Source organism: Toxorhynchites rutilus, chromosome 3 (genome assembly GCF_029784135.1).
Source record: "Toxorhynchites rutilus septentrionalis strain SRP chromosome 3, ASM2978413v1, whole genome shotgun sequence".
Classification (NCBI taxonomy): domain Eukaryota; kingdom Metazoa; phylum Arthropoda; class Insecta; order Diptera; family Culicidae; genus Toxorhynchites; species Toxorhynchites rutilus.
This window is the reverse complement of record NC_073746.1, coordinates 180,978,772-181,050,860: the sequence shown is the minus strand read 5'-3', so window position 1 is coordinate 181,050,860 and position 72,089 is coordinate 180,978,772. Positions and strand designations below refer to the sequence as shown.

Below are 72,089 nucleotides of genomic sequence, written 5' to 3'. Positions count from 1 at the left end.
CAAACTTTGCACAAAATCTGTGTTGTTAGTGTAAGTTGGTCTTTTGTTGTAAAATACATCACTACTACCTCCCGTATTACACGTAGCGAATTCTGTAGCAGAGCTTATGAATTAGCTGACGTCGTATAAAATGTTTTAAGCTTCTTTCAGTCACAAACTTTTCAAAAGTCGAGGAAATCGCATCGCCGTTTCAGTCAGTGTATATCTCCCGCACAGGTGGGTTACACAGAGTAAGGTCGTAATAACGATCAAAAGGATATTTTATAAGCATTCATGCGAGGATATAGGAACGGGCTGTCTTTGGCAGAGATTTTCTTTCAAAAGATAATTTCCTTGTGTTGTGCAATGGAACAGAAACAGTTTTCTGATGTGTGTATTATGAAAAATGAATCAAGATCAAAGTTAACTCGGAGGATAGTTAATGAAGATACGTCAGATACGTGAGCACAATTCACATGATTCACATGAAACAAAACTATGAGCGATCCCAGAGATAGAGTATTGGATGTCTTGAACGAGGAGTGTTGTACAGAGGAGTTGATTTTTTAGGTCCAACGGTGATGAAGGAATCCTTCTCCGAATCCAATCAAAACCACTGAAAAAGTTTCCCATTTTCGTTCATCTTAGTCAGCATTCCTCAATGGAATAGTCAAGTTCAAATTCATTGTCATCGCAACAGTCTAAACCGCACTCTGAAATACAATCATGCCTCGCTATACGGCCGCTCTTTATACGGCCTTTCGCTCAACGAATTTGGAACCGATCTGATATAAGTTGTATGAATTTGTATTAGAATACAGGAAAACCTGTTTTTGTGCGGTAGTTTTTTGTGCGATTTTTCATTTGTGTGACTGTTTAGGTGCAATATTATTATTTGTGCGATTAGTTTGTGTGATTAAAGACCCGATGTCATACTAAAATCACACTAGAAGAACCGCACAATGAGGAATCACGCGAAAAGGGACCGCACAAAAACAGGTTTGCCTGTAATTGATTCGTTCTACGGCTTTTTTTCGGTTCTGAAGCAACGAGGTGCCGCAGAACGAATTCCAATGAATATTTTGAAACTTTAGGACTCTACCTAAAGCGTCACATAGAATTTGTAAAAATCCGCAAAAATGACAAAATGGAGGCAATTTTTTGTAAAAAATGATTTATTTTTCATGAAAAATCGGTGAGTTTTCACATAATAAATCTAAAAAAAAAGATATCAAGAAACGACTGTAACGCTTCAGGTAATTCATTTTTACATGCTGATAAAAAAAAATCAGCCAAATCGGTCGAGTAAATCCTGAGAGGTGACCACTTTTGGATGTAACTTTCCAACGAAATCAATTATCGAAAAACCCTTTTAGTACAACATTTCTGAGGGCATAAGCTTCCCAAAAATGCAAAAAATCGATTTTCTCGACCTTCCAGACCATGTTCCCCCCTCAAGCTGGATTAGAAGAACGCATACTGTGCATACAGTTGGAACAACGTAGAGAAGCTATAGCGCTGGAGTGGCCAAAGCGAAGACCTCGGGCGACTGGTCGTCCTTGTAGCTTTTCCTAGTCGCCCGCCTGTCTGATATTTACACGTTAGAGAAATCCGTCATGTACAACAGGAGTCGTTCCCAAAAAAAATATGAAAATAAAAAGAAACCATCGTTGGCTCCAAGTGAACGTTTTGCAGTGTTTGTTTTCTCGAGTTTTCTCGAAATCGAATTGAAAGTCGAAAAAAGCCACAATTGCATCATTTGAAGTAAATGAAATATTATAAAAGCATAAGAAGCATTTTGAAGACGGTGAAAGGAGTTTTACTGTATTAGGAGAATTTTTGTTTGAAAATTTTAACAACGAATCTGAAAGTATTGCTTTGAGTATTGATGGTTTTCGCTTGCTTTTCTTACAACTCGATGGATCAACTGTTTCCGCATAGTTATATGTTTCCGTGAGGATGAGTTTGCAGGATATGTCTAATACAGAAGTATGTTTAACAATTTTTTATCAATGAAATGACAAACCACATGTCGAAATATATATACAACTCGTTCAAGACCTTCATCACTAAAACATGATTTCCAATATAAAAATTAGTAAAGATTACGACTGATGGAGCACGGTTGGAAGTCATAATGGACTTATGAATAACTGCAAAATTGATGATGATAGTCCAAATTGTATCAATTACAATTGTATCCATCAGCAAATACTGTGCGCAAAATATTGAAATCCGATGATGTGAGAAATTTGGCACTCAAAATATTCAATATAGTTAGTTCAAATAGTTAACTACGTATAGAAAGCACTTTGTAGAAACGCAAATTCAGGGCAAGATAATTGTGAATCAAATATCGAAGAATTATTATTACACCCCAAGGTGCCAAGTTTATTAAAAAATGAATTAATGGCAACTGCCAAAAATCAATAAATGATTTCGAATGAAATGATTATCATACCACTCCGTTCAGCCGGAAAAGAGGTATTAACGTTCAAAACATTGCAGTCCAGCGTCACATTTTTTTTTATCCCATTTATTTATTTAAGGCTCATTAGCATTTTAGCTGTAACAGAGCCGAATTTTGATCGTGTACATGTCACATGGTTATCATATATCTATAATTAGCACATTACACAGTTGCCATTCGCCAGTATTCCTTCTATACCATTACATATGGTACATTCACACAGTAGCCATTTAGGCGTAAGCGTATTCTTTCTGTTCTTCCATTATCCAGTTGGACCACCGGACAGCGGAGACAGTTGATTGATCATTGTTGAGTTATTTATAGAACAGCAGCCCGATGTGTCTTGCAGAGCAGAGCAGTTGTATGGATGAATCGATCTTATTTCGACCGTGGATCGATCTCCATCGCTGATGATTGTTGCGTGGACGTAGCTTTTCTGTAACAACATAAAGATGGTCAATGAGGGTCCTGAGTTTTGAACTCACGATCGATGGCTTACTAAGCGAACGCGCAACCAATGTGGCTACGGAGACCCCCCAGCATCACTCTTATGTTTTCGAAACTTTGAACTTACACCCCGGTACAGAAATGAAAGACGTAGTCCTACATCAAAAAGTAAGGAGTCGATAACATATAAAGACACGACAACAAATCTCATCTTATGACAAGCTGTATTCACACCATTCGCCTTCACGTATGCTGTGACTTAAGCCATCTCACGTCATTCATCGCACGCAATAGAGGGAAATAACAGCATTGGATTCTAAAATATTAGGCTGTCAAAAAAGTCCTGCGGTATTTCCGCGAGGTGTCGTTGTAGGCGCGTAGTTCTAGTTGTATTCATTGTATCGAGTCATACTACAGTTTGTTGGAAAGGTATTTTTGCGCGCTATAATATAGTCCTTGACAGTGTTTTGTTTGGTTAAGTCGTTCGTGAGTTATAGTGTCGCAAATATGGAGCAAAATAAAGAGAAAATCCAACATATTTTACAGTACTACTATGACAAAGGCAAAAATGCATCTCAAGCTGCCAATAAAATTTGTGCAGTTTATGGACCCGATACAGTTTCCATTTCCACCGCACAACGATGGTTTCAACGTTTTCGTTCTGGTGTAGAGGTCGTCGAAGATGCGCCACGCTCCGGAAGGCCTGTCGTCGAAAATTGCGACAAAATCGCTGAATTAGCCGAGAAAGACCGGCATAGTAGCAGCCGTAGCATCGGTCAAGAGCTGGGGATAAGTCATCAAACCGTTATTAACCATTTGAAGAAGCTTGGATTCACAAAGAAGCTCGATGTATGGGTGCCACACATGTTGACGCAAAAAAACATCTTTGACCGTATCGACGCATGTGAATCGCTGCTGAATCGCAACAAAATCGACCCGTTTCTGAAGCGGATGGTGACTGGCGATGAAAAGTGGGTCACTTACGACAACGTGAAGCGCAAACGGTCGTGGTCGAAGCCCGCTGAAGTGGCTCAGACGGTGGCCAAGCCCTCATTAACGGCCAGGAAGGTTCTGCTGTGTGTTTGGTGGGATTGTCAAGGAATAATCTATTATGAGCTGCTTCCCTATGGCCAAACGCTCAATTCGGACCTGTACTGCCAACAACTGGACCGCTTGAAGGTAGCACTCATGAAGAAGAGGCCATCTTTGATAAACAGAGGCCGCATTGTCTTCCATCAGGACAACGCCAGGCCACACACTTCTTTGGTGATGCGCCAGAGGCTCCGGGAGCTCGGATGGGAGGTTCTTTTGCATCCGCCGTATAGTCCGGACCTTGCACCAAGTGACTACCACCTGTTTTTGTCCATGGCGAACGAGCTAGGTAGTCAGAAGTTAGCCACAAAAGAGGCCTGTGAAAATTGGCTATCCGAGTTTTTTGCCAATAAGGAAGCGAGCTTCTATAACAGGGGTATTATGAAGTTGGCATCTCGTTGGGAACAAGTCATCGAACAAAACGGCACATATTTGACTTAAAACAGATGATTGTAACTAATTTTATGAACAAATGAAAATTTAAAAAAAATACCGCAGGACTTTTTTGACAGCCTAATATAATATACTCTGTAGGAAACTTTAAAATGAACGTCAATGAATCCGTTAAAACTTCGGAAACGACATACTATTTATTGTATAAGAAACAATTCACCATTTGACTCACATATTGAAAAGACTCGATGAATACGAATTGTATGAAATGAGGGGCTTATAATGCAAGGGGTGTAAGTGACTTGATCGATTTCTCTTCATCAACTTTTTATTTAGTTAATAACTCGACTGCAAAAACGTTCCAAATTAAGTTCGCTATAGAATCCGATAGATGAGGTTCTGACCTATCTTCCACTTTGTCAAATACAACTATATATGATATTGACTAACAAAGTATAATACATTGAGTTATTATCAAACGAAGTGATTTTTTTATATATTTTTTTGGATTACTCATAATAAACTGATTTAGAAAACGCGGGAGACACTGTTTTTAATCTTTACTGACATGAACTGTGAGAGATCAAATATCGGCAAATTGTTCGGATCATGATTGGTGTTCGTGGCTTCCGTGATAGTTATTATTAATTGCTCATAGCACCTATCGTTATAGAAGTTACATTAGTATACGCGTGTCTTCGGACTTGCCACTCAAAACACACCTAATAAATGTAGGTTATAGATGAAAATGGCTCGAATGTTGTTTCCATTTTTGAATTTCGAAAAGAGGGTTTCAGTATTCGGGATACTCCTTTTTTCGTCTTTATTATAGAGATGTTCAACCATAGGCTGGTTCATCTCTTGCGGGATACTCCTGTCATAGATATAAAATTGAAAATTTGTGATAAAAATATTGTTATATCACCATCCGCCTCCAGGAGCAATAACTAACATGCATCCGTTTTTGGGGAGAGTGCATTCGGGACCGGGGGCAATCGCCGCTACCTCTCTAATCAAAGCATAATCACAAATTCTCACTAGAGCCCTCACAACATCATTAGTCGCCAATGGGCCAGTGACAGGGATGTGCAACTCATCATCGTGTCGCCCCTCACTGGGATTCTAGCAGCTGGCAGACAAAATATATTGTATTTATTTTATTGAAATTTCACTGCACATATTTACGTAGAATCTGTGCACATCTGGTCAGCACAGACGATCGGACATCGAATTCTAATTATCGCAACTTTAGTCTCGCCCTGCTGCTGAATGGTGCTGAATTGTACAAACTTGAAGTAAAGGGGGGGAGGGGAACCATAACGACGGCAGCCGATTGAGCCATTGACAAAAACGGAATGGTTTGATTTGCATAAATCTTGGACTGATTGATTGGATTTCCGTCATATTTTGAAAAGCCAGTGCTCGATTCGGATTCGTATTGGCCTGGCAATGGAACATTATTTTGCAATCAATAGCATATTAGTTCGGTTAGGATCCGCGCTGATGAAGTTTTTGTTGTTCGCAAATGCGATGGAAGTAAAACAAATTTTATGCATAATTTGCTAAATCCGAGTGGTTTGATGAAAAGGGGTTGTTTTGTGGACTATTAGATTGTATATGCTCATTCAAACTGTGGTGTTTTGGTTGGTTGTTCAACAGTGTGTTTTAGAACGTAAAGAATAGGATTATATTTCAGCCGCTTCAGTGTAAATTATTGCTTGTTGAATTTGACGTTGAAAAATATATTCAATAAAATGTGGAACTGTAAAAATATTGGTCGACTCGACATATGTCAAGGCTTCAAGACATCCAGGTTACTTCCATAGCTCCCAGGAAATAACATTACAGGTAGATTACAGATAGATTTTTATTATCATGTGATGTAATTGCCGTTAGCTTCGATATATGGTGTAATTGTTGCTGGCTCCTTTCCAAAATGTCCTCAACAACGCTCAAAGGATGCAATGCTGTTTGCGATAAATCAACAAATAGGGCGGATAGGGTAATATGGCTCCCCTGCCAAAGAAACGTCCCAAACCATATAGGAACATTTATAAATTATTCTACACATTGAAACATCACGATTTGAAACACTATTGATCGATGTACATTGTTTCCCTGTGTTGAGCGCTGTTCAACATTCAGGCAATTCAGGCAATATTCTAAAAAAAAACCTAAATTAGAAATGGATCAATATGATGACAGTAAACTCAGGCAAGGAGAAATGCAACATCTACTTGGAAATTCGATTTTTCGGACAAACCATGATCATAATTTCTTTTTGGAGAAAATCATTAAAAAAACATTTAAAAAATCGATAATTTGAACTCCTTATGGTATTATTAGTAGCTAGAGACTTGGAGCTTTTCAACGAACCCAAACTCGTCTTGATATGTGATTTTCATGAAGAAAAATCGATTTACATTTACTAGTTGCGCGAAAACACCCTAAATCGGACATACCAACATCATTTACCCTATGTTTACAAATTTTGACAGCTGCATTTACAGGTTATGTTGAAAAAGTACCTCGTACTCTCCCAAGCAGGCATGCCCATCCTGCCTCGTACATTTACACACAATCTAAATGAACTGAACTTTCACATGAAACGGCAAACCAGCGCAGTAAAAATAATACTAGTACGAATTGATATAAGAAGCAGAATAATAATTTTCTGTGTGGAGCATTCAGAGCTTATTTTGTTGACTGCTTTTCTTATATATTTTTCGTAATAATCAATCAGTATCAAATTTTGTTCAATATCTTTGTCGAACAATTGAATTAGAATACGGTTTTCACGGAGATACCTAATAAGAGCATTCCTAACACAATTGTTGGATTGTGTGATTGATTCAATAACAAGCACAAACGAAAAAAACTCCATATTGTTCTTCTCTATAGTGATAGGCATAAAAAAACCCACCTTGCATATTAAAAAACTTTTCTCGATTTCTGGACTATTTCATCAAAAACTACTACCGTTATTTTTTAGAAATGTATATTAATAGGAGTACTGGTAAGTTTCTTGGTTTTTTTTTCAAAAATTGATGCATTATTCTGCAAAAATGGTTAAAAATTTAATATTGAAAGTATTGCCCATCACTAACCACAACTTTTTCCAATTTTCTGGCAATTCACGCATGCATTTGCGGAAATAATCGGCCGGTTTGCCGGCTAACCACGAATCGATCCAATTTTTGACTTCATCAAAATTGGAGAAGTGCTGGTCAACCAGGCCATGTTGCGTCGATCGAAAAATGTAGTAATCGGACGGAGCAATGTCTGGTGAATACGGCGGGTGGGATAGGACCTACCATTTCAGCGTTTCCAAGTATGTTTTGACCGGTTTCGCGACATGCGGCCGAGCATTGTCGTGCTGCAGAATAACTGCATTGTGTCTGCTTGTATTTTGGCTGTTTTTCCTTCAGCGCACGGCTCAAACGCATCAATTGTCGTCGGTACAGGTCCCCCGTAATGGTTCCATTCGGTTTTAGAAGCTCATAGTACACCACACCCAGCTAGTCCCACCAATTAGACAGCATAACCTTCTTGCCATTGAATATTTCGCGCGGCCGGGGTATCCATATGTTGTCCGACGTTTAGGATTGTCGTAATGGACCCACTTTCCATCGCCAGTAACGATTCGATGCAAAAAAAACCTTTCTTTTATGCCGTTGGAGCAGTTGTTCGCACGTGAAAAAACGGCGTTCGCTCAGTTGGAGCATGGTCACCATAAATTTCCACAAAAATGAGATGACTTTCCGCAGCTAATTCTTCATATTGAATTAATGAAGTAACACTCCCCGCAAAAACACTCTCGGTGGTACGAAATACGACATATTCGAAGTGGCAAAAAACTATGTGGTTTACGCTTCAACTTTTTGACACATACTAAATAATACGCGCAATGACAGTAGCTTTCCAACGAATGTCTGGAAATTTGATTCACTGGAATAATAATCAAGTTACGCCATCTGTTGTAAAACCAAAGAAACTTACCGGTACACCTATTAACTTTTACTCTTTCAAGTAATTAACAAGTTTTGTCATTTTTGTTAGATATTCTTTACTTCGATTGTTGTTGTCTACACAAGGAGTTTTCAACAAAATCAAAATGGATGGAAAGAAAATCAGCATGCAAATCCGAAGTGTTGTTGTTCAGGATTTCAAAGCGGAAGATTGCAGAGTAGTTCGGAATAAGCCGGAAAGCAGTCTGTGGAGTTGCGTACAAACACAAAACTTACGATTCACTTACTGACAGAGTCCGTCGTCGGAAGACCGATACCCGAACGGATCAACGAATCATCCGGGTGAAATCTCCAAAAGTATCAGTTAAAGTCCTTCAGGAAAACCTCTCGTTAGCGGTATCGGCCAGAATCGTACGCCGCAGACTAGCTGAGCGTGGACTCAAGAGCAGATTCACAAAAAAAATCGTCCGTTTATCAGCAAAAAAAAATGAAACGATTGGAATTTGCCGGGAAACATGTTAACAAACCCAAAAACTTTTGGAAAAAAGTACTTCGGACTGACGAATCGCAATTTGAGCTTTTTCAACAAGAAGTGGCACGAAAGAGTGTGCCGAAAGGATTGCAGGAACGTCGTTTGCAGGCTACAGTCAAGCACAAAGGAGACAATGTAATGGTGTGGGGAAGCTTTTGCTGGGCTGGTGTTGGAAAATACAGTGCAAATCCACGGAATCATGGCAGCAGATATCTACATTGTCATCCTTAAGGACAACAAGACAAGGAATCTCTTCGAAAAACTGGCCTGCGAAATAACTTCGTTTTCCAACTAGAATTGGGCGATCTCGGATCGATTCTTAGAAGATCGATCTATTCCATTTCGATTTCCGATTTTTTGGATCGATCTTTTGTACTAGAGAAAATCGAGAAAATCATATTTTTTTTGCTTTCGATCTTTTTGATTTTTTGTAGATTTGTTTTTCAGTATACGTCAATTTTTTTTATCTCACCAAAGGCCATCTACCATTTTTTGGAACATAATGTCAACATTTAAGTCGCTTCTTCTACGATTTACTGCTGTACAAATGATGACAGAGACAGAACTAGCGGCAGCTACTGAGAGGATGTACTGTAACCAATTGTACATAAGCTGTGGCGTAGGGAGAAGCTTTCGCACCCGGGGCGGAAGTGTCGATTTGCACCCCCACCTCCGCCAGAAAAGGAATCAATCATGTTTATTCAATTTCATCATATAAATTCGGTTCATTCTGCACCCCTAAAATCGTGCTCCCAGTAACGATCCGACCATTTCAATAATGCTTTTTCAATTGATTTATTTAATAAAACGACTGCCTGACGGCACAAGGTGAATACCCTGTGACTGTATCCTTCATGCTAAGGAACAAGATAAAATGCTTTTGATGTCTGAATAGAAATATGAAATTTGTATTTCCTGTTTAAAGAAAAGACAGCATTCACATAGAATAAGCAAATAATTGAAAAAAACAAAACTTTTAATTCGGCAAAGATCGATTTATTAGTACCGAATATCGATTCGACAAGATCGATCTTTTTATAAAGATCGCCCAATCCTGTTTCCAACAGGACCACGACCCGAAGCATACCGCTTAGAAGACCGAAGCCTATTTCTGTTCACGCTAAATAAAACCTCTTGAATGGCCATCACATAGTCCTAATCTCAACCCGATTGAGAACCTGTGGGCCATTCTCGACAACAAAGTGGTGAAAGATGGTGTCACTAATAAGGACACTTATTTTATGGCTCTTCAGAAGGTGTGCAACGAATTCGACCCTCAGCACCTCCATAAATTGGGCGATAGTATGCCCGAACGTCTTCAACAGGTCATTGAAGCTTCAGAACGTTACACTAAATATTAATGATTTTAACTTTTTTTACTTTTATTGTGTGATTTATTTTTCGAACTCGGGCTTTTATACTTGCTTTCTATTTTTATTTTGCGTGCCATTGAAATAAAATGTTTGGTTTAAGTTTAATGAATTGAATGCAGCTAAATATGATGGAAATGCAATGAAAAATGTTATTTTTGACGTAGGATTACGTCTTTCGGGAACATATTGGGGTACAAATTGAAAATCGAAAATCGTGCACTTCGTGAAAATTGTCCAATTTCAAACGCTTATTGCTCAGTCATTTCATGATGGATTGATGAATTTTTCGCGTCAATCGATTTCGGCACTCCATAACAATTTTTTTTTTTTTTTTTTTTTTTATTGAAGAAAATAATATATGTCATGAAACTAACTATCGAACAATTGAAAAATCTCAACCCTTATCCTAACGGAAATACTCACATCTAATTGGTCGAAATTGACGACACATGCGGGAGTTCCTAACAGAGACATCAAAACCAAGCTGCCTGGGGGAAATCAACATTGCGAATACATGAAAGTAGGGGAAACTTTTGTTTCTACCGAGATGTGTTCCCTAACAGGGACATCAAAACCAAGGTGCCCAGGGGAAATCGGCATTGCAAATATATGTAAGTCGGGGGCATTTTTATATTGCAAGTAAGGTGAGTGACACGATTAATTCTAGCAAATAAAATTTTAATTTGGAACTTTAATGTTGGTTGTTTCGTAAAATTTAATATCCATGACCGATCGTGTGTTGTGAAAAATTTAGCACAAGTGTAAGTGTAAAATTGTATATGGTAGCAGTTGTGTTAAAAATGACTTGATCTATGAAACAATTTATTTCTATTTTCATAAATAAAAACCAGATCGTGTTCCCGCTCGAGAACGGGTCGTTTGGTTTAAGCTGTCTGATTTGTTGTGTTTATTTTCATCCAAGTAAAGTTTATACGGCGAGAAAATTTGGAAAAGTGGAGAAATATTACAAAAAGTGATTTCCCATATGCTCTACATATTAGGTTCAGTTAGTCCAATTTAAATTCGCATTGGGTTGAATAAACACTCAAAAAGTAAAAGTTGTAAAAGAAAATTACCTTCCTCATTTCAAATATGTTTTCTCTATATTAAAGTAATATGCTTTTACTGATGAGAAAAATTGATAATTGTGTACGGTATTGGTAATTATCTTATATTACAGTGCACAATGGTCCAGGAGATGTATTTAAGTGGAAATTAACATTTAGAGCTCGAAAGTTATTCTCTAGACAAAAAAAAAATGTCATCGACCAAAATTGTCGATGAAATAAAAAATATAACTTTCTTATCTTTATAGATAGAGGTAAACATAGTTCGACAATGTTGCAGTTCCAATTATTTGAAACATCTTTGTAGAACAAAGTTTTTTTCTATCTCTTGAAATAACCGATATAGCGCTTTTCGATTTTTTTAGGGTCACCATGAAAAAAACTGTTTTTTGTTCTAACTTTTAGATTTCAAGTTCTACATACAAAGTGTCTTCTTTTAAAGCTTACTAATACAAACATTTAGGGATACAGAACTTGTCAATATCTCAACTTCACTCAAAGTTATTGATATTTCTTCCCAAAAAATACGCTCTCTTCAATTGTTTGTCATTTTTTATGGGGCAAACATAAACAAAGTTTATTGACGGCATTGGAAAGAGCATATACATGATGTGTGATTTTCAACACTATGTTATTTTTTGTGTTTGAGTAAATTAAAATTAAAATCATGAGTTTTTGGGTAAAAGACATCAATAACTTTAAGTAGGATTAAGATATTGACAAGTTTTGCATCGCAAAATGTTGGAATTGATGAGCTCTAAAAGGTAAACGAAAACAGTTTTGATGTAGAATTTGAAATCTTAAAATGAATGCAAAAATCCCTTTGGTCAAAGTGCTGTCGAGCTCTAAATGCTAATTTCCACTGAAATGCATCTCCTAGACCATTGTGCATTGGTGAGTTTTGTTTTTCTTTATTTCATCCATACATAACATAGGAGGCATCTCGTCTAGGGTCACAGAGGGTGGTTTTCATCACCACTTCAGTATCTTTTATCTGATACGCACCATCCAACGACTGTTTACCATCTTTCTATCATCATCACGCGGCAAACACTGGTGGAGTTAACAAACAATATCTAACAACCAAACCAAACGGCCACCAAAACATTATCAAAGAGTTTAACGATGAAATTCTTCAAACATATCCAAAATCAACAGACAGCCTAACGGAATCCTACGTCAACTATGCGGTCGTGTCTCGTACACAACCCTCCTGTGAGTTTTTATAATAAAGACTCATGAAATGGCTAATTTTACTTAACCAAATTGTTTCTATTCGAACAAAATTGAGAAAATCGATATCTGATGCTGTTTTTTTTAAATACAATGCACAATGGTCCAGGAGATGCATTTAAGTGGAAATTAGCATTTAGAGCTCGACAGTTATTCTCTAGACAAAAACTGTCTTCGACAAAGTTGTTAGATATGATAGAGCGCTCATTTTCATGTTATCAAAAATAGGGTGACCAAAATTTTCGATGAAATAAAAAATATAACTTTCTTATATTTATAGAGGTAAATATTTATTTATTTACCATCTTTGGTCACAGACCACACAGACTATTTAGACATTCTTAATTCTATCTTTAAAAACTAGTCTACTTATGTTGAAATCAAAAATATCGTGCACATCGTTAAAAAGCCTACAGCATCTATCTAGCGGATTGTTATATCCGTATGTAGTACGGTGCCCTTGAACTCTGAGAAAGGAAGTGCTTCGGAGTTGGCGGTTCGGAACGTGAATATTAATATTTTGCAGTATGCTGCCGCAGTCGATGTTGTTGCTTAGTACGTCGTAGATGAACAGCCTTTGCAGAAAACTACGCCGGCTCGACAGAGTTTGGAGTCCGATGAGCGCGCATCGATGTTCGTAAGGCGGTAGATTGTCGGGATTTGTCCATGGGAGCCGCCGTAATGCACTTCTTATAAAACGTTTCTGGATTTTTTCGATACGTGTTACGTGCACACTGTGATACGGGGCCCAGATCTGCACTCCATACTCTAATACGCTGCGAACCAGAGAACAGTACAGTGACTTCATGGCATGTACGTCGTCAAATTGCGCTGTATTTCTTCTCAGGAAGCCAAGCATGGAGTTTGCTTTAGTGACTGTCATCGATATGTGCTCGTTGAATCTCAATTTCCTGTCTAAAAGTAGCCCAAGGTCCTTGATAGAGCATACTCTCACAAGCGGTGACTCATTCATCGAATATTCGAACGTGACCGGTGTTCGACTTCGGCTGAAGGTGATGATTTTGCATTTGGCTGGGTTTGCCAACATTCCGTTCATCTTACACCACGATGACAAGCGTTCAATATCAGCTTGCAGAGCCAGGCAATCAACCGTCGTCTTGATAATGCGGTAGAGTTTTAGGTCATCTGCATACAAGAGCTTGCAGCAGCTTAGGTGGTCGCATACATCGTTTAAAAAAAGTATAAAGATGAGAGGACCAAGGTGACTACCCTGAGGAACCCCGGACGGTAGTTGAAACGCATTCGATGTGGCATCGTGAACCTTCACGAAAGCTTTCCTGGACGAAAGGTACGATTCTATCCAGCGAACAATCCACGAAGGAAGACCGAGGCGGCTCAGTTTTGTGATAGCGAGACCATGCGGAACTTTGTCGAACGCCTTGGAGAAATCGATATACACGGCATCAACTTGACGACGCTTCTCGATGGCACCAACCAGAGTGTTAGTGAAGGTCATCAGATTGGTAATGGTGGAGCGTTTCTTCATAAACCCGTGCTGAAATTCCGAGATTAACGATCGGACTGCCGTGTACAGCTTATCGTGTAGCAGTCTTTCCAGGACTTTCGCCAAACAGTCCAGTATCGAGATTGGACGGTAGTTTTCTACGCTGTGAATGTTTCCAGATTTGAAGATCGGGGTTATGGATGCTAGCTTCCATGACTCAGGAAAGACGCCGTCAAGAAGTGATCGATTGAAAATAAACTTCACAGGGATGGTCAATGATGCAGCACAATTCCTAATGAAGGAAGGTGGAATTCGATCCGGACCAGGACCTTTCGAGGCGTCAACAGAAGAGAGGGCTTTGAAAATATCGTCGTGGCTGAAGGTGATTTGCTGTAGACGAATATCAAAACTCGGCAAGTTATCGATGTATTCCTGCGGAGTCGGAGCCTGATCGACTTCGTAAACGGTTCGGAAGAATTCCGCAAAGAGATTAGCAGAGCTAGCAGCGTCAGAGGAGCTTTGACTACAGTATGTAACGTCCACTGGAATACGTGCAGAGCCTTTTCGGGAATTTACGAAATTCCAGAAAGATGATGGATTTATCTTGAAACTACTCTGCAAATTGTCAATGTACTGCCGAAAGCTAAGTTCATGTAAACCACTATACTCGGCTTCAGCCGACTGTACAGCAGTTTTATTAGCAGCTGTTTTGGAGCGGAAATAACGTTTCCGAGCTTTTCGCAGACGGTTACGCAGATTACGGAGTTCGGAATTCCACCATGGTTGTGTGAAATTTAGGGAAGGCTTACATCTTTTAACAGGAACGGTGTCTTGAATTATTTGATATATGTTGTCGTAGAAGGCAGAGACGGCTGCATCAGTGTCAGAGAGGTCAAGAAGCTCTGTCCAATTCAACGAGCCGATTCGCTCGTTGATAGCGTTAAAGTCACACCGTGCAAAGTCATACTCACTGCGAGCTGCTGGAACACCGGGCGGGCGGATCTGGCCAGGCGAATGGACGTCAAGTTTTAAAAGTAACGGCTTATGATGATCGTCGATTTTTAAAATAGCAGATGGTGGATCAAACAGCTCAATACCGTCTGAATCGCTAACGAATACCAGGTCAAGTAACTTGCCATTCACATTGACTAGATCGTTGATTTGCTTGAGTCCAACGGACAAAATGGACTCGACAAGAGCAAGTTCTTGTTCAGACGATGCATTGAGTGGCAACAGGCCGTTGATGTCTTCTTCGAAATTCCACACTAGATTTGGTAGGTTATAATCACCCACGACGATAGTTGAATCATGAGGCTTTGCCATATCTATAAGTTGTTGCACAGACTCGGCGTGTTTGGTATAAATATCCAGATGGCTGTTGGGACGAATATAGATGCAGCATAGGAAGAGCGATCGATGTAGAAGAACAATTTGTACGGCAATTTGTTCAAGGTTCTCACTGTCTAACAGATGCACAGATTTGCAATTAAGTCTGGGATTGACAGCAATCAAAACGCCGCCGCCGCGTTGAAATGAGCTGGTGCGAGAGTTCCGATCACAACGATAGATTGTATAGTTAGCTGCCAACTCGGTATTCGCAATGTCGGAATGAAGCCACGTTTCGGTGAAAATTACCACGTCGAAATCACAGGAGAGCAACGAGTGAAGCAAAGCGTTCGTTTTAGTACGTAAACCACGGACGTTTTGATAATAAATGGTTCAATATAGTTCAACAATATTGTAGTCCCAGTTATTTGAGACATCTTTGTGGAACAAAGTTTCTATCTCTTGAAATAACCGATATAGCGCCTTTTTCTAAGTTGTGTTAGGGTCACCATGAAAAAAAAAGACGGGTGGGTAATGTCGGGGACATAACCAGAGTGACGTAGGACTATACAAAGGGGACAGCTTTTGTTAAATATATATTTTAAATATATTGTTTTATTTTCTTCTCCTACGTGAATACTTACCTATCTACCTGAAAAATGGATTAGTTTACTGTTTACTCTTTATGAATATGTTGAGGGTTGAAAAGAACCTTTGGTGTTGTGTTTTTGTTATCACTCGATATTCCCATCTTGTTCGGTTAAACCTTCCTGTTTAGCTATTGCGTTTGCCACTCGCCACAGCTTTCACAGTTGGAAAATTTCTTCGTATCCAGCTTGTGACATATTGTTCAGTAAATTACATTTAATGCGACGTGCCGGAGAAGCACTTTGCCACTCACTGAAACTAATTGTTGCCTTGATGAGCGCCGAACCGAAGCTGCTCTGTTCTTGAGGCGGGTTTTCTGATTGTCGTGAGCAGCTTTGCAAGCCAACTCGAGCACTCCGACGGCCGAAACTCTATAATCGCTGTTAGGTATACTGGTGCTCCGGCACCAATCCGTTCGGCCTAGTTACCCTTGCGGAGCAATCAGTGAATGCGACCAGCAGAGAACTGGAGACCTGCACGGTTCGAGTGAGACTTTGCCTTTCCCTTAACTTGTCCTCCTTTGTTACGTCCACGATGCCGATGCCGTACAACCACACGGGTTTACGGTTTGAAAGAAAATAAGATATTTTTTTGGGGTCCGCGTGTTTTATACTCTAGCGGTACACACTCACAGGATAGAGACAAATCGGCAGACTCAGCCAGAGGGGCGAGTCCAACGAGACGAACGAATGAGCGTTAAAAGGGAGCGATGGCAAAAAAATACATTCATTACGATTTGTTCGCTCGTTGGATTCACATGCAGGCTAAAAAGGGTCCTTTTCAGGATCACAAAATTATCTTCAAACTAAAGAGTTTATTGTTTTGATGTCACTCGATATCCCCATCTTGTTCGGCTAAACCTTTCTGTTTAGCGATTGCATTTGCCACTCGCCTCAGCTTTCACAGTTGGAAAATTTCTTCCCATCCAGCTTGTGACATATTTTACAGTAAATTACATTCAATGCAACGTACCGAAGCGCCACTCAGTGTCGCATTGGAGGCGATTTTAACCTGTAATTGAACATTTGCGATGACAGTGGTACAGTGTCGACTTTCAATGTGCGGTCATAATTTGGATCTCTATGTTTACAAAAATGTCCAACTAAATAAGTCGCATTACATGTCCGTCCAATTAGCTAAATGTCGAACTAATTGTAAATTACTGTACTTTCAATCTGGAAACAATTTAAGAGTTGGTGAAAATTGAATAATCTTGAAAGTCCCCAACTATCATTAAGCTCAGAACTAGTGCCAAATTCACATACTCATCAGATCCTGGCAAACAAATTATGAAAACATCAATTTGTGTTTTATTATTATTTTGGATAATGTTTTAGAACGCATTGAACTTTATTTCCTAAACCCTTTTTTGGAAGGTTTAATGGCCCTGAAAAGCGCCTTGTTTTATGGAATGGTTCCAATTTAGAAAACTTAGTACTCGTGGTTTTGAAAAAAAAACCATTTCGAACGCCCTCGATGCCGCCTTGTTCTGGATTTGCCACCAAAGCAGATTGAAAAAAGAACCAACTTTTTTCTTCTGCTACCTGCTGCCGTTTTCCGATTGCGTTTGCCACTCGCCACTCGCTGCAACTGCCTGTTGTTGTCTTGATGTGTTCTGTTCTGAATGCGGTTTTTCTTATCGTCGCGAGCAGCTTTACCAGCCAACTCGATCACTTCGGCGGCCGAAACTATATAACGGCGGCTAGGTGGACTGGTGCACTGGTACTAACGCGCTCGGCCTAGCTACCCTTGTGGGGAACTCCATATCAACACGGTTCGAGCGGGATTTTGCCTTTCCCTTCACTTTTCCTCCTTTACCATGTCCAGACATGGGTGCTTGGGTTGGTTTGTTGATGTGTTGTGATGCGAACCGATGTGGTGTACGGTTTGAATGAGAATGATCGTTACGGCAGCGGAGCGGGGATTTTTAAGCTGACTGGCTGGCTCGAGAATTACGCATGTGTGAGACTGCGACCAATGTTTCGTTCATTTTTTTCTTTTTCCTTTCCAATCGTGCTTCATTCTATTTCGCTGCTGCTCTGGTTGCCCGTTTTGGTCGGTACGATTTGAGGAGCACAAAATGGACCAATCAAAAATGGGCACATAGTGAATTTTGAGAATGCTTGATATTTCACAATTATTCAATTATTTATCTCAAGAAAAATGAAATGTTATTCGTTATGATAGATGCGTAGATATATTTCCTATCAATTGATGCAAAAACCTTTGCGATCTATTGAGAAATGCTCGAGTTATAAGCGTTCCAAATCTTGCATTTTTTCCTACTTGTTCAGTGCCTAGATTTCCATTTCACCCCCTATTTCTTCCGGTTAGACGTAGTCCTACGTCAAAATGTAAATTACAACACTTATACCAAGCCACTTTCATATGTTATGAATGAATGTAAAATGATGATTTTCTAATCTTTTCGGCGTAGAAAGGATACTTGAATTGGGAAATTTGAAGAAAAATTCTGATTTTTCTTTGAAATTTACCGAATTTTAAACGAAGAAAACAAAACATCATCATTTTACTCGCTGCGCCATCTGGTTGAAAATCTAACGTAGATTCGTCAATTGTACCACCAACCAGTACAGATATGTATTTTTTTAGCTAATGCCGAATACAACATTGGAGATGGGCTTTTATTTTTGTCAACGCATATTTGCACACATTAAAGAAGTCATGTAAGGGAGTAAACAAAATCTAACAAAAAAGGCAAAACTTGTTTATTATTTGAAAGAGTAATAGTTAATATACAATTCTATAAAATTACGGTAGCACTTTTTGATAAAATAGTCCAGAAATTAAGGAAAAGTTTTTAAACAGCTTTTTATGCATATCACTGTATATGATACAGCTGACTCTCTGACCTTAGAGAATGTCATAGATAAATTCTGCCACCTTTTGGAACAGTCTTATCAACGAAACAGATTAAATAGTCACTGTAAACCCTCAACCTCGTTTCAATTACGAAAGTTCTTTTTTTATTGAAAACATAAACGCATTCAAGAAGTTATGCTGTCGTTCGAAATTACACGGATAAAATGGAACAACAAATCATCTGCTCCACCTATTAGCATCTCTGGTAAAATACCTGAAAACATAAACCTTCTTGTCTCACCGATGATACTCATCAATAATTTATCTAATCGATGCTCAGCATTGTTTTTTATTGGTATAATTCCGAATTTTCGCAGCACGATGCCGGTTCTGGCTGCTTGAACTTTGACCATGTTCATACCTGTGCTGCCGAGCAATGCCACCCATTCAGAGAAATCATAAAAAATTTATGTAATTTTCTTTTCTTCCCATTGTTTATGCGAAGGTATGTTTTATTTGCAGTCGTTATTCTTCCGTTTTATTGTTTTTCTCTGATTCATTTTGCTTTCGGTCCGGGGCACACGCCAAAGAAAAGCAATAGGTACATACCTTCATTCCATTTTCTGCAAGGTGAGCTCTTGCAATTGTGGATTTGATAATTGAAAGAATGATTGAGAGCGTAAAATAATTCTACGCTAATTTATTATCTTAATGTCATTATTATACTAATGCCTAAAATTTTCAACTGCTTGTTATTATTATTGTTGTTCTGTTGTTAAATATTTCGCTTATATTTTGCTGGCGGGATGCTTCTATACTCATACATTTAGGCAGGCATTTCTGTTCCACATTTTCTCGCACCCTTTATCACACCTCACTCACACACTTGGCTCACTCGAGTCCCATCTCACAGATTCTACACTTCCTCGATTTGGGGCCATACGTTCTGACTAACAGGTGGTGTCTGCAGAGGCCCTCTGGATTCCTTACATTGAGTTAGAAATTGCGCTATTCCTTGGTAGTAGCTGAAACGAGAGCGAGAAGAAGAACGAGAGGGACACTTTTAAATGGTTAGAATAATCAAGACACATCATTCATATTTAAATGAGGATGAAAATGGGCTACCATTCCCACGGAGAAGCAAACGTTGGGAGATGCTGTGTTTGTTGTAACGACGAGAGCGAACATTTTCCTCATTTCCGACTTGAAAAACAAGCAAAAGAGGCACTCTGCGCACTCTGCCATCCATCTCGTCGCACCCTAGTAATTGGTAGGATCTTGGGGGAGGAAAATAATTATTTCCAACAATTAATCATCTCGCGAGGAGATCATATTAGACGACAGCGAAGGCTCGTTAGGTTTTGGTTTTCTTTTTGAAAAGTAAATTTTTTCGTATTAATCATAATACAGTGGAATTAATAGCCACGAATAATGGCATAATGCGGTTAGGCTCAGCGGCAATTGCCCGGAAAATAGCAAATCAATTGTACTTGGGTTGGGGATTTCCTTCTAAACCATGTCACAGTAAACATTTTCTTTTTACGATCCAATTTCTGACGACCACATCATATCGCAGAAGTTAGTTTTAGTTTTCTCAATTAGTTATAAAAATTTGCACAACTTTGGTGCTTTTTCAATTTTTGGTATGACTATTCGAATGAATTCCCCCTGTATCATTGAATTCTGTATTCGAATGAATTCCCCCTGTATCATATCCCCCTGCGATTGCTGCTTTCTAGTTGTGACTATGAAGTGCTTGTCTTCACGGAAACATGGCTTCGTGCAGATATCGATAATGCCGAAATATCACCCGAATATAAAATTTACCGTTGTGATCGTAGCGCCCAATCCAGTCAACACTCTCGTGGCGGAGGTGTATTGATTGCAGTCAAATCTCACCTCAACAGTGGAGTCGTTATATTGTCAAATTGTGAAAACCTTGAGCAGGTAGCAGTTTGTATAAGATTGAAATGTCGATGCATCTATCTCGTCGCTGTCTACCTTCCGCCTAACTCAAGTGTTGACTCTTTTTCTGCACATGCCAGTGCAGTTCAACAAATCGCCGACCGTGCTTCTGCAGTGGACATCATTGTCTCTTTAGGTGACTTCAACCTCCCACATTTACAGTGGCAATTGGATGATGATATAAACGGACTTATTCCCTCGAATGTTTCTACTGAGCACGAGCAGGTTCTTATTGAAACTATGTTTACCATCGGATTACAGCAGTTTCATCGCTATTCGAATGTGAACGGTAGACTTCTTGACCTCATATTCGTAAGTCACCCTGAGCAGCTCGATATTATAGAGCCGACTGCACCTCTACTGCCGGTCGACACTCATCATGTACCTGTGGTCGTGCTTTTCGATGAGAGAAGTGATGTTCTTGTGGAACAAAGAACGTTAGATAGCGAACTTCGTTTTGACTTTCGCTGTTGCGATTTTGGGCGGCTTAAAGTGGTATTGGATGACATTGACTGGGACATTTTATTGCAAACCGGATCTTTGGACAGATTAGTTTCTAAATTTTACGACAAGCTTTTCTCAGTACTTGATGACAATGTCCCACGCAAAAGACGAGCAATTCACAACTCCAACAAACCCTGGTGGACCTCAGAACTTCGGCATCTCCGTAACGTCCTAAGAAAGGCCCGTCACCGTTTCTTCCGAACAAAAACCGAGATCAACCGCGTAAATCTCCGTGATATTGAAGCTCATTACAAGTCGGTATTAAAATCCACCTACGATAACTATCTGTCCAAGATCCAGGCCAGTGTTAAGCAAAACCCATCGTGCTTTTGGGACTTCGTAAAGAGTCGGCAAAATTCAACTCGCATCCCACGCAATGTTATCTTCGAAAATGTCCAGGCCAACACGGACACAGACGCTGCTAACCTGTTTGCCTCATTCTTTGAGAGTGTGTTCAGTGTAGCATATCCAGTATCGAAACGTGACAGTTTTGCTCATATTCAGTCTCACACCATCAATCTACCCGTCATTCGCTTTTCGGTTGATGATGTTGCAAACGCCTTGGACGATCTTGACATCAAGAAGGGATGTGGTACAGATGGCATACCATCCCTGTTACTTCAAAAATGCTCCACTGAACTTGCGAACCCTATTGCTCGCCTCTTCAACAAATCGCTTCAGGAGAAAACATTTCCAATAGCATGGAAAACTGCTTTCGTTGTTCCTATTCACAAATCGGGAAACTGCAATCAGGTGACAAATTATCGTGGTATATCTATGCTGTGCTGCCTAAGCAAGGTATTTGAACGACTAATGCACAAGGTTTTATACAACGTGGCGTCTCCAATAATCTTCAATGGACAACATGGGTTTATGAGGCACCGTTCAACCACATCAAATTTAATGTGCTACGTCACCGCACTATCACGCGAGATAGAAGAGAGACGTCAAGTTGATGCGGTGTATGTCGACTTCGCGAAAGCTTTTGACACAGTCCCACACTTCCTAGTAACGGAGAAAATGAAATGTATGGGCTTCCCTGACTGGATAACGGAGTGGATTTCATCATACCTTTGTGGTCGCACAGCACATGTCGTCGTCAATGCAGCTAAATCCCGCAGCTTTTATATCACGTCAGGGGTACCACAAGGAAGTGTTCTGGGTCCACTGCTGTTCAACATATTCATGAACGATTTGTACTCACTGCTTTCATCGCTCAAGCTCTCTTTTGCCGATGATCTTAAAATATACCGGGTGATTTCATCTCCTTTGGACTGCGTAGTTCTTCAAGAAGACATTAACTCAATGCTAGAGTGGTGCTGTGATAATGGGATGCGAGTCAATGAAGGGAAATGTAAGACTATATCTTTCGGTCGCTCTAAAAGCCCCAGTCTTCCAATATAAAATGGAATTGACGATATTGGATCGCACAACGGCAATCTGCGATCTTGGAGTCACGATAGACTCAAAACTAAGATTCAATGACCATGTAGGCATTATGACTGCCAAAGCTTTCTCAGTTCTGGGTTTCATACGCCGCCACGCGTACGAGTTCAGTGATATCCATGTTCTGAAAATCATGTACTGTTCGTTGGTCCGTAGCATTCTTGAGTACGCTGCTCCTGTCTGGTCCCCCTTCTACGTAGTTCACAACCTGAGGATTGAACGGGTGCAGAAAAAGTTTATCCGTTTTGCACTAAGACAGCTACCATGGAACGACCCACTGAATCTCCCCCCTTATGCCGACCGATGCAAGCTCATAGGACTGGATACACTATCTGTCAGGCGTACAACGATACAAAGATTGTTCATTTTTGATGTACTTCAAGGAAACATCGACTGCCCTGAGCTTCTAGCTCAGGTGTCTCTAAATATTCCCATTCGACGCTCGAGGAATTCATCTCTACTATCGGTTCCATTCCATAGGACAAACTACGGCTACAACAACCCGCTAGATTCATGTATTCGTCTGTTCAATGTTGTATGTGATGTTTTCGATTTCAACTTGACAAAGAACGCATTTAAAAATAGAATTAACAATTACATCTAGTTTATAAGTAAATAATTCAGTCTGTACTAATAGAAGACGGTGTTGAAATAAATAGAAAATCAAGAACGAAAAGCCTGGAACGAGACATGACAATAGCGGGCCGGATCCCTTTTTCTGTCAAACCACTCGCAACTCGGCTCCTGATTGGTGTACGTTACATAGTCTGAGTTGTTTATATACGCGATGGAAATTATATAGTGTCACCGTCTGGTGACGACAATCGAGCTTGGGAGGGTAATTACTCTACCAGATTAGCAGAGCCGGAGTCCTGTAGTATTGATATTTACAATACTTACTTATTTTTACTATTTGCCTATACTTTTTTGTTATTTCCACGAAGACTTATCATCTATATACCGTGTAGCTCCCTTATATCAGCCAGTGCATAATTCCACCCACTTTACATAAAATACTGTTTTTCACACTAGCTATCTTATTTCTTCTGATAAATTATGTATACTTGTAAAACTATAATTATTTGAAAAATTGGCAACAAAGTACTATTAGCGATATACATTTCAGCTAATATCGTTCGTCGACCTGTCATCCGCCATTTTGGTTGTTTCCCTTAGAAAAGTGGCTAAGAACATTGTCCACAGTTGTTATCAATTTACAAAGTATAAACGATTGAAAATCTCAGGAAAGTAATATATACTGAACGATACAGGTATGCTGCATTGATTTAATAGTTTTTTTTTTTCACATCTTTTCATTGCAAATTCAATCAGCTATAACCAAAATAAACAAGGACACCCATATTTCTACTTGTTTTTATTCCACCCAACAGATTTCATTTGCTATATTGCGATGAGTAAAACAAACGCCGGTCAGAAACACATGCAATAGGATAGGTTGAAAATAGCAGACGCTGTGAAAATGGCGAGAACCGGATTTCCCTTCCGAAAGCACGGAATTCCGTATTCAACACTGCGCGAGAAAGTCTTGGGAAAGTATTCCAGACCACGTCCTGGAAAAGCGACCGTTTTCGATGTCACAGAAGGACGAATAGTTGAATGACTGTTAGCCGAAACAAAAGCTGGATTCCCCGTGACCAAAAAAACTCACATGAGGGTTGTGTACGAGACACGACCGCATAGTTGACGTAGGATTCCGTTAGGCTGTCTGTTGATTTTGGATATGTTTGAAGAATTTCATCGTTAAACTCTTTGATAATGTTTTGGTGGCCGTTTGGTTTGGTTGTTAGATATTGTTTGTTAACTCCACCAGTGTTTGCCGCGTGATGATGATAGAAAGATGGTAAACAGTCGTTGGATGGTGCGTATCAGATAAAAGATACTGAAGTGGTGATGAAAACCACCCTCTGTGACCCTAGACGAGATGCCTCCTATGTTATGTATGGATGAAATAAAGAAAAACAAAACTCACCAATGCACAATGGTCCAGGAGATGCATTTCAGTGGAAATTAGCATTTAGAGCTCGACAGCACTTTGACCAAAGGGATTTTTGCATTCATTTTAAGATTTCAAATTCTACATCAAAACTGTTTTCGTTTACCTTTTAGAGCTCATCAATTCCAACATTTTGCGATGCAAAACTTGTCAATATCTTAATCCTACTTGAAGTTATTGATGTCTTTTACCCAAAAACTCATGATTTTAATTTTAATTTACTCAAACATAAAAAATAACATAGTGTTGAAAATCACACATCATGTATATGCTCTTTCCAATGCCGTCAATAAACTTTGTTTATGTTTGCCCCATAAAAAATGACAAACAATTGAAGAGAGCGTATTTTTTGGGAAGAAATATCAATAACTTTGAGTGAAGTTGAGATATTGACAAGTTCTGTATCCCTAAATGTTTGTATTAGTAAGCTTTAAAAGAAGACACTTTGTATGTAGAACTTGAAATCTAAAAGTTAGAACAAAAAACAGTTTTTTTCATGCTGACCCTAAAAAATCGAAAAGCGCTATATCGGTTATTTCAAGAGATAGAAAAAAACTTTGTTCTACAAAGATGTTTCAAATAATTGGAACTGCAACATTGTCGAACTATGTTTACCTCTATCTATAAAGATAAGAAAGTTAGATTTTTTATTTCATCGACAATTTTGGTCGATGACATTTTTTTTTGTCTAGAGAATAACTTTCGAGCTCTAAATGTTAATTTCCACTTAAATACATCTCCTGGACCATTGTGCACTGTAATATAAGATAATTACCAATACCGTACACAATTATCAATTTTTCTCATCAGTAAAAGCATGTTACTTTAATATAGAGAAAACATATTTGAAATGAGGAAGGTAATTTTCTTTTACAACTTTTACTTTTTGAGTGTTTATTCAACCCAACGCGAATTTAAATTGGACTAACTGAACCTAATATGTAGAGCATATGGGAAATCACTTTTTGTAATATTTCTCCACTTTTCCAAATTTTCTCGCCGTATAAACTTTACTTGGATGAAAATAAACACAACAAAACAGACAGCTTAAACCAAACGACCCGTTCTCGAGCGGGAACACGATCTGGTTTTTATTTATGAAAATAGAAATAAATTGTTTCATAGATCAAGTCATTTTTAACACAACTGCTACCATATACAATTTTACACTTACACTTGTGCTAAATTTTTCACAACACAGGATCGGTCATGGATATTAAATTTTACGAAACAACCAACATTAAAGTTCCAAATTAAAATTTTATTTGCTAGAATTAATCGTGTCACTCACCTTACTTGCAATATAAAAGTGCCCCCGACTTACATATATTTGCAATGCCGATTTCCCCTGGGCACCTTGGTTTTGATGTCCCTGTTAGGGAGCACATCTCGGTAGAAACAAAAGTTTCCCCTACTTTCATGTATTCGCAATGTTGATTTCCCCCAGGCAGCTTCGTTTTGATGTCTCTGTTAGGAACTCCCGCATGTGTCGTCAATTTCGACCAATTAGATGTGGGTATTTCCGTTAGGATAAGGGTTGAGATTTTTCAATTGTTCGATAGTTAGTTTCATGACATATATTATTTTCTTCAATATAAAAAATGGTTATGGAGTGCCGAAATCGATTGACGCGAAAAATTTATCAATCTATCATGAAATGACTGAGCAATGAGCGTTTGAAATTGGACAATTTTCACGAAGTGCTCGATTTTCGATTTTCAATTTGTACCCCAATATGTTCCCGAAAGACGTAATCCTACGTCAAAAGAAATTACTGTTAAGCGTAGCACATTAAGTGAGAAAATCAGCTCGCTCCAATCCATTTAAAAACGGGATACCGGCTAGTAATTTGATCAATGGGTTCATTAAACGGCATCCAGGAATATTGAAACGGGTGCCAAGCGTATTGTCAAAGCATCGTGCAGCTATCTCCAAGCAACAAATCAGGAGCCTGTTTCACGAATTCTCTGAGTATTTCGAAGAAGAAGCGCTGGTCAATGTGTTGAAGTTTTCGGAACAGATGTTCAATTTGGATGAAACAGCAGTACGTACAATACCTACAAAGAAACTGGTTATAGCTGGTTCCGGCCAAAAAAACGTCCAGGCAAAGGTCGAGATCGAGAATCAGCAAGAACGGGATCGGATTGTTCCTGTTTCTCAAGGATGTTTTTTACCCTTGGCTTGTTCAGCAGAAATAAAGTTCCCTATTACGTCCTTTCAAAATTGACATACGAGGTATGGCTATTAAATAATGAGACTGCGCGCCTGGAGGGCGCCCTAGAGGGGTGGGGGGAAAATTTTGGTAACGTTTGGTAACTTGAAGTGTCTGCTATAAACGTACTAAAAGACGTTTTTGTCACTATAGTAGTTTGCGAGCAGCAGTGGTTTGAACGGAACGTGGTTTGTAGTGCGCGTCGGAAATCATGTGTGACGAAAAACACGAACAGTAAGGCTGAGGACATAGTAAACGCGGGCGGTGCGATGCGATGCGGAGCTATGAATTGGAGCTCATCGCGTGCTATGACATACTGATCGCATCAGATCGCGCGTTTTTTGATGTTTCATTCCACTCCTTTCCACATGTAAACAACCCAGCACAAAGATGCCAGATATGATAACATGTCTTCATTTTGTAAACAGTTGAATTGTGAGATCGTTTTTATCTATGAACATAGTAAATGGAAAGGCCTTAACGTAACGTTTTCATTGTATGCATTATGTAAATTAGAATAAAGTTATATAATTCATCGAACAAAACGAAAATAATAATTTAACAACTCAATCTTTATTTCCATTCAATGAGTTCAATTGTGAAGATATTCATGAAAATAGTCTGGCAACCACCACTTGCGTTCACTCGCGGCAAAACTCTCCACACACAGTTTCGCCGCATTGAAATCGCGTTTGCATCGCATTCACTATGTAGGTCCGGGCGGTTTGCATTTGATTTCCACAGTCGTGAACAAAAGAGCTTTCCCGCAATCGATCCCGCGCCCGCGCCGCATCGCGTTTACTATGTCCTCGGCCTAACGCACCTGCCCATAACGCGCTGTCGGTGAAGCAATTTTTAGCCGATAAGGGCATTCCAGTGCTCGAACATGTCCCGTACTCGCCAGATCTAGTCCCATGCCACTTTTTTCTATTCCCCAAGATCAAATCCGTGTTGAAAGGTACCCGATTTCAGTCCGTAGAAGAGGTGAAGGAAAAAGTGACGCGGCTTTTGAACGCCATCACAAAAGAAGAGTTTCAGCACTGCTTCGAACAATGGAAAAAAAAACGTATGGAAAGGTGTGAGGAGCCAAGGGGAGCATATCGTTGTACCGTAATTTTTAAAATATAACCCTTTTTCGTAACCAGTCTCATTATTTAAAAGCCATACCTCGTAAGTCACATGTCTCTTATGAGACGATGCTGCTATGCACGAAGAAAAAACATAAGCATGGTTCGTCTTCCACAAAATTCCACTCAACTACAATACAGATAAAGCATAAGTTTCTGCATAACTCAAGAACTAATCAAGCAAATGGAACCAATTTCGGTATATGGAGGTTTTAGAGGGTAATACAAGTTTCTATGGTGTTTTGTTTGTTTTGTTTTTGGGGCTGCATTACTCGAGAATCAATCACGCAAACGGAACCAAATTTGGGATGTGAGGATTTTTGGGTACGAGAAATATTTCTATGGTGGTTTGACACCCCTCCCTCCTCTGGAATCCTAGTTCACAAGTTATGAATTTTTGAAAAATGTAATTTTCGGAAAAAAAAGGGAAAATAGTCGATATTTCGGATCACCCTGAAATCAAAATGGGCACCCTAAAAAAATAAATAAAACAAGACGGATAGTTTGCGATAAAGAACGAAACATCACCCAGGTTTTTCTACGCGTTTTTTTCGCGCGGTTTTTTTTACGAGGTTTTTTACGCGGATTTTCCAATTATCGCGGTTTTTTGATGGATTTTAACGATTTGCAAGAAGAAGAAGAATAAAAACAACAAAAGGGGATAGTGAAAACAGAACTATTGCGAAGTAAGTAAGCTGTCGTTAGCGTAGAAGTATTGCATCTCCTCTGAGGAAAATTCTCAGAATCTTTCTGTGTCCGAAACAACAAAGGTCGCTTATTCTGCTCGTTTTGCGTTTTATGTTTCCCCTCAAGCTGTGAACGCTAGTGAATATTTCACTTGAAGTTTATCGCTGCAACTGTATGCATCTGTTAGACGCGTGTTTGATGCTTGTTGAATGGCGATGCACGGAAGATGTCTCTCGTTAAATACTCAGTGCAATGCGTGCCTTGATATAAAGAAAAAAATTGCGACATATGACCAATTAGTGTATTGTTCTCGGAAAGGCAAGAAACAATCCTTGCGATTTGACAACTTTTGGGTTTTTCCGGAGGGCCTGCTTCATAATCGCCCAATATTTCTCTATTGGGCGAAGCTCCGGCGCGTTGGGCGGGTTCATTTCCTTTGGCACGAAGGTGACCCCGTTGGCTTCGTACCACTCCAACACGTCCTTTGAATAGTGGCACGAAGCGAGATCCGGCCAGAAGATGGTCGGGCCCTCGTGCTGCTTCAATAGTGGTAGTAAGCGCTTCTGCAGGCACTCCTTAAGGTAAACCTGCCCGTTTACCGTGCCGGTCATCACGAAGGGGGCGCTCCGCTTTCCGCAAGAGCAGATCGCTTGCCACACCAAGTACTTTTTGGCAAACTTAGATAGTTTCTGCTTGCGAATCTCCTCCGGAACGCTGAATTTGTCCTCTGCGGAGAAGAACAACAGGCCCGGCAGCTGACGAAAGTCCGCTTCGACGTACGTTTCGTCGTCCATTACCAGGCAATGCGGCTTCGTCAGCATTTCGGTGTACAGCTTCCGGGTTCGCGTCTGCCCCACCATGTTTTGCCTTTCGTCGCAGTTAGGAGCCTTCTGAACCTTGTATGTACGCAGGCCCTCCCGCTGCTTGGCCCGCTGGACGAATGAACTTGACAAATTCAGCTTATTGGCGACATCCCGGACCGAACTTCTCGTATCACGTCTAAACTGTTTAACTACGCGCTTGTGATCTTTTTCACTGACGGAGCATCCATTTTTGCCGTTCTTCACCTTCCGGTCGATGGTTAGGTTCTCGAAGTATCGTTTTAGTACTCTGCTGACCGTGGATTGGACGATTCCCAGCATCTTACCGATGTCCCGATGTGACAACTCCGGATTCTCGAAATGAGTGCACAGGATTAATTCACGACGCTCTTTTTCGTTCGACGACATTTTTCCAAATTTACGAAAAATTGACAGTGAAGCATGGCCAACGTGATCTATACACTCTTATCTGATTATAAGCGAAAGCTGAAGATATAATTCCTAAAAATTAAATTTCTACAGCGTTTTTTCCATGATGCAATTTGATGTGACAAACCCTTTAGGGCTTGTAACGGAGTTTTGCGCTTAGTACCGCACCTTATCACGATTCTTAGGTGGATCTTAGGTATTGGGTAACGCGGAGCTCGCCGGGTGGTACAACAGGACGGGGTTTTAACGGGTAGCGAATCGTGAATGTCTTTCCCTGTCTACTTAGCTTTGGACGGTCCAACAGTGATACTGCACGTGCATCGGCAGAAGAGTGTACAAATTACTAGGGAATCTTCTAGCAACAGCAGATGACCTCATTCGTGAGGAAAACCGAACTAACGAAACTGCAGGAAAAAAATACGGGTTTTCAGAAGCGAGCAACACTCAACTTTTTACTTCCGTTCTACGTAAAGATGGTGACATGGTTTTTTTACGCGGATTTTCCAATTAACACGGTTTTTTACGAGGTACGTATCTCCCGCGTAACAAAAACCTGGGTGTACCACTTTTTACGAAAATCTGAGAACTACTATATCGGTTTGACATGGAATGGCTGAATGAGGAGTTTTGGTAGAAGTACAGTCAACTCTCCCTTACTCGATGTTCTGTAACTCGATGTTTTCCCTAACTCGATGAATTTCATGGCACCTTTGTTTTTACAAGCATTATTCTCTCCATAGCTCGATACCTTCCTAACTCGATGCCTCCCATACTCGATGGGTTGATTCATTGATTCATTTTTCCATAGATTTTCACCTCCCTAACTCGATAGATTTTCGCGTACTTGTTCTGTGCGTTTCTAACTGTTATTTCAATTGCTTTTGAAAGTGAAGACGAAGAGTTCGTGTCGTCAAGGGATTTGTTTACAAGTATGGAAAACCACGAAAAACCTTTCAAGTGCACGATTGAAACACTAACCATTGCACAACGGCATCATCGAGCAGGTCGAAAAGTATGGGCGGAAGGCGTCTGAAGTTGTAAAATATTTCAGTATTGCACAAAGTACGGTATCAGCACTATTCAAACGAAAGAAAATTTGAAAGGTTGTATCCGAGACACGACCGCTTAGGACGTAGGACCATGCAATTTTTTTCTTAAATTTGTTGGTTTATCATTCCGTATAATATTTGCGAATACGTCGAAATTTCATAAACAACTCTATAGTAAAAGGTTCCAGGGACCCTGAAAAGGTTTAATGGCTTACGTGGTTTTGTAGAATCATTTCAAGAAGCAACGATTCTTTCTTGCCTTTACGAGAACAATACACTAATTCATATGTCGTATGTCGCAATTTGTTCCTTTATATCAATGCACGCATTGCACTGAGTATTTTACGAGAGGCATCTTCCGTGCATCGCCATTCAACAAGCATCAAACACGCGTTTACCATATGCATACTGTTGAAGCGATAGAAATGCAATGCGATACACTTCAAGTGAAATATTCGCTAGCGTTCACAGCTCGAGGAAAACATGAAACACCAAACGAACAGAATAAGGGACCTTTGTTGGTTCGGACACAGAAAGATTCTGAGAATATTCCTCAGAGGAGATGCAATACTTGTACGTTAGCGACAGCTTATTTACTATGCATTGGTGGAGTCAACTTCGCAAATAATCTCTTTTCGCTATCCTACTTCGCTGTTTCTATTCTAGCGGCTGCATAAGTTGCTAGTTGTTGACAGCTCTGTTCGGGAAAGCACACAAATGGACAGAACAAATGTATGGGGAAATAGTAATGCTTCCAAGTTTCATCGAAGTCCATCAAAAGTCCTTTAATGATTAGTGCGAAAAGGACCAAAATGTGATTTGCTGTGATCTGATGCCAGATACCGATATATTGGAAAGTGTTGAAAAAGCAAAGAAAAACGCTCAAGATAATAGTCCTATCGAGTTGGAAAATAATCAGGAAGGTTCAGATGATTGTGTCAAAATTTCTAACATTAAATTAAACCTAAAGAATATGTCCGGAATATTGAAATCAACTGAAAATGTTCCTGTGAAACTATTTGAACTATTTTCTTTGTGATTGAACAGTTCTTGTGTGATCGCTACAATTTAGTTTGAATCAAGAAAGTGTAAATTTCCATTCAAAATGGAAATTTTTTTTTCGCTCGCTTAGAAGCTGCATTAGGGAAGCTTTGGAGCTCGCATTCAAATTTAAGCAGTAATACGACGCTAGGTATTCCAATATTATCACAATTTGTACCCAGAGGCATCAATTATGTGGCTGACGTAACCAAATGAACTTGCATCTCCATAGGAACTTTGGTCTCGACTCCGCTACATATGAGAAACCAGGGAAATACGAAGTCATGTACGCCAATAAAATGACTTCCCACATCTCACGCATCTAATGATAATAACATGGTTACTCGTGCAACCCCATCTCATTCTCCCCCAACATTACCAACGCGTTAAGCACAAGAAGCGCAAATATTCTTCCCTCCAAAGAATTCGCTCTCAACCGGTGCTAGAGCCGGATCACACATCTATGAATAAATAATGGATCCCCGCACTAAGACCGCATTCTTGTCGGTAGCTCTCCAAATTGTCACCAACAGCAACGCATACCGCACCCAACACATTACAGCATGTGTGCAAAGACGATTGATGTGTATCACTGTGGATATGTGCCTTGCTACAATTAATTCGTAAAGGATTTCACAAAGCCATCATAGTCCATTCAATGCCTTGTTATAATTTAGCCGAAAAATCTTTCTGAATTTTATTTCCCAAAAACGCGCACCTATGTCATCTTTGCATTTTTGTCGGTGGGATGTGAAACAAAGCGTGACATTCCAACGGCACACAGAAAGATAGATTATTAAATGATGGCTTAGCCCGCGGTGACGATGCTGGGCTTCTGGAATGACTTTTGAGATGTTTGACTGACGACGGAAACACCACACACCCCAACCAGTGACGTGACTCGGTCCCATGTAACTCAGCGATCCCCGAGTGTGTGACAAGTTTAACCGTAAGCTTTCCCTCACTCATGTCAAAGTGAGAAGCTAACCGACACATCAACCTCTCTCCAAAGACGAGCACACGAGACATTTCTTGGCCTCCATCATCCAAGCAGATACCAAGTATGCATCCTGTCTGACAGGCGGACCAACGGTGAGGAATGAGAAAATGTTATTATTTATTAAATTCACAAATGTCAAATTTTCTCAGTTTATTTCCCACCGGATTCTCTCCTCAAGATGGAAAATACGAAAGAACAGCCGCCTCATGGCACTGCAATGATAGCTATGGGGCTCGAACGTGTTTTTCGTACAACGAATTTTCGAAAGTACCGTTTGAAGGTCGGCCAGTGACATTGTTGGTTTCATCTCTAGCATCGGGATGAGAAAATGGCTAGTCATATTGAAGCCATTCGGATAGTTTTTCTGTGGTATTTATTTGTAATGCCACAACTTCTAAATTCAGCAATTCCATGCCAAACCGGTATAGTGGCCCTCAGATTTCCATGAAAAGTGATAATTTTGTTCTTTATTGCAAAATATGGGACCCGTATTTTTAGGCTGACCAAACGTACCGTATTTAACGGGACAGTACCGTTTTTTCGACCGATTTGCGATTTTTGTTTGATTTCGTTGGTGAACACGATGCTAAATTTCCTTGAGCAGGGTTCACGCGATTTCTTTCTCTTGGACCTTCTATCGAGAGGATTCTTAGTATTTTTGAAGAATTGTGCTCTTATTTTCTTTCTCGAGAAAAGTGTCCTGTTGTACTATGGGATTTAACTGAAACTCGATGCTTAAAACTATGATTGCCTTCAACCAGATACATCAGTTGATGACCTTTCAAACATTTATTCGTCTTGTTGAAAGAGACGATGTATCTGCCACTGATATTGCCGTCAATTTTGATGTTTTATTAGAATTCTTATCAGCGTCAAATCGTCTTCAACTCGATTATGCCCAAGGTTAGCCTCAAACCATGGTTCGAAGGTCTGTACTTCAGTCGGGACTTCATTCGCAACTTCTCCCGACTCATATCTAATCACTGTTCGTTAGACGCGCTGTTATTTCGTATCAATCTCACCAGCAACAATCTCTGCGTTTTTGGTCAAGGTTATCACGACATTGAGCATGTTGTTTGGTCGCGTGAGATCGAATTTAGAAAACTCTCTTCGGGCCCGAGGGAAACAAACCATTGTGCCGGGATGTGTTCGCTCGGCTAGACTAAATCTACCTTTTCCTCAAAACTGTCGATCTCCGTGTGTAAACATCAAAATTGTCCAAATCTCCTTATGTCCCCTTCTCTCTATGATACAAATATGTCACGCTACTAACATCAAGTAGTCTGCGTTTAATCGATTCCCTATCCTATTAACCATATAATAAGTGAATTGTAAATATACTTTAGAATTAAAAATAGATTCAGAACTTGGCTTCATGAAATTCATATAACTGAGCCTGTATGAATAAGCGATTCATAAAAAAATAGAACTATTCCACATAAAACGAAAAAAGTATGATGAGCAAAGTGGTCTTGAAAGTTTAGTTGACTCAGATGAAACACAGTAAACGAAATCTATTTAAACTGTGGATAATTTTACGATACTGCGTTGGATATTGATATTTTGAAAAATGAAAAGTTAGTACAGTAACACACAACAAGATAAATATATTCTATTAAAGTCCATTCCTATTTGACAATTCAAAGTAGCATTAGTAAAAATCTACTTTTTCAGATAAATGGAAATATGTTGTTTGATGAGTACATAATAACTAAAGTAATTAAAATTGATGAGATAAGGTGGTGGTGAATCTAATAATCCTTGCCAGTTGCACATCGTTAGGTGCAAATATTCTCAGAAACAGAAAATGATTTTTTTGTAACTTAGCTTGTTTATTGTATTTTATGTGTGTCTAGTAGTATCGCATCAGTTGGAATGAGTTTCCCAAGATGAACAATGCGTGAACAACTGAAAACTCACGACTCAATATTATAATCATAAATAATTGTCAAATAGATCATTCATCTGGATTTAGACAAAATTTATGAGATAATTTCCAAAAATTAAAATTATCTAAATAGTTTTTTTCCTGATAGAGAACAAAAAAATACAAAAAAAATATGTATTTTTTTAATTTTTTCATTAGGGTGGTCCGAAAAATCAACTTCGAATGTTTAATTGTTTGGTTTTATTCTCGGTTTCATTCACTCAATAAAATTCTTTAAAAAATGGACTTTTGATTTTTTTTTGCTTACGTGTTACGTGTTTTTTTCCGTTAGGGTAACCATTTCCATTTTAGGGCGGTCCGAAAAATTATTTGTTTCAGCATTCTCCCAAAAATGACTTTTTTTGAGAATTCTTGAAAAACTTTTGAATCACTGAACCGATATAGTGATCGGCATAGCCATTTGTTAAAAAAACAGGAAGTGGGTTATATCTGTGGTATAACCGCAAGGGTGACGTAGGACTATCGTTGATTTAGTGATCATTTGTTTTTAGTTGCATCTGAATCAATTCTGAATGAATGAATAAATGAATATCCGGGAGACTTCGAAAACGAGAGCGTTACGTTGAAGGCACAATATTCAGCAAAAGAAGCAATCACACGAAAATTGTATAATACACAAAACATTACTTGTATTTTGATATGTATTCCATTTCCAATAGACAAAATATCTATTGCATCAAATCAGTCTACATAATTTTTACGTTCGCTCATCCTTTCTCACAACACCCATTTCTCGTCTGAGAAATTGTTGAGTAAACAACGTTTGCCAGTGCGCGTAGAGCGAAAATTCCTTCTTAAGATTCATTGCACCTCTAAAAATTGCCGAAAGACGTGGTCTTACGTTGATCGCACTTAATTGAAAAATCACAAAACCAAATGTATTTGGTCGCAGTATTATATGGATAAAAAAACATAATAAACTCTTTCGCTTGAATGTAATTTTCAATTCCGAGGGAACTGGCAGATTATTTTTCAGCAACGATAACATTTTTCCGGAATCTTCTCGGCGCTGGATGACAACCAAACGAAAGTAGTTCCGCGCGTGTATGTGTGTGTGTGTGTGGCGGCTGCTCCGATGTCTCCGATGTTTTTCGATGCTGATACTCTCTTGGTCGCCTTCTCTTCTCCTTCTGATGGATCGGCTTTTCGGCGCTCCCTCACAGTTCCAAACAAACTGAATGCGTTTCAGGTCAGGTCAGGCCAGGTAATGACTCCTTCGATCCCCCGCCGTCCAGCTCGTCCGATATTGTCTTGTCGATGTCCTCACGAAAAATGAATTTGTGTCACCACCAGAGTATCCCTTAAGTATGCTTTTTGTCCGTGATTGAATCGAGAGAAGGCGTGGTTTACGATGGCAATTAGGAAGGCAAACTACAGGCGAATGAACTCTCTGAGTTTGAAACTTTCAGCGACTGAGCAATAATCGATTGAAAATTATATGATTTTCGCGATGCGAAACATTTTCCGTTGCACGCGTATCCAATATTGGATACGAAAATATCCTACTGATGGGGAAGAATAATCATCAGAGGCTTTCCTGCTAATTGCACTTGACGATAACAAAAACATCTTTCCAGATTCTCCTTGATACTCGAAGCCCACCAGTGGTTGATGCTCACTCGATAACCACCTGTTCATTGCACTTGATTGAAAAATCACAAAATCAAATGTATTTGGTTGCAGTGTTATATGGATAGAAAACATTAAAATAAACTCTTTCGCATGAATGTATTTTGCAATTCCAAGGGGAACTGGCAGATTATTTTTCAGCAACGATGACATCTATCCGGAATCTTCTCGATGCTGGATGGCAACCAAACGAAAATAGTTTCGCGCGTGTATGTGTGTGTGGTGGCTGCTCCGATGTCTCAAGCGGAACCGTTTGTGGCAACACTCTCCTCCTGATGGATTCCCTTCTGGCCCAAGGTGCACGAACAGGCTCTTGGTGACACCGTTCATCAGCGCTTTCATGATAAACGAAGTTAGCTTCACCACAATAGCGACAACATGTTCCAATCGCTGTTCAATTATAACTGAGTGGATTTCCGAGCGGCGCTCGCTTATATACCGATTGGTAATTCCAATAGTCTGTTTTGAAAGCAATTGTAAAGCTATTGAAACCAGTTTTTGGATCAAAAAGTAACAAGTATATAACGCGTAAACATTTTATTTTTCGAATGAAGTGTTTATCATACCATTTCGTTCGGTTGTTTAGGAGCTATTAACACTCAAAATCTCGGTCTCCGGCGTAACGCTTTCGTTTTCGAAGCTTTGATTTTACACTCCGGTATAGAAACGAAAGACGTAGTCCTACGTCAAAATATTGAACTTGCAAAAACAATGGATTTTGTTTTCGTAATTATTGATTGTATTTGTTTTTTTTTTGTTTTCATGGCTTTGGACTAGGGGGCACCATATTTTTTTATGTTTTTACTTGAAAGCTGAGGATTTTTTACATAACATATCTCGATATCAGTGTTCCGTCTGCTGGGGACTAGGGGTGGACTGTATTTAGATCGGTTGCTCCCCTCGTGGAGACAACCAGTGTGTGGAAGGAACCTTCGTGTTCCTCACACCTTTTTGACGGGTGCGAGCCCCAATGGCTCCGCTCCGTGCATGGAAAACTCTTACTCTTGAAAACTTTACTCTTTGGGATTTGCTTCAGAAAAGGGTTTAAGTAGTGCAAAGTGAACACATGGTTTTCTTCATATATTTATATTATGCACATTTTATCTCTTCAGACATTATTGCGTCGTTAATCTTGAAATTGCTAACTGCTGCTGCTTGATGATGCCACCGCTGATATGAATTCATCGATGGCAAAATAAATCTACTGCAATTAACTCTGCTGCTGCTGTCGCGCTCTTGCGACGGTTGCTTCTGCTGCCCTGCTGCTACTGCATTCTTGCGATGATGTGTTGGATATTTCTTCTTATCTTGCTGCTTGCTGTTGACTTGCACTTTTGCACTTGGTGATGGTTGATTGAAGACTGATCGCTCCACACGGTCGGGGCGCAATTTTATGCAGAATCGCTTCGTATCGAATAATGAAGGGGTGGTACTTACGACATCATTCGTTTTCCCCTTCCGTGCGTTTCTCGGACGGAACAATCAGAAATGCAATTTTTTTCGTTTTTGAGATATAATTTATAGGACGACGGTTCGTTTGCAAAAACTACCTCAGAAGTACTAAACATACTGATGAAGACACACTTCCCGGGATCTACATCTGTCCACTCGGATACAAATGCTGACTATAATGGCGACACAAAATGCTCTCGAAGGCGCTTCACAGGACCTGAAAGTGCAAAGGATGTCGCTAACATAGTTGCTGGGTTAGTCTTCACAAAGGCCAGAGTAGTGAACGCGGTGAGATCCTTTTCTGCCCAACAAACCTGCAGGTGCAGATGGGATTTTTCCAGCCCTGATTCAAAATGGAGAATCAAACCTAATTCCACCTCTAACCAATTAGTTTATCTTCAATATTGCTAAAAACTATGGAAAAAGTATTATATGAATACATAAAGTCTGTATTCATGTTCAAATGCCCATTATCTAAATATCAGTCTGCCTACCAATCAGTCAAATCCGTTACACACGCTTGTAACAAAAATTGAAAAATCTCTCTCGTCAAAAGAAACAGCACTATGCGCGTTTCTTGACATCGAAGGTGCCTTTGATAATGCTTCTTAGGGGCTGTCCACATACCACATACGACGCTTCAGTTTGTTTCAAATTCTATTTATGTAGTATTTCTTATATCACTTCCTATCAATATATTTGAGAGTTTGAAAATATGCGAAATCGTTGGCTTCAGGAAACGCTCTGTTAATTGTATGAAATGGTGGGTTAAAATAACAAAAATCAAAAATTCGTTCTTTTTCATCCCATTTGTTCGAATGCGTATGGTAATCTATTTAATGATTTTTTTTTAATAATCCCACTATGATAACCGCCCAAACTACTACTTCTTCGAAGTGCTTTTCGAGAACATTCGAGAGAATCAACGTCAAATACATATCTGCTTTTCTAATGGTTTTAACGTGGAGATTGTTTCCAAAGCAACAATAAAAACTGAAATTAGAAACATTCCTTTGGTGACTTCAAAGGACAGTACAACAGTAAAATTGCACAATCAAGCGAATATTTCTACAATTAAGCATGAAATAACATCTGAAGAATTTTACATCCATACCTCTCACGCAGAGATCACGAGTTCAATTCCCGACATTCTTCCAAAAATGGAAGTAAAAGTGACGAACCAGCCGAAATGTGCTGAAAATCACTATAATAGAGAAAAAAAAAACATCTGAAGAAACTTATTTGACAATAAAATCATTCGCTTGCAGATTATCTCCGAGAAACGGGTGTCTATCGAAAAGAGTTTTTCTGAAGACTACTGTAATTGTTTAGTGCAATTGAATGTTGTTTTATTTGAAGCTAATCGAAAGCATTCAAATGAAGAAACAACCAATGGATTTAGGCATACTTCTTTACTAACTTTGACTGCAAGATACTAGTTCATATATTAAGGCAAAAATTAGAACAAAGAAAACAATATTTTGAATGTTTTAGTCCATAAAGCGTATTGATAGGGTTTTCCTCTTGGCTGTGGTGCAGAATATGTAATCTAATCTCGGATCCCGGAGCCCCTCTGAAAAAAACACAAATGTCGTAATAACATGTGCTTATTAACGGAAATTTCATTTGTAACATCTTTGGTGCTGAGTATACCTAATGCAGCTGTATCAATGTGTCACTAACGTCAGATAACGTCGCAGAATGGATGCTAAAAAGAAATATTTGGTAACGAGGGTGCTACCCAACAGGAAATGTGAACTGAATCTGTTTCTTTCAGTACAGAGTTCTGCACATGAACTCTGTTTTTGAGCTGGTATTATAAAATTTGGATAGCACTCGTTTCGCTAAGTCCTTCTTAAATTATTTGGAATATCCTAATGATATTCCGGGCATTTCATCATATTATCAACATCCCACATATGCTCTGCAGATACAAATGTATCGGCAGTTCGCTATGTCAAATTTAAGCTCACGTAGAACCTGATTTAGAACACAGAGTTCAGTTTATGTTAAAATATCACGTAGCTTAGAAGTTGAAAACAAAGATCCTCCACTACCAATGGAAGCTTGATCGCTCAATGTTTATGTGACTTTCGTGCAGAACACATATTTCAGTGAAGAAGTTCGATGATATGGAAATATATTCGACATAACCATTTAATTGATAAATATGGAGTACCCGAAATGGGCGGAAAATACAGAAAAGATTTCATTTATTTGAACAGATCTGAATGTATATTAAAAAAACATCTGTTTAACGTGTCCACGTGGACATTATCTGTAACGTCACAATCTTAGTGTATCACAGAAGGTCTGCGCATAAATCCCTCAAAAACAACAATTATTTCTTTCACCAAAAAAAACTGCATCTGCACTCTCTACATCTTGGGGGAGAGGAAATAAAAAGCAGTGCTTCAGTGAAATATCTAGGTGTTATCTTATATGCTAAACTAAACTAGAACGCGCACTTATATTCAATAATCAACAAGGCCAACTCAGCTCTCTGGGCATGCTCTAAAATGATAGGAAGAACATGGGGCCTTAAAAAAATACTAAGGAGACTAAGGAAACTGTAGCTACAAAAAGTCACAGGAGGGTTGAGTCCGAGACACGACGGCATAGTTGACGTAGAATTCCGTTAGGCTATCTGTTGATTTTGGATATGTTTGAAGAATTACATCGTTAAACTCTTTGATAATGATTTGGTGGCCCTGCGAAAGGCCGTTTTGTTTGGTTGTTGGGTATCGTTTATTCACTCCACCAGTGTTTACCGAGTGATGATGACAGATGGATGGTAAACAGTCGTTCGATGGTGCGTATCAGATAAAAGAGACCGAAGTGGAACAAGATATGATGAAAACCGCCCTCTGTGATCCTAGACGAAATGCCTCCTGTGTTATGTATGGATGAAATAAAAAAAGCTCACCAAAGTAATATAAGATAATTAACAAAACCGAACACAATTATCAATTTTTCTCATCAGTAAAAACATGTTACTTTAATATAGAGAAAACATATTTTAAATGGAAAAAGTAATTTTCTTTTATAATTTTTACTTTCTGAGTGTTTGATCAACCCAATGTGAATTTTAATCGGACTAGAAACACCTCATACTATATCCAGAGCATATGGGAAATCACTTTTTGTAATATTTTTTTTCCAATTTTTCTCGCCGTATAAACTTTCCTTGGGTGAAAATGAACACAACAAAACAGACAGCTTAAACCAAACGATCCGTTCTCGAGCGGGAACACACCTTGGTTTTTATTTGTGAAAATTGAAATAAATCTTTTCATATATCAAGTCATTTTAAACACAACTGCTACCATATATAAGTTTACACTTGTACAATTGTGCTGAATTTTTCACAATACACGATCGGTCATTGATATGAAATTTCACGAAGCAACCAACATTAAAGTTCCAAATTTAAATTTTATTTGCTAGAATTAATCGTATCACTCACCTTACTTGCAACATAAAAATGCCCCCAACTTGCATATATTTGCAATGTCGACTTCCCCCAGGCAGCTTGAATTAGAAGTCTCTGTTAGGGAACACTTTTCGATGGGAACAAAAGCTCCCCCTACTTTCATGTATTTGCAATATCGATTTCCCCCAGGCAGCTTGGTTTTGATGTCTCTGTTAGGGAACCGTCGCATGTGTCGTCAATTTCGACCAATCAGAAGTGGGTATTTCCGTTAGGATAGGGGTTGAGATTTTTCAATTGTTCGATAGTTAGTTTCATGACATATATTATTTTCTTCAATATAAAAAATTGTTATGGAGTGCCGAAATCGATTGACGCAAAAATTTCATCAATCCATCAATAAATGACTGAGCAATAAGCGTTTGAAATTGGACAATTTTCCCGATGTGCTAGATTTTCGATTTTCAATTTGTACCCCAATATGTTCCCGAAAGACGTAATTCTACGTCAAAAAACTAAATAAACTCCAACGACTAGCATGCGTTGCAATTTCTGGAGCAATGCGAAGCACTCCTTCAAAGGCATTGGAGGCTATCGTTCATTTGGTACCTTTGAACCAATATGTTCAACTAGAGGCTAAAAAAGGCGCTCTAAAGCTTAAAAGTTGGAAAAAAAATACTAGACTGGGACAAAACTGGTCACTTGAACATCTTGAATCTCTTACCCGTTGGACCAGCCTCAAAGAAGAACAGTAATTGGATGGAACCTAGGACTAATTATGACATTCCATACAGAGTGATCGAACATCCTCGTTCAGTATGGGATGAAGGTGGTCCCAACGATCGTAATGATTCAATCGTGTTCTACACTGATGGGTCGAAAATGGGAATCAGAACAGGTGCCGGAATGTATGGTCCCAGAACAAAAATCTAGGAAACTGGCCAACAGTTTTTGAGACAAAAATAGCTGCAATAATAGAATGTTTAAATGTCTGCCTTAAAAGAAAATATCGAATGCTAACATCTGCATATTCTCAGACAGTCAAGCGGCACTTAAAACTCTAAATATTTTAAATGCTCTTCAAAAATTGTCTGGGAATGCATCTCCTTTTTACGGCAATTAAGTCAGATAAGTTCGGTACAACTGTATTGGATTCCTGGCCATTGCGGTATAGAGGGCAACGAGCGAGCAGATGATCTTGCCAGGAACAGCTCAAACTCACCATTCACTGGTCCAGAACGATTATGTGGACTTTTTGACTGTGTGTTGAAAAGTGAGCTAGAGAAATGAGAAGACCGGGAAGTGACAGCCAATTGGATGGCTGTAAAACTTAAGCAGGCAAAAAAAAATTACTATACCGAGTATTGAAATGACTCAACAACTGCTGAGCCTTAATAGGAAAGACTTCAGCACATTCACTGGTCTGGTAACAGCACACTGTCCGAGTAAATACCATTTTAAAAACATAGGTTCTGCACAAGATTATATTTGTCGCTTTTGTAATGCGAAAAGCGAAACCTCTGAACTTTTGCTCTGTAACTGCGGAGCTCTAACAAGACGCAGACTTCAACACCTTGATAAAGCTATTCTGGAGCCCAAGGAAATTTGGTCTGCGTCGCTGATCAGGATTATAACTTTTATCAAACAGATTATTCCTGATTGGCACCTATCTCGCCAATCAGATTGAAAGCCAGATTGAAAGCTAATCTACTCCTTCATCAATAAGCAGTAGATAAGCTTGAAGTGTAGTAAAGGGGTATACCACAATAGTTCAAAATAATGGACGCAGTGGTTCACACCCAAAAGGGAGAAAAAACTCATAAGCTTCAGTTTGATATGTCGATCATCTAAATCGGTCCAGTAGTTCATAAGTTATGAATTTTTGTAATGGAAAAAAGATGAAAAAATTGTTTTTTTAACCATCGGTTAAATTTGGAAAATCATATCTTAAAAACGAAAAAATAGCATCTCTGATATCGAGATATGAAAAATATAGCGCCCTCTAGTCCAAATCCATCAAAACAATAAAAAACCACTACAATCAATAATAACGAAAATGAAATCCGTTTTTTGGTGGTTGTATATTTTTTAGGCTAGCTCATTGGCTTCAATTCGATATGTCGATTATCTAAAACGGTTTCAGTGGATCGAAAGTTATGAATTTTTTAAAAAAGTCATTTTTGGGAAAAAGTGGAAATAATTGATTTTTCGAACCACCCTAAAATAGAAATGGACACCCTAACGAAAAAATAAAAAAATACGGGTCTAATGTTTTTTGATAAAGAACAAAATGACCACTTTTCACGAAAATCTGAGAACCACTATATCGGTTTGGCATTGAATTGAAAGTATGAAATTTGGAACAAGAGTGCATTTTTCTCGAATCGACGAATCGAGAAAACATATTTGCCACTGGCTTCCAACAAATCTGCAATTTAGTGAACACAAATAATAGGCTGCTGGATTTAGTGTTTGTTAACCGACCAGATGAATTGGATCTCTTAGCACCATCCACTCCATTTTCACCTGTGGACAATCACCATCCACTTTTTAATATATTGCTCGAAGAAAACGTGAACGACTCAGGCACACCTGAAGACTGCAATGAAAATGTGTCGTACAATTTTGAAGCCTGTGATTTCGACCGATTGAACGACACACTCACCAACATTGACTGGGACGGTATAATGAGCGACGGAACTGCGGATGAATTACTTTCGATTTTCTACGACAAGTTGAATCAAGTATTAACTGAACACGTACCTCGGAGAAGACGAGCCTCCGTTATTGGCAAACCATGGTGGACTCCTGAGCTGCGACATTTACGCAACACCCTCAGGAAAGCACGCAGAAGATTCTTCCGAACAAAATCTGAGAGAGAGCGCAACAATCTTCGAGAAGTGGAAACAAGTTATAAAGAACTTCTTCTGTTATCATACGAAAACTATATTTTTATGGTACAATCGAATATGAAACTATATCCTCAACTCTTCTGGGACTTTGTGAGAACACGGAGATCATCTACCCGCGTTCCATTCAATGTGAAATACGGGAAATCTGATGCAAGCTCGAATGTAGAAGCAGCGAACTTTTCGCTACGTTTTTTGAGAGTGTGTTCAGCAAAGTGTCGCCCGTTTGTCGTCGCAATTGCTTTGCTCACATACCATCATATGACATCACATTTCCAGTTCTTCAGTTCTCCTCTGAAGATGTGAAAAAAGAATTTAAGGAACTTGACACCAAGAAAGCATCGAGTGCAGATGGAATATCTCCCTTGCTTCTCAAGAACTGCTCTTCCACCTTGGCGGGGCCCATCGCTCTTATATTCAACCGCTCTCTGCGCGACCGATCATTCCCGGCTGTATGGAAACGTGCCTGTATTGTTCGGATCCATAAATCCGGAAACTGCGTTTATGTCAGCAATTATCGTGGAATATCAATACTGAGTTGTTTGAGCAAGGTCTTCGAAAAATTAGTACACAAGGTCATCCTTCATCATCTCCGATAGCCAGCATGGCTTCATGAAACATCGGAGTACCACGACTAACCTCATATGTTACGTCACCGCTCTATCTCGTGAAATAGAGCTCAGGCGACAAGTAGATTCGGTGTACATTGATTTCTCGAAGGCATTCGACACTGTTCCGCATATTACTGTTATCAACAAAATGAAGCACATGGGCTTTCCCGATTGGTTTATGGAGTGGTTATGGTCGTACTTGACGGATCGTTCCGCGTACGTAATGGTTAATTATACAAAATCTAGACCATTCAGTATCACGTCTGGCGTACCTCAGGGTAGCGTCCTTGGCCCTCTGATCTTCAACCTCTTTGTCAATGACCTGTCTTCACTGCTCTCTTCTTCTAAGTTTTCTTTTGCCGACGATCTGAAATTTTATCGGTGCATCACCTCGCCCCTGGATCATGTCGCCTTGCAAGAAGATATAAACACAGTGCTGACATGGTGTGGCGATAACGGCATGCAGGTCAATAGTAAGAAGTGCAAGATCATATCCTTCGGTCGCCGTTACAACGTTGCTTATCACGAATATTTTATGGACGCGGACTCACTTGATCGGGTCAAATCTATCTGTGATTTAGGAGTGACCATTGACGCCCAACTCAGGTTCAACGAACACGTAGGTTTCACGACTGCTAAAGCTTTTGCTACTCTTGGATTTATCCGCCGGCACGCCTCCGATTTCACCGATATACACGCTTTGAAGTCGATCTACTGTTCTTTGGTGCGCAGTATACTGGAGTATGCTGCTACTGTCTGGTGCCCATACTACACATCGCACATAATCAGTATTGAACGCATACAGAGGAAGTTCATATGGTTTGCACTACGTCAACTTCCATGGAATGATCCTATCGATCTTCCTCCATATTCCGACCGTTGCCAACTGATCGACTTGGAGACCTTATCCAGCAGGAGGGTCAATATGCAGCGCTTATTCGTCTTCGACTTGCTACGAGGCAATATTGACTGTACTGAACTTCTGGAACAAATCTCGTTCTATGTTCCACCTCGACGTTTCCGGAGTTCGTCTTTGTTGGCACTTCCCCGTCATAGAACCAACTACGGCTACAACAATCCGTTCGACTCGTGTCTTCGTGCGTTTAATAAAATCAGTGACGAATTTGATCTGAATATGTCCAAAAGCACATTTAAAATTAAGATAAAGAATATTGTATAGATTACTAACCATTATTCAGTCTGTACGTCTAGGACGAAGACGGTGATAAATAAATAAATAAATGTTTCTCTCGAGGCCCGAGGTTTTATCCATATTTGAAAAATTTTGATCTTCCGACTGACACAGTTCAATTGAGGATCTGTGCCAAATTTTTGCCATGTTACTACAAACGAATCGTTCCAAAATCGAACGGGTAGCGTACCTAATTTGATTATATGAAACCTTTATAACGACAGTGTGAAAAACACAGCATAAATCTAGTTCAACTAATCTCACCTTCAAGACGCGGAATGAAAATTGGAATTCATTATTTTATACAAAGGACATAAATGCTGCAAATGGAATTTTAAATCAGATCATGAAGGAATGCTATGAAATTTGAGTCGCACATGTACGAACAATATCTCTCCACTATGTGTGTGTGTGTATGTGTGCCTTCAGGAGTGCCATAGTAATTTGCATAAATTTAAAGAGATGCTCCTCCCGAGGACATGCATGCTCAACCTTCCATTTATCACAGTTTTGCGACCAGAAAAGATCGGAGGAAATGTATTGCATACCCTTTTAATTATGTATAAAAATTTCATTAGCTATCATTTAACCCGTTTTAGGAGCATAACCCTTATCGCTAATAAACCTTACCCGGGGGAATCTCATCTCCGCTTCTGTGCGATGATGTGATACGGTGCCAGTCCCGACCGGTTCCAAAAACCCATGGGACCCAAGTGTGCCGAGTTGGCGCCGCAAATTTTATTATTGTTTGACAGCAGTAACTCAATCCTTGCTCACATATGTGAGAGTCTTCCGGACGTGCAACCATGGAACCGTGTTACCGTCGATAAGCAAAAATTTGTTCAAACATGCGGTTCTAGACATATTATTGTGATTAGCAACAAAATAATTGCCGCCGTAAATTCATTCTATTAGGTTCTGATTGCTGCTCGAAGATGCACTATAAAATTTGTTGCTGTATTCTGGGATGAATTACACTGAATAATGTCCGGCAGCACTACGCCAGCCATCAAATGCAAAAAGGCTATCCAACCGGGAACGACCGACACGTATGAAATTTCACACCCCGGTCTCGTTCCAGGCAAAATGTAAACACTATGTTCTGAAACTGTCACACGAGCTGAAGCCTTTTGCAATATCGCTCATGCTGAAAAATAATGAAAGGGGAATCCCTTGTGAGTGGTGATATTCACTTTATCTCTTGATATGGCCCACCCTATTATGAGGGAGAGTTACACATGCTCAAATCTTTATACGGTGATAGTGCCACTCTAAGCCCCCTAAAAGTCATCTAACGTTCTTGACTTTACGCTCTCATGTGGAACAAAATCTGCCCAATCCCACTTATGGTGGTGTTCATATTGAAGCACTAAAATGTACAATGCACATTCTTTTCCGAATATATTAAAACTACTAGCTTTTCCATATAATTACCTGCTAAAAATACGGCCCTCACTTAGTTTCCGTCCGGAAAAGCATAGCGCAGTAGAATAGTATCAATAATTTTTTAATTTTCTTAACCACGAGTAGTCAATTTATGGAGCATTCACAGTGAACCAAGTACAACACTTGAATTTCTGATAGAATATCTGGAACGGGTTCATATACATTCTGTTGGTGTTACCTTGTTACTTGCCGAAAGGAATATTTTTATTTCAAATCGTTACTGAAATTCCAAACATTTTTGCTTTTAGATTTTCAATATTTGCTTCATTATGTCTGCACGAGGAATCCCCTTTCTGATTATCTTTGCAGTTATTGTAAGTCTATGAAAAACTAAATGAAATGCATATATATGAAGCAATTCCACGCTAAATTAACCGAAAAATAGCAAATTTTAACGCAACCCTCTTCAATTTGAGTGAAACTTGGTACTTGGTTGATAGAGGCTACCCAAAATCACAATTATCATATGATCAATTTAAGTTAGGGTAAGTGTACCAATTATGGAGGAGATATGTCACCAACTTGCAGAAATTGACCAATAAATACTCTATTTTAGTTCAAAAGTATACAAAAGAATACTTTTTCTAGCAATTTGAACTCTGTTTCTGAAGATTCTCGCTGATATTTCAATTATTAATTGACTGAGTTGTATAAAAACATGCTTGAAAATGTTACTTCCATGTACCGTAATAAGTTTACCTATTGTGGTAATAGTCAGTGTCACATAGAAATAAATAGGATTCGAATAATACTTCAATAATAATATCAAAATAAAACCATGCCTCTAAGTCTTATTCCTAGTATACAATAATATGTCGTTGATTCTACATTCGACAAAAATTATGGGAACGGTGCGCGAACTCGAAGTTTTTAAGTGTTTTTAGAAACGCTGTAACTTTGTGGAAAACCAACACATGAAGATGGGATTTATATCATTTTAAAGCTTCAAGATTCGAGATTTAACACGATGTATATGTAATGCTTCTATTTTTTTGTGTGTAGGTGTCGTGGATAACAATATTGGAAGGAAAAAAAATCGATTTTTTCTGTTTTTTTTAAAGATTTTTTGGATTAACACAGTGTTTTATTAACCAAGTCAATAGTAAATCCAATTAACCTTATCAATCAGCATTCATTTGAATCCAAGAACGCTCATGTAGGTCATTTTACTACAGGCAAGTTTTGATAGAATGAAAAAATTCCTTTTACCCTAATGAATACTTTTGACGTAGGACTACGTCTAACCGGAAGATATAGGGGGTGAAATGGAAATCTAGGCACTGAACAAGTAGGAAAAAATGCAAGATTTGGAACGCTTATAACTCGAGCATTTCTCAATAGATCGCAAAAGTTTTTGCATCAATTTATAGGAAATATATCTACACATCTATCATAACGAATAACATTTCATTTTTCTTGAGATAAATAATTGAATAATTGTGAAATATCAAGCATTGTCCAAATGCACTATGTGCCCATTTTTGATTGGTCCATTTTGTGCTCCTCAAATCGTACCGACCAAAACGGGCAACCATAGCAGCAGCGGAATAGAATGAAGCACGATTGAAAAGGAAAAAGAAAAAAAAATGAACGAAACATTGGTCGCAGTCTCACGCATGCGTAGTTCTCGAGTCAGCCAGTCAGCTTAAAAATCCCCGCTCAGCTACCGTAACGATCCATTCTTTGTGTGGACACCGACTGGACAACATCGTTGCTGGACGAGCTGGACGGCGAGGGATCGAGTGCCTTTCTCAAGGCAAGAGAGTGGAGGTGGTAGCGCTGGAGTAGAGTAGAGTAGAGTTTTCAAAGGGCCTTTCTCAAGGCTAGAGACGAATGAACTGCAAAAGTTTAAAGTCTCTATAATACAAGACCTTCCTTCCTTCCGTAATGATCATTCTCATTCAAACCGTACACCACATCAGTTCGCATCACAACACATCAACAAATCAACAAACAGCCATGTCTGGACATGACAAAGAAGGGAAAAGTGAAGGGAAAGGCAAAATTCCGCTCGAACCGTGTTGGTCTGCAATTCCCCGTAAGTATATCCGCCAATTGCTCCGCAAGGGTAGCTAGGACGAGCGCGTTAGTACCAGTGCACCAGTCCACCTAGTCGGCGTTATATAGTTTCGGCCGCCGAAGTGATCGAGTTAGCTGGTAAAGCTGCTCGCGACGATAAGAAAACCCGCATTCAGAACAGAACACATTCGGTTCGGTGGACATCAAGACAACAGGCAGTTGCAGCGAGTGGCGAGTGGCAAACGCAATCGCAAAACGGCAGCTGGTAGCAGAAGAAAAAACTTTGTTCTTTATACAAACTGCTTTGGTGGCAAATCCAGAACAAGGCGGCATCGAGGGCGTTCGAAATGGTTTTTTTTCAAAACCACGATTACTAAGTTTTCTAAATTGGAACCATTCCATAAAACACGGCGCTTATCAGGGCCATTAAACCTTTCAAAAAAGAGTTTACGAAATACAGTTCAATGCTTTCTAAAATAATATCCAAAATAATAATAAAACACAAACTGATTTTTTCATAATTTGTTTGCCAGGATCTGATGAGTATGTGAATTTGGCAGTTGTTCTGAGCATATTGATAGTTGGGGACTTTCCTGATTATTCAATTTCCACCAATTCTTAAATTGTTTCCAGATTGAAAGTACAGTAATTTATAATTAGTTCGACATTTAGCTAATTGGATGGACATGTAATGCGACAAATTTAGTTAGACATTTTTGTAAACATAGAGATCCAAATTATGAACCCACATTGAAATTCGACACTGTACCACTGTCATCGCAAATGTATTTAGCCTGCATGTGAATCCAACGAGCGAACAAATCGTAATGAATGTATTTTTTTTTGCCATCGCTGCCTTTTAACGCTCATTCGTTCGTCTCGTTGGACTCGCCCCTTTGGCTGAGTCTGCCGATTTGTCTCTATCCTGTGAGCGTGTACCGCTATAGTACAAAACGGGCGGACCTCAAAAAAATATCTCATTTTCTTACAAACCGTAAACCCGTGTGGTTGTACGGCATCGTTTAACATCGCATCGCATCACATCATAAAAAGAAAACAAGCAGCAACGTGGACGTGTGGACGTAACAAAGGAGGACAAGTTAAGGGAAAGGCAAAGTCTCACTCGAACCGTGTAGGTCTCCAGTTCCCTGTTGGTCGCATTCACTGATTGCTCCGCAAGGGTAACTAGGCCGAACGGAATGGTGCCGGAGCACCAGTATACCTAACAGCGATTATAGAGTTTCGGCCGTCGGAATGCTCGAGTTGGCTTGCAAAGCTGCTCACGACAATCAGAAAACACGCATCAAGAACAGAGCAGCTTCGGTTCGGCGCTCATCAAGGCAACAACTAGTTTCAGCGAGCGGTAAACGCAATAGCAAAACGGCAGCAGGTAGAAGAAAGAAAAAGTTTGTTTATACAGACTGCTTTGGTGGCAAAACCAGCCACCGTAAAACACGACGCTTTTCAGGGCCATTAAACCTTTCAAAGAAGAGTTATTAAAAGTTTTTCACAATACCAATGCATTCTAAAGTGACATAATATGACATATAATATAAACTGATTTTTTTGTTTATGCTTGTTCTTGAACTTATTGGTGGTTGGGGTCTTTTAAATTGATCATTCAGTTTTCACAAACCCATGTATGGTTTCCGAATTAAAAGTGGCTTCAAATTACAACACATTGTATGCAGGATGGCATTAACGAATTTTCTCGGTACCAAGAACTGCTTTCTTTGGTTGATAACTGATGTTGAAAATTGACTGACGTTACATCTGCATTGCATAGAGAAATAACTAAGGAGCAACACGATGAGCTATGTATTTTGGACTTTAATCCGAAGGTCATCCGTCCCTGTATTTACTGTTGGCTTTTCAGAACGCTTATAGCTCGTCTATTTCAGATCGTAGAGTTCGTCACCAAAACCTCAGTTCTTTTTCATTTTTATTTACATTGTTTCATTCTATTACAATTCATTCGTCTCCGAAACCACAGTTTAAGGTACGGTAATGTGTTCAATAGTGAAATATATGATAGTGAACGAGCTGATGACCACCTATGCATTCCCTATCACAGCCATCATTTTGATTGTACGATATGTGTATACGCCGAAGGATGCCCGACGTTGAACATTTAATAAGTACAAAGCCTTCAGAAAAAATCAAGAATCAAGTTTGTAAAAAAAACGCAAAAACACAACACCAAAGGTTCTTTCCAGAACCCCTAACATGTTCATAAAGAGTAAACAGTAAACTAATCCATTTTTCAGGTAGATAGGTAGGTATTCACGTAGGAGAAGAAAATAAAACAATATATTTAAAATATATATTCAGCAAAAGCTGTCCCCTTTGTATAGTCCTACGTCACTCCGGTTATGTCACCGACATTACCCACCCGTCTTTTTTCAATAATGCGATTATTCCCAGGGCAGAAGGCAGTTTTGAAAATTCCAATAAATTTTGTACACGGCTCATTATTTATTATTCATTATTCGGCAATTTTTGTCTAATTTTTGTTTTGATCGATCGATTCTCTTAATTGGTTTTCTCTCACGATAGCCATGTCCTTCCAGACAGATTTTGTGCCAATTAATTTCAATATGCAAAGAACATCAACCAATTATTTGCATCCAAAATTAAAAAAAATTAAGAACTTCCGGATGATAATCTAAGAGAGGGTACACTTAATTAACTACAAATCAATAAAGAATAAACAAGCATTACAAGTTCCGGTTATGATTTATCTTCTGTTAATGAGAAATCTTTGGTTTTTTTTCTAATATCCGGCCGGATACCGAATATTGATCGGATAGGCAGAGTACCGAATATCCATTTCATCTCTAGATTAAACTGTTGTTATGTGGAGAATCACAAAGGCGTGAGGGTTGTGATGCAGTTTTCGCTTCTCTTCAGGAACTGAACAAAAGATATTAACACATTCAACTAAGATTTAATTTTCAACAGAGTGGATCAGACAAATATGCTTCGGTCGGACACGCATAGTGCTATTTCACAACACTACTGAGCGTTTAAAGGCGCCCTATGATATGCAATTGCATAGCGTGAAAACTTGAGGTACAACCAGGTTTGCCAACTATAATTTGAAAAAATCAGGAAGAATTCAAATAAAAATCAGGATAAATCAGGATAGCTCATATTGGGTTGTCCGAAAAGTTTATGTCGATATTTGGTAAAACAAAAACAGAATTATAATCTTTCTCTCACACAGCTTAAATATTCTATCCTCCCAGAACATGTATGCTTCCTCCTCAAAAACTGCTGAGATATATTTACCATAGTCTCATCATTAAAGTTTATTGTACTTTGAATCAGACGAACAAATTACATATAAAATCTTTTTATATTGACTGTGGATTCAAAAAATTTCTCTAGAGTAATTTTACACTCTGAAACGTACATTAATAACTCTGGGGATACATCTACATACACATTATCCTCATTAAAGCAATATTGTTCCTCGAACTTAATTTCTTTGTAATTTCAAAAATTCGTCAGACAATCTGGTTTCATGGCACTATTTTGAAAAGCCACAAAACAATTGAGAGTAGAGATCAAAAAAAGTTTAGTGCAAAGTTTAACTTAATGTAAGACATATACAAGAACGAACCGGAGAACTATCATGACAGAAAACTATGGCATGAAACCACTATATTTATTACGAATAATGTGAAGAGTACAAAAATCAGGGAAAATCAGAATCATTTCAGAAAAATCAGGATAAATTGAGTGTTCGTCAGGATATCAGGGAGCGTACTAAAAAGTCTGGGAAATCCTGAAAAATCAGGAAGGTTGGCATCTCTGGGTACAACCATAAGGCATCGTGCACAAATTACGTAACGCTAAAAATCCCGATTTTGGACCCCCTCCTCCCCTACGTAACGCAATTTCCTATCTCTAATACACAGAAATTAACGCAACCTCGACTCCCTCCCCCCCTTATCACGTTACGTAATTTGTGCACGACGCCTAATAGCATAACAACCATAATAGGAACATATAGGGGAGCCGCGGGTAAGACGGTCAGTGGGGGTATAATGGATAGGTGATTGATTTGTATAGTTGCATTATGAATTTCAAATTTCTGTTGATGGGAAACCCTTCTACATGCTATTCTATAATAATTAAACCATCTTATGACAATGAATACTGATCAAAAGTGGAATAGAGAAACAAAAACCGATAATCGAACATGATTCCGCGTGTTGATGTAACTTTTGCGGCTTCGATATAAAGCATTTTGAGTGGTTTAATTGCAAAATTGAATTCACTGATTGTTATATTTCTGTTTATGAGTTGACAGAGAAGCGATATTAGGTATGTGCGGAAAAGTAAATTCATTCGTAAGTGGTAAATTTAATTATTGAAATAATTGCACTGGGGGGGGGGGGGGGTGCAATGGACAATCACATCCGTAATCACATCCAATGCATGATGGAAAGTGAAGGGGAGAATATTGAATTTTTTTTCTGGACGCACAAACACTGAGAGAGAGTGAAATTATTCCTTTCGCGAGCGATAAACCTCTACGCTTCGTATATTATGAACCTGTCCATATTCCCCCCACTCCATGTCCATTATACTCGCACTGATACATGGAAAAACAGATTTTTATAAAACATTTAGCCAGTTATTTCGAAAACCAGTATATTCAACTGTAAGAAACTGCTTTTAAATTTTTGAAAACATGAGTTTCCAAACATACAATTGAAGTTTTCCTTAACATATCCGTCTTCCCCCCATCTCCCCAAAGCTCTGCTTTTCAGCTTTGCAGCGATTTCGTACAACCATAATAGAAACAGGTCAGCTCTCGATAATGCGATAATTGGCACATGGATGTAAGGTTGTACCAATTATGGTAATACAAAAATACATGTTTATTTCGATAAAATCGTATAAATTGGTCGAATCACAACATCAAGAAGGTTGTCATGTATGCGTCTACACTGTTTTTGCATCAAAATAGCCACTTCACAGCATAAAAATCTCATTGTTTCGACCGCACATTTTTTAGCGGAATGCTAAGAAGCAAGCATCAATGGGACACACTATTTTCAAACTAAATTTTTCAACAAAAAACAATGTTTCGCATGGAATGGAGTACCAAAATCGCCAAAGAAGAGATTACTGATGTTTAAAAATTATATTAGAGCCTTTAAAGAGAAGATATGTTTTCTAAACTGATAAAAAAACTCACTCGTTTTACCATAATAAGTACTATTGCGATGATAGGTACTTCCACCCTACCACCATTTTTTTTAAGTGGCGTATTGAAAATCATTGATCTTTTTTGAAAAAAATCGTAACTCAAAATCAAGATATCTGATTAAAATATGATGTTCGAAAAAGCATTTTAGCATTTTAAATGCACTAGAAAAAGACGGATCGGTAATGTCGTGGACATAAGACGTGGGACCTTCTCATTTCCTTCCTTCACATTTCATTCGGCGAAAATATTTCTGTGATGATGATGGACACCATCGTCGCCGTCGGCAACTGGTTGCTTGCTGGCAGTCAAATTGCTACTAAAAATATAAACCACAGAACGGGCGATGTATACATCTATTACTCTCGATGCAACTTATTCTATTTTATCAATGCATCCTTCATTGTACAGAACTCTTTTACTGAGCGGGCGAGCAATGGACACAACAACAACATTCCCAAATAGACTCTCAACGTCAACACATCAAGCTGGTCGGAGCGTGAATGAATGTTGTAGGAAGGTAGAGAAGGTAATGCATTATAGGGACTTTAAACTCTTACAGTTTATTCGTCTTTAGCCTTGAGAAAGGCCCTTGGAAAACTTTACTTTCCCTGTACTACTCCTCCATCCTCATTGCCTTGAAGAAGGCATTCGATCCCTCGCCGTCCAGCTCGCCCAGTAAACGATGTTGCCCAGTCGGTGTCCTCACGAAGAATGAGAATGTTGTATCTTGCACCCTTCTCTTCTTCTTCTTTCTTTGTTTTTAAGAGGCTTTAAACTTTGCAGTTCATTCGCCTCTAGCACCCTTCTCTTATATATGCAACGCTCTTCGAAGCAACGTGATTCTCTATATGGGAATGTTGTTTCAATGCCCATTTTCGCACCTGTCAGAGAATCATGTTGCAACGAATCGCGATGCATATATAAGAGAAGGGCGAAAGATACATAATTTCGTACTAGTTCTGGTGCAGGTGTTGCCCTAGCCATCAGAAATAACATTAGATATCGACTTTTGCCGTGCCTGAAACTCAACATCATCGGAGCTATAGGGGCGGAAATCACAACATCGATTAGGGTTATATCGTGATTGCGGTCTACTATCCCAAACAGACTTCAATCAGAGATGGCTCGGCGTTGCTTCTTAAAAACGATATCATCAAGCTAACACGAAGACAGTCGAAATGCGTCATCGGCGGGGACCAGGGTTGCCACATTTGAATCTGTACCAGAGGGGTCAAAAATCTTTCTCATCTGTACTTTTTTTTTCCAAAAATCTGTACCAAAAATCTGTGCCATCGATAAATTATCACAGATTTCGCTTACTAAAATCGATACTACCTTTTCAAAAGTTACACTTGAGTCAAAAAATGAACCATAATGATGTATTCGGAAAAGTTGTTGGAAATTATAAGCAAATTCATAAAATTTCATGAACATGACGGTATAACACGACAAACATTTTAAAATGGATTATTTACTATAAAAAAACAATAAATTAGAAATATTTTTTTAAATATCTCGAGAATGGTTGCATTTAGAAGGAGATTGATAATAACCTTTTTTGTTTTAAATAACATAAGGATGCATAATGTGTGATTAAAAATGACTGCTAACATACAAAAAACTCGATGTTTCGAAAATTCCTAGAAATTCGATGCTCCACAAAGTTCGTCAAAAATAGTTTTACCAACTTGGGCCCATTTTTTGAATTTTCTACATGACTTCTATTTTGTATGAAAAAATTAAAGAAAAAAATTTAAAAATATGTATTTTGGATATTGCAAATTTAATTTTTATTCTGTAAATAAAAAAAAGAGTACTAATTTTTTTCTCAGTGTACATTTTTTTCATATTCAACCATCAATACTCTATAACTCTTTCTAAGACACTATTTCGGTACGACTCATAGTTTTTGAAATATAAATTGAGGGGCTTAGAATGAAAGGGGTGTAAGTGATTTGATCGATTTCTCTACATCGACTCTCTCTTTTAGTCATAGCTTAGCCTCTAATACATTCCCAGCTGTATTTGACAATGTGGAAGATAGGTCAGAACCTCACCTATCAGATTCTATAGCAAACTTAAGTTGGAACGTTTTTGCAATTGAGTTATTAACTAAAGAAAAAGTTGATGAAGAGAAATCGATCAAGTCACTTACACCCCTTGCATTCTAAGCCCCTCAATTATCAAATATTTCTCTTACTATAATCGATACGGCCTTTTCAAAAGTTACGCTTGAGTCAAAAAATTCCCAATTGCTGTGAAAAACTCATATTTCCTCCAACCCAAACGGAATACACACATTCATTGGAATCAAAAATACAAAGCTTTTAAAATCTGCATTTTTAGGACGATTTCATTTGGAATTGCTGTATATTGAAAGGTTAGACGTAGTCCCACGTCAAAACAAGCGGATTGATTAATATAATTCCGTTGTTCTACGTTGAAAATGCGATCGGGTCCTAGATACAACCCCTTACAATATTTTTAAATAAACCAAGTGTTTAAGTATTCGCTATTATAGTCAATTCGCTATTTTTCATACATAGATCGCTACTTTTTTGGACGCTCAGATTCCAAGATATCGTCACTAACCAACTTTCCCCTATGACCAACTAGCCCCGCGCTACTCTACTGTCAATCGGTCAAGTATTTGAATCATCCACTTATTATATATTCGTGAGAGGTTACTTGCATGACACATTGGGCCTGATTCTCGAATACACTTCACGGTGGAAACGGAATGAAACGTATTCGCGATGACAACGGTACGGTGTCGACATCTGGATACGAGATTAGTTTCCCACTAAATTTATCATTATAACATCAAATTATCTTCAGATGAAATTTTTGTATGAGATTATTATATCACATGAAGTTTTCCACTCACATTGAATATCAGTTTGATACGAAGAAGTTAATTTTCATTTATGGTTTTTTATTTGAAAAGTGCTCATTCTGCCTGAAAACTCATCATTATCTTCGACACTTCACTAACCCGTAAAACGTAGTTCAATGGCGTGCCGTTTATTTCGTTTCCACCGCGAAGTGTATTCGAGAATCAGGCCCATTGTGTATCATTCGATATTTATAGATATCCAAACACTGCATACATGGTAGCGATTCACGTAACCAAGCTTCGCCAGATACTCATGAACGGTTTGAAAATATGTAGGGAAACTACGAATTATTGTTCAGCGTCTCGATTTGGTCAGGATTTGTGGCGGCCAGAAATTTCCGGACAGTCCAAGGTCTTGGTCCTAAATATTATATAAAGCGTTTGAAAATTCTTAACACACTGTTTGCTTTATTTCTTACTGAATTGCAGAGCGTTATGAATGTAAGTTCAGTGTTCAGAATGATTCCTAAATCTTTGACTATTTTGCATTTCCCCACCGTTTGGTTTCGAGACATGTTAAAGTTTATGGCGCTCGATATTTTCTGCTCATAGATCTTCAGAGGTGCATTTTTTACATTCAATTGAAGGGAATTTTACTACACCAAGTAGAGAATACAGTAGAACCCCGATTATCCGCGGAATAACGAAAATCGCGGATAACGCAATAAAGGCCTATAAATGGGTTCAAAACACAAAAATAAGATATTTCAGCATGAAAACTATGTTTTATCAATAGACAAATCGTTAAACTATCCATTATTAAGGTCGTGTACACCAGTGGTCAAATTATGTGAAGTGCCATGGCCAAAACAAAAGTGTATGAGCCTATCAATCACTGACAAATTCCTGGAAGATTTACTATGGAACTCGCTGTCGCGAATAATCCGCATCGCGGAACATCCGCTCGCGGATAATCGAGGTTCCATTATACATACATTTCATTTTGGAATGCTTGGATGTAACATAATTTCCGATTTGCACGAAGAGTTACAGTCGTCTGCATACACAAGTACGTTTATACGATTAATAACGTAGAAACTATCATTCAAGTACAAAATAAATAGGCACAACAATAGAGCCTCGCGGGACGATGATCCTTATTTTTGTTTGGATTTCCATTTCCATCTTGAATGAAATAAAAGTCACATATACCTATTCGAAGTAGATGTTCCTAAACGAACAGACTTAGCGAATCCAAAGCAAACTCCTTTCCTCCAAAACAAGAACATCAGTGGTTCATGATCGCTACCAAATTGCATTTTCTTCATGAAAACCGTTCACATTCGAATCAGCATATCTAATCTGTATGGGCACTTTAGCGCTCAGTATTTTGTAAAACTGTGACATGCTTACTCTTTGTTTAGATTGAATCAATGATAGAATGTTTAAAAAATTGAAAGAAAACTTTAGGGAAATAAAAATAAAATCAATCTATTGTAAGAAAAACAGCTGGAACCATATTACACTGAAAAAGAAGCACTGTCAACTCTCAATCTTCCAGGGCTATCATGTGCTGATCTTCAGCAAACCCGGAACCTGGCTAACTGTGCAGACTTACTCGAGGAATGATAATTGGTGGACTTCACCGGTCCCCCAGGTCGATCCATAAAATCAGACAGATGGCAAACTACACGAGCAAAGAATGACAAGTTTCTTTCATCAAAAAATAAGTTCACTTACCCGCTCACAGCCCATGTATCGTTATGGGATCCACCCACAATTTGCAGCATATGTTTGCGAGTACTTCCACAGCGAGTGTATAACGTCGTCATCATTTTGGGAGGCACTAAAGTATCCGCTAGGCCAGAAACGAACAAAATCGGTGCTAGTACAAACTGAATTTTATGTACCGAAAGAAATTTGTTTCTGTAGAAACAGAACGGTAAATAGCGAACACAAGGGTGAATCAATTCAACCGCCATATCGGGAATGCTGGTGAAGGTGTTCTCCACAATGACACCCATAAGCTTCGAACCATAGACGGCATCAGCTGCCAGATCGATGGCGACCGCTCCTCCCAGCGATCGGCCGAACACAATAATCTGACTATGGTCCAAATCGTGACGGCTGAAGAGATGATCCAAGACCATTTTGGCATCCAAGAAAAAACACTTTTCGCTCGCAATCCCTTCCGAAAGGCCATAGCCACGATACTCCACCATCAGAACATTGCACTGTAATGTGTGGAAGAATCCACTAGCATTCTGCAGTCGATGTCCCATGTTGCCAGCATTTCCGTGAAAATAAACGATCGTAGGAACGTAACGACCCTTATCTCCCAGATGTCGTATCCAGAAGGAATGTAGCGAGATACCGTCTCTTGTCTTCAGTTGCAAAGTTTCGTAAGGCAAACCATGCATCGATGGAACCGGAATGAAAATTCTCGAATTGGCAGGTAAATCGGGATGAAACATTAGGTTATCTTGTGCGTGATAAAGAATTCCTGAAAGTGAAATTTCCTATGATCGCAATCACCTTAACTCAAATAACTTTAAGCTGTACCTGAAGCAGCAAAAATTAGCAACACGAAAGCGAAGAATCCTCCGTAAACGATGTATATGATAAAAGCACCCAAGAGAGCAGCTCCACTGGCGGCCCAAATGCGCATCGCAATACCGGCCAAGACGCGCACAATTTTCCAGTCTCTCACTGACATTTTTGTTGTTTTAAACCAGTTGTTATACGAATTATTTACAAACCAAAACCCAGTGTTCTTCCAGCCAGTGTGAGAAATTGATAGCTTCGATCAGAAGGTTGGCTTCAAACGAAAATGAATACTTTTTGTACTACAGAAAAAGTTACAAATCGTTGTTTCGCTCGCCATTGATGACGGTTTCTTGATGCTATTGCAGATTCAAAACTATGAACATGTTTTAAAATTCTGTTCCCCGCAATTTGAACACCAAAACAAAAAATCTGTTTCAGAAATTTACGCAAATGAATCAGTTTTGTTTATTTTGATCTCCGATAGTGAGTGTCAATTTACAAAAAATACCCGGAACACGTTCGCAACAAGGCGCGTCCATATAATGTGAACCGTTTCAGAATTGTAAATTCACTCTCCCAAAAATTGTTTCATAATTATAGAACCAAATGGAAAAAACTCTCACTCCTTTACAAAGTTAAATTCAATTTCACATGAATTACAATCTAATCTTTCGTTTTTCTTTCGTTCTTGATCAGTTCAAATAACCCATTGTAATGTGTATCTCATTCTACGCAGAAGATACTGCTCGGTCAAGCCCCCTTAAATCACTCAGATTGCTTGTGATCTGCGTCTACTTTTCGTATAATCACTCCTCATAGATTCTTAACATGGTTTCGATTTGATAAACAAGCTGACCAGTTCAGAATATGCCATGTCATTAAACCATGTCATGACTTTCCGAATTTTATGAATCGATGTAAATTACCCAATTATTACATTGTTTTTGATGCAAAAACAGAAGTAAATGATTTTGAAATACTTCGTTGCACTTTTGACTGTTCATTCGTGTTGATGGTAAGCTATCTGAATAATGTCGGTAAATAGTTTTGTAATATGAATTATTCGTACATATTACGCGATAACCATGGTAAACATATGTGAAACCGATCAGTATAATCCGTATGAGCCGTCGGCTCAACGTTGGTTTAACATATACTCTATACATGTTATATTAACCCTACCTTTATGCATGTATTTTTATGAATTTATTTAGTAATTATGCATAACTATCCAAAAATACGATATTAACAACATTTATGAACTGAAAGCCAGCAGTTCTGCTTCGATATCAGGCAACGCATTCTATTATTCAGTAATTTCTAATGTTTCCGATTCTGCTTTGGGATCTTGTGGCATGACCACTGCAGTGCCCGACATATAATCCTATATCGATTGGGTCTGATCAGCGACTATAAACTAGGAAAAAAAACACTCGAGGTCAAAACAGTCCACTGACCAACACAAACTTGAAAATATTCTTTGTAAGGACCAGTGTTTGCTTCGACGAATGCATTATTTTATAACAGAGTTACAGCGTTTCAAAAATCACTCAAAGCTCACTTTCGATGTCGCAGTGCTCGCAGGGAAAAACTACATCAGAAATTTTTGATTACTATTGATTTCATACTAACCTTGCCTTTATTTTTTTGCTCTTTAGTTTCTTCCAAATTCCATTTCTGTTGTTTTGGGTTTCCTCCTCTCAAATCCGTTCTAAAACATTACTTATGAAATTCGAATAGTTTACAAGAAAACAATTCAACGCCAAATTTATTAATTACCCGATGCTCTCCATTTAAAAAAATGTTTCATTTTCCAAAAAATCATAGCTCTGAAACCTGCTGCCCGATTGAAAAGTTTTTGAGAAATCCATCAACTTTCTGTGGAAATTTAAAGTAATGTTCAAACTGTTGAGAAAACATTCTCATAAATTGAATAATGCATCGAAAATGTTTATGTCTGTTTGAAATATTGTTATATGCAGCTTGTTAACATATTGAATAGCTGATCCACAATATTTCAGGAGGTGATAGAGGATCATATTTGATGAAAAAAACCTTTCTCGCTTGTGGTCACATCTCAACTAAGAAACAATTATTGAACCTTTTTTAGATCGATTTTTGTTGCCTTAATTTACGCTGCTTAGAACGATTCAATTGTGATTGAAAATGAGAAAATTTTGCATAAAAATCTGTTATAAAACATTTAAATTAGTGGAAGATTAGTGGCGAATGGAATGGAATAGTGGAAGATAATTTTTGTGGTTCCAAGGAAGGAATTGAAGAGTAGTTGGAGAACTTCAATTTGATTGAAAGAAACAATCCAGTTTATTATGCATTTTTGTAAAATTAATAAAAATCCATAAAAACATAACATTTCATGTTTCTTCTTTACTTCTGAAAAGCACTTGGTTTTATTATTTTAAATGTTTTACAACTACATTCTACATAAGCAAAATTGCAAATGTGCAGCATAATCATTCAAAGTACCGTACTTTTTAAATTAGAGTCTGTTCAATGCTTAAAATTGGGCTCAAAAAAAGTTCAACAACTCTATCCTAGTTGAGAATTGACCATATGCGTAGAATAATTTTTTTCGTCAAATGCTAACCTCTATCATTTCCTGAAATAATCCGAATCAGCTACCTAATTCCATGTATATTCTTATTGCAATACTGGCTCATTTGTTTTAAATTTGACGACTAAAGGTGAGTGGACAATCTCATACAAATGTAAATATTGATTCGTAGTAATTGACGAATAAAAATACTTTGGAAAATTTATTTTACACGCAATTCTGTATGGAAAACTATACAGACATTATTATCCTAAGACTAACTGGTCTCGAGATATAACAATATGTATAGAAAATTATATTTGATGAAAAACCATTTACTCATATCATGAAACCTCAACCATTATGGTATTGTTTAATTTTTAAAGTTTTGGGCTATGAGGGTCTATGCATACCCCGTAATTAGAAAAGTTCAATCATAGGAAATAGTTTGGTCATTTACACATGTCTACGTGAGGTATTTCTAGAATACTGAAAAAGTTCAATGATTTGAGAAAAAATATATATACGCTTGACTAGGCAGCATTCTCAGACGGCTAAAACCGTTTATTGATAAATACGGAGAGTTTTGAAATTCTTAATGTGTAACAGATTTTATTTAATTTTGAATGTACAGGTGATTGTATTTAAGAAAAAAATATTCTTCCTATCCACGTGGACTCAGTCTACACCACCTCCCCTCTCTCTGGGGGACTGGCGTGGACATTTTATTGCGTGGACAACTATGCGCAAAACGGCAGTATCAGCCAAACACATTCCGTGAATACCTCGAAGCTGACGAAACCCAGGCGGCATTAAATAAAGCCAGCTCTATGCACCACTACAATGTTGACTTGAAGCGCAGGGTCAGTGAAAACGGAACCACCGAACACAATCGTCGGTAAAACGTTCATGAAGTTGTCCTTGACCAAATTCGACAGCATAGCGATAGAATTAGGACTCGGCGGGGCTCGTTTTTGTGCCTCGAAGTACCCAGATTCCTCATTATTGAAATAATGTCTTCGCATCCTCCCGCAGCAGACGAGCACGGTTCATTGCTTGGCTATCCAATATAGTGTGTCCATGAGCGTCCGTGGGATAATCTAATGGTGGGTTTAGACTAGGGATATATTCATGTGACGAAATATGATGAGATTTGTAGAAATCGCATCAACCGTTTAAGAACTAACGAGCGAAACTTTTATCGAATCCATTTTTTATATTTATATTTTGAATTTCTGAAGCCAAATATAATTGTAAACTTTCAATCAAATATAAATTAAATTTCACTGAAACTCAATTACATTTAGTGTGTAACGAGAACGAGTGGCGGTGAAATTGTATTTTGGTATCTGTGAACGTACTCCATTCCAAAGAAATGTTTTCAAAACAAAGATTTGGAAACTACTGCTACTCATATTCACGTTCAAGGCGCGTAGAAGTATATCCTAAGGTGGGCCAACTTGCTAAAACCACTCTTCAGCCATCTTGGAAATCTACTGTGTTTTGTTTGTAAACAAAACACAATACGCTAGTGCCGAAGCTCGCTCCTGATCAGTCTGTCTCTTTCACGCTTCAAGGAAATAATTCCCCTTCTGCTTTCTTCCGTACTGTTTTCATATACCGCTCCCCTAACCAACTTAGTGACGAAACGGCCTCACCTAGTACCATAGACCCGTCTTGATTCACGTTATCGAATCATTTGTTTTTATAAACGTGCCATATCTCTCTTTCGAAGATGGTAATTAAATATCTTTTTTAAAAAATAACAGCTTCATTGAACGCTCATTGCAGAGAAAAAGCCTAGCTCCCAGTCAGAATTCGTCAAATTCAGTCCTCCACGACAGCTTCAAAACTCCGTTTTTGAATTCCCACAAACGAACGAGAGAATGTCGGGAACTATCCAAGAAGAATGTAGATAACGAATCTCCCCCTGTTAAATTATCCGCATCTGAGCATGAGCAGATGATTTTCAAGATTCTCGCAAGACCCTTCAAAGTACCAATCGCGAACTACGTCCCGGAACATACGACAAGATGCTTGGGTATGAAGCGAGCGCCCCCTAGGAGGGCACTTCACGATCCTTTTGCTTGCAACGCACTCGTTTTGTTCGTTCCAATTGAACTGTCCGAGCATGACAAGCTGAAAGTAGATCAGAACAAAATTCAGGTCCACGTTGTTGTGGATCCATTGCTGGGAAATATATTGAGACCCCATCAGCGCGAAGGGGTGAAATTCATGTACGAATGTGTTACTGGACAGAAAGGTGATTTTCAAGGTTGTATCATGGCAGATGAGATGGGGTGAGTAGGGGTGAACCAGCTATCCATATTGCCATTGTTTTAGCCGAGATCTTTTGGTTACAGACTTGGGAAAACGCTTCAATGCATTACACTTTTGTGGACCTTATTGAGACAGGGCCCTGAATGTAAGCCAACAATTGGCAAAGCGATCATTGTGTGTCCAAGCTCATTGGTGAAAAATTGGTACAAAGAGTTTGGAAAATGGCTTGGTTGCCGGATAAATTGTTTAGCGATCGACGGAGGGTCCAAAGAGAAAACAACGGCAGATCTGGAGCAGTACATGGCAAATCAGAGTTTACGACACGGGACTCCGGTACTGATTATAAGCTACGAAACATTCCGATTGTACTCGCAGATACTTAATAACTCTGAGGTCGGAGCGGTATTATGTGACGAAGGACATCGTTTAAAAAACTGCGAGAATCTAACATATCAGGCATTAATGGGACTGAAAACCAACCGAAGAGTTCTGCTCTCCGGGACACCAATCCAAAACGATCTCACGGAATATTACAGTCTTCTGAATTTTGTTAATCCCGGTATGCTGGGAAGCACAAATGTGAGTAAAAATCAATTTATTAATAGGAGTACCGGTAAATTTCTTCGTTTTTTCAAAAATTAATGCTTCTTTCTGCAAAAATGGTTACAAATTTATTCAAAGTATTGCCCATCGCTAGTCACAACTTTTTCCCATCTTTCTGGCAATTCACGGATCCCTTCGCGGAAATAATCGGCCGGTTTGTCGGCTAACCACGAATCGATCCAATTTTTGACTTCATCAAAATTCGAGAAATGCTGGTCAACCAGGCCATGTTCTTCGATCGAAGAAGGTAGTAATCGGACGGAGCAATGTCTGGAGAATACGGCGGCTGGGATAGGACCTCCCATTTCAGCGTTCCCAAGTATGTTATGACCGGTTTCGCGATATGCGGTCGAGCATTGTCGTGCTGCAAAATAATTTTATCGTGTCTTTGCTCATATTGTGGCCGTTTTTCCTTCAGTGCATGGTTCAAACGCACCAATTGCCGTCGGTAGAGGTCCCCTGTAATGGTTTCATTCGGTTTTGGCAGCTCATAGTACACCACACCCAGCTGGTCCCACTAAATAGACAGCATAACCTTCTGGCCGTGAGTATTCCGCACGGCCGTCGATGTTGATGCATGACCGGGGTATCAATACGTTGTCCGACGTTTAGGATTGTCGTAATGGATCCACATCTCATCGCCAGAAACGATTCGATGCAAAAAAAAACATTTTATGCAGTTGGAGTAGTTGTTCGCACGTGAAAAAACGGTGTTCGACGTCTCATGGCTTCAATTTATACGGCACCCAATATCCTATCTTTCGGATCATTCATCATGCAGAGCTACTCCGAGTATAGCGCGATTCACATACAACATCCACGTCACGTCCGCGTTCCGTCACGTCACGTTGCGTCAATTATTCTCCCATCCAATTCCTATTGATGCATTCACATACACCAGCAACGGCAAGTCGAAGTTGTCGTTGCCGGTGTATGTGAATGTTTGCATAAGAACTGCTTGGAAGAATAATAGACGCAACGTGACGGGACGAAACGTGAATGTGACGTGGATGTATGTGAATCGCACTTATATCTGCAAGTTCTTTTGACGTGGGACTACGTCTAACCGGAGTATGTGGGAGGTAAAATGAAAACCTAAACACAGAACATTAAAGATTCCCAATGCTTATAACTCGAACATTTCTTAATAGATCGGAAAGATGTTTGCATCAATTGATAGGGAATATTTCTACGCTTCATTAATTATGCAATTAATGAAACGTTAATTTTCATTAGATAAACAATTGAATAACTGTAAAATGTTAAGCGTTATCTAAACGCCCTAACTGCCTCGTTTTGATTGGCCCGATTTACGGTTTCCCCTACACAGACGTCTGAATCAAGGTGTCTGGGGAACTTGGAATTGCAAATTCAGGCAGGTCGAGGGTAGAGATGTCCAAATTTTTCGTTTATTCGATTGTCGATTAATCGTGGGGTTATTTTTAAATACAGTGGAACCCCGATTATCTGCGAAAGCGAGTTCCATAGTAATTCTATAGAGCTTCCTAAAATTTGTCAGTGAGACGATGGCGCTTGCTTTTTTGTTTTGGTCATAGCTTCATATTATCTGATTACTGGTGCACACGACATTACAGATGGGAAGTTTAATGATTTCTGCATTGATAAAACATAGTTTGCATGCCGAAATATCTTTATTTCGCGTTTACACCTCATTTTTAGTCGCATATCGCGTTATCCGCGATTTTCGTTATTCGCGATGACCTAGTCAGACTATTTCGCGGCTAATCGTGGTTCTACTGTATTCGATTCATCCGAATAATTGTCTTTCAGTATTCGATTAATCGAGTGAATGTTTATTTCTTGTAATCAAAACGAACAGAAATTTATTATAAAAAAAACTATGATGTCATAATTTTAAAAGCTACATAAAATATAATTTCAAAATAAACATGGTGCAAAATAATGGTTTTTGAATTAAATGGTATTTCAATATATTGATAAATTTACCATTTCAGGATTTTTTAGGACGAATGAAAAAAAAGCACATCATGAAAATGATGCACAATATTTTTATTGCACCAACATACATTTTTTTCTGTTTGAAACTACCTGTTCTTCGAATGTTGTTGAAATAACAGATTTGTTTCAATATTTCTGCTTGGTCCCTATAACTACTAGTTCAAAAGAAGCATATTTTTAGAATCATTGACCACTAGTATGGTATATTTTCCTTGGCACTCTAAATTTGAATACTACTATTTTAGTACGGGAGCTAAGACCACCCTCTTCAAGTCCGCATTTTACTCCTGCAGACCCTGAATTCTTCTTTTCAGTCTCCTTCACCACCAGGGAATCATTGTTATGCTCCAACCGTAAATCGTTTAGCATATTCAATGAATTTCGACAAAACACTATGACGGTTAAACAAACTTTGCACTGTATTTTTTGAAAAAAATGGTTCCCTTTTTCATTAATCGCGATCACTTTGATAATTATTCGAAGTATTCATATTTTGATTTTTCATTATTCGATACAAAATTACTCGATTAAAATTGCAGATATTCGATTATTTGAATTAATCGAACGATTAACCGACGTTTCTAGTCGGGGGTATTTTTGTTCCGACTGAAATGTGTTTTCCTAACACAGACTTTAAATCCAAGAAGCGTGGGGAAATTGGTATTGCAAATACATGTAAGTCGGGGGCATTTTTGTTCCGGTGAAATGTGTTTCCCCAACACAGACTTCTGAACCAAGGTATCTGGGGAAATTGGCATTGCAAATTCATGTAAGTCGGGGGTATTTTTGTTCCGACTGAAATGTGTTCCCCTAACACAGACTTTAAATCGAAGGTGTCTGGGGAAATCGTCTTTGCAAATAAATGCAAACTGCAAGTACTTTCGTACTCGCTTGCCTTTGTGCAGACTAGAATATGTTTCCTTAACACGGTCTCCTAAACTTAGGAACCCGGGAAAATCGTGCAGACACTAGAGGCGAATGAGCTTATATTTGAAGCCTCTATAGTATAAAAAGTAGAAGTTGAAGTTGTTGATTCATGCAAGCCGGGGGTACTTCTGCACCCGTATGTTTTTTGTGCACTCCGAAAAGTGTTTTCCTAACACGGATTACACAAGCGGGTACGAACACAACGCTTTGGCTCGGTTATTCAAGATTGTATTTAAGGATATGTCTTCATATCTTCTGATAGATCAAACTATGTTTTGGTCCGAACCCATCGAAAAATCTAGTACCGTACCATACATATGCAAAGCTTATTTATTTGAAATAATTCTATTATAAAGCTTTTGAATAACTTCTCGCATAGGAGTTTCCGTAATCTTGAGCACAATAAATCATTATTGTCGATTTGAATTCCAAAGTGAATAGACGGTTATCCGAACCTAGTGAAATTTTATAAGAGATCCGAAGCTACAACATCTTCTGCTCACTGAATTTCTGCGCAAACCATTTGATGATTATGCAAAATGTTGATAACCATTCGATGCGATAACGCCTATTAATTAAACAGTATGCGTTCGATGTACATGTCAAAATCGAAACTGAGTGCCTAAAGTTCACAAACTTCAGAGGGAAATGTAAAATGAAATCATCGTTTGACAATTCTCCCGTTCACATATTTTGTCCTAGGTATTGTACCAAACGTAGAAGGACTGTCATAAAATTAACTTGTAACGAAGAACATAATCTATCAAAATGCATGAATCGACCTTATATGGCATTATACAATCTTTTTACTCACTAAGCAAATATATTGGATTCAATTGAATTCGCAAATTGTTTCATTCAATCAAAAATTTGATCAATAGAAACAAGAGATTGCTAAGCTAAGGTAGCCCAACGTCAACCTTGCGGTGATATCATAGATATAACCCACCCAACTCTTGCGTTTGTGACGGATCTTCATCGAGTAAAGCCTCCAATTCTTCATCTTCGAACTTTTTTGGCGGTCCGGAACGTTCTTCGTCTTCCAAGTCAAAATTAACACTTTTAAACCGTGCAAACCACATCTGACAAGTTCGCTCAGTTGGAGCATGGTCACCGTAAACTTCTACCAAAATGCGATGACTTTCCGCAGCTTTTTTCTTCATATTGAAGTAATGAAGTAACAATCCCCGCAAAAACACTCTCGTTGGTACGAAATTCGACATATTCGAAGTGTTTACGCTTCAACTTTTAGACATATACTGAAAAAGGCGCGCAATGACAGTAGCTTCCCAACGAGTGTCTGGAAATTTGATTCACTGGAATAATAATCAAGTTACGCCATCTATTGTGGAACCGAAAAAACTTACCGGTACACCTAATATTTACGAATGTATACAACACTCAATCTTTTTTTGAACTAGGAATTCCGACGTCAATTCGAAGCTCCAATTCTACGAGGCCAAAATGCTGATTCCACGGACTCAGAGCGCGCAAAGGCCGCCGAGCGGCTCCAAGAACTAACCGCTTTGGTGAATCAGTGTATGATTCGAAGAACAAGTTCGCTACTGACCAAATATCTTCCCGTTAAGTTCGAAATGGTGATTTGCGTGAAAATAACCGATATTCAAAACGAACTGTACAAATGTTTCCTTCAATCGGATTCAATTCGGCGAAGTTTGTTGGAGAAGTCGGAAGTGAAGGCAAGCTTAACCGCTCTGTCCAATATCACATCGCTGAAGAAGCTTTGCAATCATCCAGATTTGGTTTACGATAAGATCCAGGAACGAGCCGAAGGATTCGAAAACGCATACAAAATTCTCCCTGCTAATTATAGTGCGAAAGAGGTGCGGCCCGAGTTCGGAGGAAAGTTGATGCTGTTGGATTGTATGTTGGCCAACATCAAAATGAACACTGACGACAAGATTGTCCTGGTATCGAATTACACGCAAACATTGGATCTGTTCGAGAAACTTTGTCGGAAGCGAAGCTACGCTTACGTCCGTTTGGATGGATCGATGACCATTAAAAAGAGAGGAAAAGTTGTGGATGAATTCAATAAACCTGATTCGAAAGAGTTTATTTTTATGCTCAGTTCCAAAGCGGGAGGCTGTGGCCTGAATCTTGTAGGAGCCAATCGTTTGGTGATGTTCGATCCCGACTGGAATCCTGCGAACGATGAACAAGCGATGGCACGAGTTTGGCGCGATGGCCAAAAGAAACCATGCTTCATCTATCGCATGTTGGCGGTAAGTATTCAAATTCGTGGATATTAGAAAAAAAAAGAATTTCTTCTAAAACAATATTTCAGACTGGTACAATCGAAGAAAAGATCTTTCAGCGGCAAACACACAAAAAGGCTTTATCAAATACTGTAGTCGACAATGATGAAGATGGCGAGCGACATTTCACTAAAGACGATCTGAAAGATTTGTTCCGGATTGATGAGTCCACAATTTCTGATACCCATTCAATGTGAGTACACGACACATCGTATTTTCAACATCACCTCTAACATTTATCCCCCTTTCAATACAGTTTCAAATGTAAACGATGTGTGAACAACGTCCAGATTAAGCTCCCTCCGGATGATAGCGATTGCACTTCGAATCTGACCCATTGGTACCACTGTTCCAACAATAAAGGAATACCGGACGATATACTGTCCAGATCGTGGGATGTAACCAACTGTATCTCTTTCGTGTTTCATCATCGCTCAAACAGCGCGGTTGTGGAACAACAAATAGCCGAGCAGAAGCGGATGAACGCGCTGAAGGCAAAAGAAAGCGAGCGAGAGGAAGAAAACACCACTCAAATAAATAGAGAAGATGATAAAGAAAATATCGATTCTTGTTCAGATGTTGATGATTACGAAGACGAAGATTTCGTTCCTTGAGCGTCAAATCTTTATTGTTTCATATTGTATATACCTCATATTATGATAAAAAAAATATATGTATCCTATATACTTATTGAACCACACGTGACAAATCTGGTTGCTGGTTAGTTGGTCGTTGCAAACTTCGTAGTTATTGCTGTAGTGTTCTCTTCATCCGATCGTCAATGATCGTCGGATAAAGTGTGTTTAAGATAAAAATGAAGTTTTTTTTAGTATTTTTGTATATTTATTTTTATTCACTGCAGCGCCTCTAGTAGACACATCGAGAAATTATTGACAGCGTTTTGATCCGGAAGGTTTGTTTATTCAGTAGTGAAATCTTCATCGAAATGGAAGGACACATTCGAAAGATATCGACGACGAAACGCAAAAGGCGGGAAAAAATTGCGAGAAGGCTTGCGGTGGTATCATGCTAACAAACACCCCAACAGGACGCTGAAACAAACTCCGCTATTCTGTATTTCGATCGATTCGAAATATTTCGAACGACTTGAT

At 38.8% G+C, this 72,089-nt stretch overlaps 2 protein-coding genes across 2 annotated transcripts; one reads left to right on the top strand and one right to left on the bottom strand.

Moving 5' to 3' along the window:
- Positions 1–18,891: 18,891 nt before the first annotated feature.
- Positions 18,892–60,835, bottom strand: LOC129779318 (protein ABHD13). The gene is made up of 3 exons (XM_055786726.1): positions 60,370–60,835; positions 59,548–60,310; positions 18,892–19,841 (listed from the first exon to the last, which is right to left on the bottom strand). Exons 1-3 carry the CDS (start codon positions 60,521–60,523, stop codon positions 19,733–19,735), a joined length of 1,026 nt encoding a protein of 341 aa, XP_055642701.1. The 5' UTR covers positions 60,524–60,835; the 3' UTR covers positions 18,892–19,732.
- Positions 60,836–64,372: 3,537 nt separating this feature from the next.
- On the top strand, positions 64,373–71,665 carry LOC129779195 (DNA repair and recombination protein RAD54-like). The gene is made up of 6 exons (XM_055786505.1): positions 64,373–64,646; positions 64,700–65,208; positions 65,272–65,767; positions 70,120–70,944; positions 71,007–71,170; positions 71,234–71,665. The coding sequence occupies exons 1-6, from the start codon at positions 64,644–64,646 to the stop codon at positions 71,589–71,591; spliced, it is 2,355 nt and encodes a 784-aa protein (XP_055642480.1). The 5' UTR covers positions 64,373–64,643; the 3' UTR covers positions 71,592–71,665.
- Positions 71,666–72,089: the final 424 nt, after the last annotated feature.

Bases quoted from the DNA above. Each gene is read 5' to 3' on its own strand.
- LOC129779318 (XM_055786726.1), bottom strand. From the start codon at position 60,523: ATGTCAGTGAGAGACTGGAAAATTGTGCGCGTCTTGGCCGGTATTGCG. The intron at 60,311-60,369 runs GTACAGCTTAAA...TTTCACTTTCAG, and splicing joins GCTAATTTTTGCTGCTTCAG to GAATTCTTTATCACGCACAA. The intron at 19,842-59,547 runs GTAAGTGAACTT...CTCTCGTTTCAG, and splicing joins GATACATGGGCTGTGAGCGG to CTACTACCAAGGAATAGCGC.
- LOC129779195 (XM_055786505.1), top strand. The intron at 65,209-65,271 runs GTGAGTAGGGGT...TTTTGGTTACAG, and splicing joins ATCATGGCAGATGAGATGGG to ACTTGGGAAAACGCTTCAAT. The intron at 65,768-70,119 runs GTGAGTAAAAAT...TTTTTGAACTAG, and splicing joins GTATGCTGGGAAGCACAAAT to GAATTCCGACGTCAATTCGA.